This window comes from Hippocampus bargibanti, linkage group LG07 (genome assembly GCF_051943395.1).
Source record: "Hippocampus bargibanti isolate YZ-2025 linkage group LG07, ASM5194339v1, whole genome shotgun sequence".
Lineage (NCBI taxonomy): Eukaryota > Metazoa > Chordata > Actinopteri > Syngnathiformes > Syngnathidae > Hippocampus > Hippocampus bargibanti.
This window is the reverse complement of record NC_142740.1, coordinates 9,259,460-9,331,548: the sequence shown is the minus strand read 5'-3', so window position 1 is coordinate 9,331,548 and position 72,089 is coordinate 9,259,460. Positions and strand designations below refer to the sequence as shown.

The following is a 72,089-nucleotide window of genomic DNA, read 5'->3' as shown; positions in this document are numbered from 1 at the left end:
GGCTGTCTCTGGGCCAGACTCCATCTCCGGTGGTGCATTTGCTGTCCCTAGAAGAGCGCAAGCTGGGGAGAGTGAATTCGGGGGGTAGGCTTGAGCCTTTACTATACGCGTCTTACCTCTCCCCTTTCGAGGTAGTCGGGCCAATCTTTCCTGTGTTTCTCTCCACAGTGGGTGAAAGGCCAGTCACGTCCAATCAGAAGGGGAACAGGGAGAGAGTCAACCATACCAGCTACCGCATGGATGATTCCCCTGGTTGTGGTCATGGTGAGTTCGGTGGTGGGGTACTCTCTGGTGTCTCCGTGGACACAGGAAACCAGAAGGGTTTTCTCTGGAGACAACTTGGTTGGATCCACCAGCGTTTGGCGCACCAAGGTTACCAGGCTTCCGGAGTCCAGCAGGGCTTCAACATCCTGTTGATTCACTGTCACTGGACAAGTGGGGGGTCTTGTTAGGGAGCTGTCACTCACCCCCAGTAGGGAAACATAATGAGCAGGGTGGGCACTGGAAGAGTCAACGGACGGCATGGACTCTTCCGTTGGTTTTCCACACTGCCATGAGATGTGTCCCGTCTCTCCGCATCTGTAGCATTGTTTGGGTTCAGTGCCTCTGGGCGTCCGCCACTGCCTAGGTGGACTTCTGACACACACTTGGAGCCATCTTGGCTGCGTTGGGAAGCTTAGGCATTTTTGGACGGGCCCTTCTGGTCTGGGGTGGGGATGTGTTGCTGGTTTCTTTCCTGGTCGTTCGCAGCATCTCCGCTGTGGCCTGGTAGTGCTCCACTGCTGCCACTGATTGACAGGCAGTAGTCAGCGACTGCTGACTGATGATCTTTTTTGGCTCATAGGGCAGGGCCCGTAAGTAGCAATCCACTACAATGGACTCGACCACCTCAGCTGTCGTGTTCCTTTCCGGTTCCAGCCACTTCCAGGCGATGCGGGCCAATTCGTGCATCTGTGCCCGAGGAGGCTGGTCTGGCTGGAACGTCCAGGTGTGGAAGCGCTGTGCCATCCCGAACGTGGTGAGCCCATGTCTGCTGAGAATTTCAGCTATTAGATAATCGTAGCCCTCTGCTGTGTGTGAGGTCAAGTCCAAGACAGCATTCAGTGATTCCCCTGTCAGGAAGGGTGCCAGCAATCCCACCCATTGCTGCTTGGGCCACCTTTCTCTAGTGGCTGTTGCTTCAAACGTATGCAGGTACGCCTCAATATCATCAGTCACCCCATCTTGGCTAAAAAAAATCACCCGCCTTCACCCGGGGCATGTTCTTGGCGGCCATTTCTTTTTGCAAGAGCAATTCCTCTGCCTTCAGTTCATTTGCTCTCTTTTGCTCCTTTAGGAGAGCCAAATGGGCCTGATATTGGGCTTCCTGACTTGCGAGAAGGGTTTTCGAGATGTCTTCCATTTTTTATTTTTTATTTTTTCTCTGGAGACAACTTGGTTGGATCCACCAGCGTTTGGCGCACCAAGGTTACCAGGCTTCCGGAGTCCAGCAGGGCTTCAACATCCTGTTGATTCACTGTCACTGGACAGGTGGGGGGTCTTGTTAGGGAGCTGTCACTCACCCCCAGTAGGGAAACATAATGAGCAGGGTGGGCACTGGAAGAGTCAACGGACGGCATGGACTCTTCCGTTGGTTAAAGATATTTTCAATTTGGAAAAAAAAACATAACACAAACCATCTATGTCCATGCACTCATTAACGCTTGTCCAGTGCCCGCATCCGCCACCAAATGTAATGTCATGAGAGGCTACCTCTCAGCGGGACAGGACAAGGAGCGCAATGGGCGACAGGTTTGAATGCAAACAAAGGTTTTAATAAAGGGTTTCAGGGGGAAGTCACAAGCAACAAAGGCAAGAATAGTCTCTATTCCAATACTTAAATCATAATAAAGTCTCTTCTGAGGTGACACTGAAGACAGGTTCTTTTCCATGTGTTTCTAGGCCTCACCTCTCTTGATGTCTCAGGTAGCCTAGCCACCTTTAGCAAGGGTCCAAATCCAGTGTTCTGCCGTATGGTCCCAACTGGCGATGAGTTCCATGCAGCATTCAGTTTCTCCACAGCGCACAGCAATGGAGCTTGTCTCACCCGGCTTCCACACTCAGAGGCTCTCTGCCTTAAAAGCCTTGCTTGCAAATCAAGCCGTGATCAGCCACAGGTGTGGGGTTTGAATTGCTGCCTTCCACCAGATGGGGCCAAAACGCGCTCTGGGTGAAGCCATCTTTGTCATCATTGTCATTCAAATCACTTCCGGGACGAGCGGACGCTGGCGCGCTTTGGCTGCCGCTGCTATCCCGCGTAACGTTTTTTACCTGTTTTTTACCTTCTTTTAGCCTTTTAAACCTCTTTTTAGCTTTTTTTATGGTTCACGAACCTCTGGAATTACCAGACAGTCACCAAACGAACGTTGGCTATCGATCCATCTCATGATTCCGGTCGCTTATCCGGATCACTGACGAAGCCGCGTTATCATCTCCACCCACCTGTTCCCGCTGTCGAGGGCTACCTAGCCGCTGCCTCCCTCTGGGTGTTGCTGGTGAATATCATGGCGCTTCTCCATCGACCTGTTGGGCGGCTACAGTACTCGGCGGCGGAGCTGCTGAAGTTCCGCTCCCGATGGACGAGCGTGCCACCGGCGATTCTCCGGTTTCCGGAAATCGCTCGTCGCCCTTCACGGAGGTATATCCACCGCGGATCACGTCGAGGCTTTCACCTCGATGGCTCCAAGGATATCACCTCCCTGTGGTCATCCGTCCGCCAGCCGCGTAGAGGGAGTAGCCGCACGATCGACCACCGTATGTTAGCCGGCCTGGCTAGGTCGGCTAATGCGCCTCGTCGTGGGGACGCCACCAGCGTCAACTTCGGCCTCCTCAACGTCCGCTCGCTTACCGGAAAGGGGTGTCTTATCCAAGACATTCTAATTGACCGTAAGCTTGACTTTTTTTGTATAACTGAGACTTGGCAAACGGCGGGAGACTTCTCCGAGCTCAATGGCGCAACTCCACCAGGCTTTGTTTACATTGCTAAGCCCCGCCTCTCAGGCCGCGGAGGTGGACTTGCGATACTTTACCGCAAGAACTGGAGAATCCTTCAAGTTTTTATCCAGGAAACCCAATCTTTTGAATGTCTTGCGTGTAAAATTTCTGGACCCTCACCCACCATCATAGCCACTGTATACCGTGCACCAAAACCACATTGTGACTTTCTAAAAGAATTCTCTGAGGTCCTCACACACCTCTCCACCCTGTCACCGAATGTAATTATTCTCGGAGACTTCAACATCCACATGGACAATTCCACTCTTCCCCTCACTAAAGACTTCACCTCCTCACTCGACAGCCTTGGTCTGCACCAATTCTCGGATTTTCCCACCCACATAAAAGGCCACACCCTGGACCTCATCTGCATGTCTGGCCTTACCCCTAAGAATTGCACAGCTGATGAAATCCCTATAACAGACCATTTCCTGGTTTCATTCAATGTTTCCATCACTCTCTCTCTCCCCAAACCACCCCGTGTCATCACATATCGCAACATCAAGGACATCAACGTTGCCACCCTTGCTGAGATGATTGCCACCCTGACTCTGGACCACAACTCTTCTCCTGATGAACTTGTCTCCCGGTACAACGCGGACCTCACGAACACCCTCAACGCCCTTGCTCCTGTAAAGTCCCGGTCTGTTCAATTTACCCGACCTGCACCCTGGTTCACCCCCCATCTCCGCTCCATCAAGACAAAGACTCGCCAACTTGAAAGACTTTACAGAAAGTCCGGGCTCACTATCCACAAGGACATATATGCAACTCACCTTACCCTTTATAAGGACTCTATCTCACGCGCTAAATCGCTTTATTACTCTGGACTCATTGATTCAAATTCTGGTAACTCACGGGCCCTCTTTTCCCTCTATCACAAAATCACACAATCTCCTATCTCTCTCCCCTCACACTTTTATTCCTCTGAGACATGCAACACTCTGCTGATGTTTTTTAGCGAAAAGATCAACAAAATCCATCAGCACCTCGGGTCCTCTGTCCGCCCCCCTCCTCCCAGCCTTTCTACTCCTTCCAAACTTTTTTCCGCTTTTGCACTCCCCCATCCATCTATAATCTCAGACATTATCACTAAATCCAAGAACTCCTCCTGTCAACTCGACCCCCTCCCCACTATCCTTATCAAGTCCTGCCTACCCTCTCTTCTCCCATTTATTTCTACCATTATTCACTCCTCATTATCAACTGGAATTGTTCCTATCCCACTCAAAACCGCAGCTGTCACTCCAATCTTGAAAAAACCTGGCTCAGACCCTAACGATTTCAATAACTTACGTCCAATTTCCCACCTTCCATTCATCGCCAAAATTCTTGAAAAGACAGTTGTTTCCCAGCTTCACTCACACCTCACTCACAATAACCTCTACGAACAATTCCAGTCTGGTTTCCGCCCCCGCCACAGTACTGAATCGGCTCTCATAAAAATCACGAATGATCTTTTTATGGCAGCCGATGCCGGTTCACTCTCCATCCTCATTCTTCTCGACCTGACCTCAGCTTTTGACACCATTTCCCACCCTATCCTTCTCGACAGACTTTCCACCCTAGGCATCACCCACACCCCACTCCGCTGGTTTCATTCCTATCTCTCTGATCGCGCACAATTCATCCAAATCAACTCGTTCACCTCACGGTCCTCTCCGGTGTCCTCTGGTGTGCCTCAAGGGTCTGTCCTGGGGCCACTTCTCTTTATTATCTACCTACTTCCTCTTGGCAATATTTTCCGTAAGTTTGGCATTCACTTTCACTGCTTCGCGGATGACACCCAACTCTACCTCTCCAGCAAACCCGACGCTTCTCTTCCACCTTCATCCCTCTCATGTTGCCTCTCAGAAATTAAATCCTGGCTTTCCCATAACTTTCTCAAGCTCAACAGTGAAAAAACTGAACTTCTTCTTGTCGGTACCAAATCCACCCTCCACAAAACTAACAGTTTCTCCCTCACCATTGACAGTTCTACCGTGTCCCCCTCCCCTCAGGTCAAGAGTCTGGGTGTCATCCTCGATAGCTCACTTTCCTTTCACTCCCATATTAATAACATTACTCGGTCTGCTTATTTCCACCTCCGTAATATTAACCGTCTCCGTCCCTCGCTCACCCCTCACTCCGCTGCTATCCTTATCCACAGTCTTGTCACCTCCCACATCGATTATTGCAACGCACTTCTCTTCGGTGTCAATCACAAATTTCTCCATAAACTCCAACTCGTCCAAAATTCTTCAGCCCGGATCATCACTACAACCCCCTCCTTTCACCACATCACCCCTGTACTCCAGCAACTCCACTGGCTACCGGTTAAACATCGTATCGAATTCAAAATACTTCTGTTTACTTTCAAAGCCATCCATAACCTTGCTCCTCCCTATCTTTCTGACCTGCTTCAAATCTCTGTTCCCTCTCGGTCCCTCAGATCCTCATCCTCCCTTCACCTCTATGTGCCCTCTGCCCATCTCACCACGGTGGGATGCAGAGCTTTCAGCCGCTCTGCTCCCAAACTCTGGAATTCACTCCCACCCAACATCCGTAATATTGACTCCCTCCCTATTTTCAAGGCTCATCTCAAAACCCATTTGTTTAAAATTGCTTTCAATGTCTAATTCTCTCTGCTATTTTATTATTTATCATTTTACTTATGGTTTTATTGTTATGTGCTGTGTTCTATTGTTTTTGTTGTAAAGTGTCCTTGGGTGTTTTGAAAGGCGCTTGAAATAAAATGTATTATTATTATTACCTTAGGGGAATGTATTTGCCCTCCAGGACCCAGCCTCTCATGACATCACAACGTATATTATAAACAGTATATAAATAAAACACCCTCAGTGCGCGCTGTGTTAGCCAACTCGGCATGCCTAGCGACCGGCGACTATCGATGTTTGCCGGGAGAAGCAAGTGTGACCCTCTGTGCGGCGACATCAAGCGTTGATCCGACCGTTGTGGCCAGAGCGGTCACACGGAAGCGGTGCGAGAAGGCCCTGTGCTTTTTCCACCATCCGTTTGGCGTCAAGGTCTGGCATTGCGTACCCCCCTACACTTTTGAGGCTGCGGGAAAAACTCCAGTGGTGTCCACTAGAAGCCATGGGTGCCGGCAACGAAAGCAAGCTGCTTTTCATCACAGACTCCTCATCAGGAAGACGTTTCCTGGCGGACAGCGGATCGCATGTCAGCCTGCTGATACTCACAGCTGCAGACAAGGTGGCCGGTGGATGCGTGCCACACCTCTGTGGGCAGCTAACGGCTCGCCAATCATCAACTTTGGTTCCAGGTCCATGACAGTATGCTTCCATGGACGGGATTTCCAATGGAACTTCATTGTAGCCTCAATCACACTTCGGATAATCGGCACAGATTTTCTACGTGCACATGGACTGTTGATTGTGATTTTGGTAACCTTTGTTTGATTAACGCTATCTCGTTTGCCACTTTTATGTGTCAGGCTGGGGGCTCAGACCATTAATGCATGCAAATTATTTAGCGTCAGGTAGCATTTATCAATGTTTGCTGACTGATTTTTCGTCGACTTAAGTTGCCCAAAATTGGCACCTATTGAGCTCGAAACTGGAGAGATTCAGAAAGTCCTGCCTTGTTCGTGACGTCACATCGGGAACCAGCGCGAATCCAGCGATCCTGGCCCACTCACAAACTGCCTTTCTTCAGAATCAAAACAATGGCTTCAGAAAGTTCAGATTTGGAGAAGATGCTTTATTGTGACTTGTTCAGTTATGAATATGATTCAAATAGTGAATAACTGAGAGAGTTGCTTGTTCTGGAGCCACAAAGGGACATAAGTCTTCTTGTGCCGGTCCCAAGCCCGGATAAATACAGAGGGCAGCCGACGTAAAAGCTCGGCCAAAACAAACATGCGGATCAAACCTCTAAAGATGGAGGACACTGATTTGCTGTGGCGACCCCTTGAAGGGAAAAGCCGAAAGGAAAAGAAGTTGGTTTGCCAGTTTTTGCTCGCGCGCATCGCCTTGACGCTGCAAAATTGGCCATTGCGAAAGAGGAGTTTGCTACAATGGAGCAAAAGTGACGGTTCCAGGCGGCCTTGCGGTGATTTTTGTCGGCTTAACAATAAATTTCTCCACTGCGAGACTAATAAAGGCAAATGCATTCCAATACTGTATAACCACGCATGACCGTTAACGCATCCCGCACAGATTTTTCCGCACGTTTGCCCGGCACTACAATCTTTTCCAAAGTTGATTTAGTCAGTGGTTATCACCAGATTCCTGTGCAGGTGGAGGATGTGCCAAAACCTGCAGTGATAAGCCCATTCGGGCTTTTTAAATTCCTTTGCATGCCTTTTGGACTGAAGGGGCCAGCACAGACCTTTCAAAGATTTAGCGATTCTGTATTGCGCTGCCTCGATTTTATGTTTGTCTGTCACGACGACATTCTAGTTGCCAGCCCTTCACCAGAGGAACACCTTGTTTTCAAGCGTCTTGATTCACACGGCCTTATCGTTAACCCTGTGAAATGTCAACTTGGTTTGCCCGAGATCGATTTCTTGGGGCACCATATTTCTGCCCAGAGCGCCATCACGTTGCCCGCCAAAGTGCAAGCAGGTGTGGATTTCCCCCGCCCAGCCATAGTTATGGCTCTGCAGAGGTTTTTGGGGATGGTTAATTTTTACAACCGGTTCCTTCCTCGCGCAGATCACCTCCTGCACCCCCTCTACTGTGCCTTGAGAAAAAAAGAAGGCAAATGAGTGGTCTCTGGCTTTTCAACCGGGTAAGAACGCCCTCGCGAGTGCAGCTCTTCTGGTCCACCTTATCTCAACCGCTTGACAAGTAGCTTTGACTGCTGATGTGCCTGATATTGTCGTGGGGGTGGTGGTTGAGCAGCTGGTGGAGAAAATATGACAGCCCCTAGCATTTTTTAGTTATAAGCTGCAGGATAACAAATGCAAGCATTGTGTTTTCAACAGAGTTGTTAACACTATCTTGCGATGCAACATTTTCGTTTCCTACTCAAGGGCCGCTGCTTCACCGCCTATGTGGATCATAGACCATTTACATTCGCTCTGTCGAAGGTGACTGAACCGTGGTCGGCCCATCAGGAACGGCACTTAGTGGCCATTTAGGAGTATACAACGGGCATTCAGCATGTGGATAGAAAATGTAACCCTGTGCCTAATTGCTTATCACCAATGTTCCCTCTAATTTTTCATGTGTCTGAACAGACACGCAAGCTCCCTGAGCACACTGAGGACCACGGTGAGCAACATCAGATGTGTACTAGTGATGTGTCGTTCGCGAGCGAGACGGTTCTTAGAGCCGGATCTCTGAAGTGAACAAAGAGAGCCGGTTCCTAACTGAGGAGCCATTTGGGAGCCAAAAGAGCCGGATCTTCTGAGCCGAGCCAAAAGAACCGGCTCTCTGAGAAGAGCCGGAATTCCAATCACTAATGAGTATGGTGTGGCTACACAGCAGTTTCACGCCAGTATTGTCGTGTTGTCAAATAAGGCACACGTGAGTCCAGCTGTGCGTTAACGTGGGTAACTCTTTATTTCGCCTCCAATGCCGTGCTTCTTCCCAGTCACTACCCCTGCTGGTCCTTGGCGCCTCCTGCTGACGTCCTCGCCCAGCGCCACTGATCTTGTCAACAATCACACCACATCTCCCCTTTCTAGAATCATTGGATAGACTACCAATGATTCAACAGACCTTGAGGATTATTCTGCCTCGTGGTTGAAAGGTCTGCTCGTCCCTCAGACTGTGACAAGGGATCGCATAGGAAAAACAAACATATTTGAGACAATCCATTTGAGAACAATAACTTGATGGTCCATCTTAACTGATCTTCCTCTATGCTCTGTAATGGGCTGAACATTGTATGGACAAACAGAACAGCATGTACAAGTACATCTCAATATTCAAAATACACCCACCCCCGTTTTTTTTTTTTTTTTTTTTTTTTTTAACGAACAACCCTGCAAGCAGAGCCTGAAAGTAGGGGGAAAATGGGTGAAAAAAAGAAAATCACAAGTCCAACCTGGTTGGTTTCACCACGACTCTCCCAAACCTGGTCTTGGTAGTAGGAGTGGGTGGTGGTTCTGGAAGATTGTGCTGTAGTGGTCCCGCTGATGGACTTTCTGGATCGCTTCCCGAAGACTGCTCCGCTGCATCACAGCCACTCTGCTCAGGCGAGGACCTCATTGGGATTAGATGACGCCGGTTTCGTCTGATGGTCCCGTGAGGTCCCTCTACCAGATATGATCGTGGGGAAGCATGTCTTTCGATGATGGCTCCTTCCGCTCCTTGGTCCTTAATCCACACACACTGTCCCGGGTTGAGTCTGACAAGGTTCTGTGCACGATGTCGCGTGTTGTAGCGTTGTGCATCTTTTGTCCTCTTCTCATCTTCCTTCTGGATGATGGCTTCTCGGTCGGGATGGCTGGGTTAAGCAGGACAGGAAGGATGGGAACCCTCGTGCGGAGTCTCCTCCCCATTAGAAGCTGAGCGGGGCTGTACCCGTTTTCAAGAGGGGTAGCCCTGTACGCAAGCAAGGCCAGATAGGGGTCATCTGCTTTTTTCAAGAGGCTTTTGATCGTCTGAACTGCACGTTCTGCCTCGGCATTGCCTTGAGGGTATCGTGGGCTACTTGTAATGTGGCGGAACCCATATGACTCCGCAAACTCTGTGAAGACTGTTCCGGAGAACTGAGGCCCTCCATCCGAAACCAAAAGGTCCGGGATCCCATGGCGTGCATATATTGATTTGAGGTGGCGGATTACCTCGTTCGATTTTGTGGAGGCCAACAGAGCTATTTCCACATACCTTGACATGTAGTCTACAACCAGCAAGTAGGTCTTGTTTCCGAGCATGAACAAATCTGCTCCTCGCTTTTCCCATGGTCTTCCTGGGTACGGTGATGGAATCATTGGCTCTCTGTGGTTCAGTCTCTCCTTGCAGCATGTTCGGCAGTTGAGAACCAACTCGTTCAGCTGTTGGCTTAGCCCAGGCCACCACACCGCCCGCCGCGCTCGTTCTCTACACTTTACCACGCCCTGGTGACCTTCATGCAGTTTAACGAGAACATCATTTCTCATGGTTGAAGGTATGACAATTCTCTGTCCCTTCAGTAGGATTCCGTCGTGGACTGTGAGGAATGCCTGCTCTGCTCTGTACAGCCTGAGTGCCGGTTCATTGGGACCTTGTTCAGGCCAGCCTTCTTTGCACAACTGCATCACACGTGCACACACGCTGTCCCTCTGCAGCTGCTCTCTCAGCCTTTCGAGGTAATTGGTGGTTGCCGGGAGGTTCTCCATCACCATGTCGACGTAGATGTTCGTATCTTCGAGCAATTCTTCGTCATCTGGTGTCACCCCCTTCTCCACTGGAGCTCGAGACAGTGTGTCAGCTGTCAATAGGCTTTTTCCTGGGACGTGAGAGATGGAGTAAGAGTAGCGCATGAGTCGCATTCTGAAGCGTTGTATCCGTGGAGGTAATGTATCCAGGGCTTGGGACCCCAGGAGACTCAGGAGAGGTTTGTGGTCCGTCTCCATCAAGAAATGCTTCCCGATGAGAAAGTTACGAAACCTCTCGCAGGCCCAGGTCAGCCCCAGAGCCTCCTTCTCCACTTGAGCATATCTCTGCTCCGTAGATGTGAGCGAGCGTGACACGTAAACTATTGGTCTCCATTCTTCCTCCCACTTTTGGAGAAGAACTCCGCCCAACCCGTATGACGACGCATCTGCAGAGACTTTACTTTCTTTGGGATCAAACATGGCCAGCACCGGTGTGGACGTCAGCGCGTCTTTTAAATCTTGAAAGGCTCGTGCCTGGTCGACGCCCCACACCCAGCAGTTCCGTTTGGACAGGAGGTCTCGGAGAGGCTTGTCTCGATCTGCCAACCCCGGCACAAACCTCCCCAGTTGGTTCATCATTCCGAGAAAACTTCTCAACTCTGTTAGATTTGTTGGTTCCGGCATCATCCTTACTGCCTCAGTTTTAGCTGGGTCTGGCCTGATGCCGCTGTCTGAGATCACATGGCCTAGAAATGTCACCTCTGACTTTGACAGTTCACATTTTTCCACATTGAGAGTGATGCCTGCCTCCTGGATTTTCTCCAAGGTAGCATGCAGGCGGGCATCGTGCTCCTCCTGCGTTCGGCCCCATATGAGCACATCATCCATGAGGCAAACAACACCGTCCAGCCCTTCTGTAACCTCTGTTACCATTCTGTTTTGAAAGTGTTCAGGGGCGGAGGCTATCCCAAAAGGTAGCCTCTTGAAATAATAGCGTCCAAATGGCGTGATGAAAGTTGTAAGCTTTGCGGAATTAGGTGTTAGGGGTATTTGCCAGAACCCCATTTTTGCATCCAGCTTACTAAAAACCCTGGCTCCAGCCAGCATGCCGAGTGTTTCCTCCACTGATGGCAGGATATACTTTTCTCTGCAGACTGACTCGTTGAGTTTGGTGAGGTCGACACAGATTCGTACAGCACCTGATTTCTTGGGCACTACCACGATGCCAGCGCACCAGTCTGTTGGCTGCTCGATTCTTTTTATTACTCCGAGTCGTTCCATGCGGGATAGCTCTTTCTTGACTTTGTCCATTAATGGCAATGGAATCCTCCTTGGTGTTTTTAAAGAGAAAGGTTCAGACCCTGGTTTCAGTTTGATGTTGTACGGCTGCCGCATCTTTCCGAGTCCAGTGCATATTTTTGGGTAGTTGTCTTTTAATGACTGCATAGTGACGCTGCCTAGGCGTGCGACGAGCCCCAGCCTGCAGCTCACAGATCTCCCCAGCAAGGCAGTATACACATGACGACTGATGTAAACATCCTCCATCACCTCCTTCTCACCTTTTCTCAGCGGCAGCTTGGCGACGCCCACAACCTCAAGAGGGCTGCTCCCTGGTCCCAGGAGTCGTTTTGTTGCCTTTTTGAGTTTAGGGAGATTGTTTTGATACGTGACCTTGAATGCTTTGTATGGCAGAACAGTGACGTCGGCGCCAGTATCGATTTTAAACATCACACTGCGCTGATTTATGTCGATCTTGACCATCCACGGATCACGGTCTGTCACAACACTGCCAAGGAGAACTGCTTCCTCCCCCTCGTCTTCCTCATCTCCTGTAATTTCATGCGTCGATTTGAATTTACATACGCGCTGAAAATGTCCCTTCCGCCCGCAAGCATGACATTTCACCTCATGGGCCGGACAATCAAATTTTGGATGAGAAGGAGAGCTGCCGCATTTCTGGCACACTGACTGTGCCCCCCTTTCCTTTCTAAAGTGAGTACTGTGGGGCTTGTTTGTCTGGCTATTGGCATAGTTGGGTGAGTTTTTAGCCGTCTTTAATTTGCTTTTGAACACTCTGTCAACAGATTCGGCGCCACTTGCCTCTGAGTTGGTGTCCCCCCGCAGATAAGGCTGTTGCCTCTTCACCTCCTCACTTTGCCGTGCTATTCTTATGGCTTTTTCAAGGGTCAGATCCGCATCCAACTGCAATCGTTCGGACAATCCCTTGTCCCGTAGTCCGACTACAATTCTGTCTCTGATCAGTTCATTGCGTAGCGTCCCATAGCTACAATGCTCTGCCAGGGCATACAGTGCAGTGACAAACGAATCCACACTCTCCCCTTCCTTTTGATAGCGCATGTTGAATATTGCACGCTCAAAGATGACATTTTTCTTCACAACGAAGAAGTCTTGGAGTCCCCTCCGCACTTCTTGATACGTGCACCGTTGAACCTCCGTCAGATTCAACCCGCGTAAAATATCATCAGCCTCGTCACCCATGCAGTAAATAAGTGTGTTTACTTGATTTTCTTCAGAACTCGCTTTAAGGTTACTTGCCAGGCGAAATATTTCAAATCTCCTGATCCATTTTTCCCACTCCTGCGGTTTTGAGAAGTCAAAGGGTTCTGGCGGCTGGATGTTGAACGTGGCGCACGGCCCCGCGGTGACGACTGGTCCCGCAGCCTGCTGTGCACCTCGCGCCATGGCTCCATTAGCCCGTGCCGATGTTCCATCCTCTACGTCGCTCATGTTGCCTTTTTCTCTCCGCCGCGTTTCCAAAATATCCTCTTCGCGCACACCACGTCAACTACAGGACTTCTGACACCATGTCGTGTTGTCAAATAAGGCACACGTGAGTCCAGCTGTGCGTTAACGTGGGTAACTCTTTATTTCGCCTCCAATGCCGTGCTTCTTCCCAGTCACTACCCCTGCTGGTCCTTGGCGCCTCCTGCTGACGTCCTCGCCCAGCGCCACTGATCTTGTCAACAATCACACCACAAGTATCACGGCGCATATGGGCAGGGCACATTCGCACCGTTCTGCTCCGATTGGCTGCGTCACGTACGTAAATTGTTCGCCATTATTGGCTGGACACCTGTCAATCATTGAGTTACATTGCAAAATGTGCGCTGCATAGATGTTCTTGTGTGCTGAGTATGTGCTGAGTATGTGCAAGCTGTGCGCGATTGCGCACACGCGCAGCTTAGTGGGTAAATTGCTTATCACATGCAACTACAGTAAAGTCTCGTTATATCGATATCGGATATATCGATAGTCCCGGTTATATCGATACTATTTGTATGCACGCACGGAGAAAATTACATGCAAACAGGGTCGGATATATCGATAGTCCCGGTTATATCGATATTTTTTCGGACTCCCTTGAATATCGATATAACGAGACTTTACTGTATATGTCCAGTCTAAGTCGGGGTTGATTTTTCAGAAATGACCACTGGCCAATATGAGGATTCGGACATCCACAAAGTCATGACGGCATGGACGCCCCTTAAGCTTGAGGAGGTAGCAATGCGTGAAGGGGGACCCGATCTTCTGTGTGATGTGTCTACGGGTCGCACTTGTCCCGTGGTTCTACTGGAACGGCGTTGCAAATTTTTTTATTCAATTCCTTCCCTCTCACACCCTGGCGTTCAGGCGTCAGTCAAGCTGCTTGGGGCCAGTTTGTCTGGCCCGGTTTACGAAGGGATGTCAACAGGTGGGCAGCTGCATGCGTGGAATGTAAGCGCGCCAAAGTTCTCAGGCACACCCAGGCGAACCTTGAAACATTTCCAATTTTGGCCAGGAGATTTGATCACATCCATGTGGATCTGGTCGGGCTCCTGCTTCCTTCCCAGGGTTGCACAAATCTCCTCATTATGGTCGATCGGACCACTAGCTGGCCAGAAGCAGTTGCCCGGTCTTCTACGACCTCTGAAGATATTGCCCGCGCTTTTCTGTCATCCTCGGACACGCGTTTCGGCATGCCATCCGATATCACCTCATGCCAGTGTTGAGTGTCGTTCCCCCACTCGTGTCTCACCTTGGCCGCCTGCCCGACTAAGTTCACCTGCACCTTATAGACGGGCCCCCAGTTTGTGTCCGAGCTCTGGTCGGCCATGGTGCAGTCCTTGAGTGGGCAGGTATGGAATGCAATAAACAGGCTAACGGGTTTTGCAAACGTTTTCACCTGTTGCTTAAAGCTGCACTGCGGGTCACGCTGTCGGACGGTAACTGACTCGACCATCTTGCGTGGGTCTTTTTTTTTGTCGCGGTTTGCGAGGTGGTGATGGTTGTGGATCCTAAATAAGCAGGCAGGAGAAAGCAGCAGGTTGTATTTCACAAATTGTATTAAAATAAAGTCAGCAGGAACAAAATCTAAAACATCAAAATCTTCTGAATGGAAAAACATATAAAGTATCAAAAGAAAACCAAGATTAAAAGTCCACCAATATTAAACAAACACATGCACCGCACACAATGCATACAATTGCATACAACAGCATACAATGCGTTCAACAATTACCCGACACCGAATGGTCGTGCCGGGTGGCCTTTTGAGTGTCACAGATTGGCAACGACCAGCACCTGCGAGGCAGCAGGCAGGGCTGACAGCGCTACCCATTGGTCGCCAATCCGAACGTGGCAGTCCGCCAAGGAACGGGACGACCAGCACCTGTGCAGGTGCAGGTCGGGCCGACAGCGCCACCCGTTGGTCGCCAACCAGATCATGACACAGAAGAAGTAGTGTGTAGCCCAAGCCTCTACTGTAGCGGCTTATAATGTGGTATACCTTATATTTGGAAATTTTGATGTACAGTAAAGTCTCGTTATATCGATATCGGATATATCGATAGTCCCGGTTATATCGATACTATTTGTATGCACGCACGGAGAAAATTACATGCAAACAGGGTCGGATATATCGATAGTCCCGGTTATATCGATATTTTTTCGGACTCCCTTGAATATCGATATAACGAGACTTTACTGTACTTATATATTATATTCGGATATTATGGTCGATCGGACCACTAGATGGCCAGAAGCAGTTGCCCTGTCTTCTACGACCTCTGAAGATATTGCTCGCGCTTTTCTGTCGTCCTCGGACACGCGTTTTGGCACGTCATCCGATATCACCTCATGCCAGTGTTGAGTGTCGTTCCCCCACTAAGTTCACTTGCGCCACCGAAAGATGGACTGCGTAGTCGCTGTGACAGGCTGGTAAAGCCCCCTGTGAAGTTTTCATTTTGATTGTACTTCTGGGTGTTCATGGAGCTGGGGGGCTGTGTGGCGGACACAAGGACCATGCCTCTCACCCAGCAGGCTTACAGCAGGGGGTGTGTTTACTGTAGGTTCAAAAGTACCAAAGTAAATCCTTATCAAATGATATGATACTGAAAAAAAAACTACAGAAAATCAATAAATAATAATGCATTCAAACCGATCACTAACATTAACTCAGGATGACAACATTAAACAAAACCTACAAAACAAAAATATGTAAAATAATTTGTGATTACTTTTTAATCAAAGATGGTGTCTGGATTAATGGCCACAAGTTGCATTCACAAAGCGGGATGATTGTTCGCAATATTCCGCTGAAAAAAAAAACCCCAAACAGGTTATCACCGGGATTGGGCGTAATGTCATCAAGTGACGCGTTAATGTATTTTACTGCTCTGCTCTCCACTGCCAACTAGTGATGGGAATTCCGGCTCTTTTCAGAGAGCCAGTTCTTTTAGCTGGCCTCTCTAAAAAGATTCGGTTCTTGGGCTCCCTAATGGCTCCTCAGTTTCTTTGTTTGTTTTTTGTTTTGTCTTTTGTTTTGCTTAAATTAACTAACTTCCAAATATCATGTAAAATTATGTGAAAAACGAATTACTCGTGTACATCAAATATTGTTATTTATATGGCTTGTTTTATAAGTGCACAGAGAGCATCCACTAACTTTCATTTTCCTGTGGTTACTCTGGTCTGATGAGCAGCTGTCACTGATTTTCTTTTGATATTAATAATGCTATCATACCAACAAGTAAAAAATACAATAATTGAATCATAATAACAGCATACTGTGATAACATTTGTCCGCCTGTCGACGTCCCCCTCCCCCTTTCTCGTCACTGCTGCGTGTGTCTGTAATTCTCCCCTCCCTCCCCTACCACGGATATCGACCAATCATGTGCAGCTTTAACCGAAGACTGGGGGCGGGGAATACAAAAAAGGGAGGACAAAAAAATCGGCTCCAATTTCCAGCTCTTTGTTAGGAAGAAGCGGGTCGTTCGGGAACGACACATCACTACTGCCAACGTTTTTAGAAACGGCAAGCACTGCGGTCTATTCTCGTGTTCCGCCTTGGTCACAGCGAGGTGAAGCCAAGCACTATATGGGTTTCATCATATTTATTCCTCTGAGCTCTCATGACTCCGGAGACATTTGTTTCTCTCTTTTTCTCCGTCTCTCACAGCCTCTCTCCGAATGCTCCCCGTGTCTTCTTCTTTTCCTTTCGGCTTTTCCCCTCAAGGGGTCACCACAGCAAATCAGTGTCCTCCATTTTTAGAGGTTTGATTCGCATGTTTGTTTTGGCCACGCTTTTACGTCGGATGTCCTTCCTGACACAACCCCCTGTATTTATCCGGGCTTGGGACCGGCACAAGAAGACATATGTCCCTCTGCGGCTACAGAACAGGCACAAATGAAATGTATTATTAATATAATATCTAAGTGACTTCTGATATGACGTTTTATTTTGTAGATTGATGCCGAGAGGTCACCTGACCAAGTGTTCGCTCAAATCTGCCAGGTCATGGAATGCCCCACCAGTATCTGACGTGTTAACCAACACACGTAAACGCACACATGCCCGATTGTCACGTGAATGTTTGATTCTCCCTATCAACCCTGAGTTGTTTTTTAAGTGGGCGTAGTTTTGCCTATACCGAGTTGGAAAATACGATATAAGGGCGACAGGGCAGAACACATACTGATCCCGTCACGCATATCACATCTTCGTATCCCTGTGTAATCTGCCAATGTATCACTGCCCCCTAACGTAGTGTAGTTGTAATTTCACTTTATTCTACAACAGTACAAACATTCAAAAAAAAAGCATGTTCTTGGAGGTCAAACGGTCCCCCACTTGACGGAGCCCAGCGGGCAGCGCCGGTATTATTTGGTTGCCACGTATTGGAAATGTGCACACGAGCTTCCCAATATGGCCTTTGGTTGCTATGGAGAGTGTTGACAAAAACCGCCATGTTGTGTGGGTGGGAACCAATGTGTTATTTACCTTCAAATATGACGGACAGTCATGTGTGCCAGTAGTATATCGCCAAATTTGACCGCGGCCAATAAGAACGAAGTTTTTTAATCGCCGCAGGGGAGAATTCAAGCGTTGCAGTAGAACAACAGAGGCGATGTCAGCTCGATAGAATAGTTAATGGTAAGACAGACATGATTCGCACAACTACCTTGTAACCCCGTTTAACAGATGTACATTTTACATGTTTTTTTCTTGCGTTCTTCTGCTGTTGTTTCCTCCATCTTCGTCTGCTTACTCGTAGCTGTCTTGCTATCACTTGACATCTTTCATTTGTATTTTAGAGAAGTCATTGTTTTGTTTGCAGAGCAAAACCTGACCAAAATTCAGATTAGCAGCACTGAACCACACAATTTTCCTTCTTGACGATGCCTTTGGAAACCGTACCTAACTTCACAATTTACTTCGTTTTTTTGCAGACCTATGACATGCCACTTTCTCCATTAACATGGACAAGTATGATAAAGTAAAACAAATTGGGGAGGGTTCATTTGGAAAGGCTGTCCTTGTCAAAGCCAAAAACGATGGGCACCAATATGTCATCAAGGAGGTCAGCATATCCGGGGTAAGAAATGATATTCATCAGGTTACCAAGTTAAATGTTAATATACAGAAAAATATTCTGTGACTGTAAAGTGTCCTTGAGAGTTTTGAAAGGCGCTTATAAATGAAATGTATTATTGTTTTTATTATTATTACACTTTACAGCTTGAATATTGATCTATATTATGTATTACCAGATGTCAGCGAAAGAGAGACAAGAATCTCGGAAAGAAGTTGCAGTTCTTGCAAATATGAGTCATCCAAATATTGTCCAGTACAAGGAGTCTTTTGAAGGTATGCTACAATTAGCTGTTAATGTGAAATGATTGTGTCATAAATTACAATTATTATTTAATATTTATTCACCTGACATTTAACATTATAGAGGGGGGCTGTTTGTATATTGTGATGGACTACTGTGAGGGTGGAGATCTCTTTAAGAAGATTAATTCTCAGAGAGGAATACTTTTCACAGAGGAGCAAGTAAGTTACAAAATATGAATACTGCTCATGAATCTTCAGGACAGATCAATTGTTATTCCACATTAACATGTGCAAAATGTGAAGCAAAACAGATGATTAAATATATCACTTTGAATACATTGATCCTTAAAAGTTCTTTCCCTATAGATCTTTGATTGGTTTGTGCAGATTTGCTTAGCACTCAAGCACATCCATGATAGAAAAATCCTTCATAGGGACATCAAGTCACAGGTGCCATCTTTTTCTCTGAACTTTTCGCTTTCTTCGTTGATGCTACTAAATATTATAATTGTATTCGTACTGTCTTTTTCTAGAACATATTTTTGACAAAAGATGGCACTGTGCAACTTGGGGACTTTGGAATTGCAAGGGTGCTGAACAGGTATACATTCAGTGCCATCAAGGAAAGTTAAAATGTTATTTGGAAATCATTTCAAGCATTTCAAAGGCTCTTTATCTTTTCTTTTTTTCAGCTCGGTAGAACTTGCAAGAACATGCATTGGAACCCCTTATTACCTTTCACCAGAGATCTGTGAAAATAAACCGTACAACAACAAAAGGTAACGGACCTCCTTTGAGTATTTATTCATTTTTGTCAGTCACAGTCACAGATTTTTTTCTTTAACATTGAACTATAATTCATTCAAGATAAGGTTTTCACTTTTGTTTGAGTTGTTAACTCCTCTCCAAATTATTAGAAAACTAGAGATGGGAATATGAGGCCTTATCGAAGCAATGAGGCCTTCCACCCAAATGGTTCACTTTTGGCGATTTTATTTTATTTTTATTTATTTATTTTTATTTATTTTATTTTATTTTGTTATGCTTAGAATATCTTGTTTTCTATCCTTTCACTCCCACCCCAACCCCATCCCTCTTCAATTGCTGCTGTGGACTGCAAATTTCCCCATTGCGGGACGAATAAAGGTATTCTGATTCTGATTCTGATTCTGATCCTCGGGGGCTCACTTGCTCTAATGCCATACTAATTGCCCCTTGTAGAACAATATTACCACAGGGATTTTTTACCTCCAGCTCTGTACATACAGTAGTTGAACAATTGTCATTGAGCGATGGTCCACAGCAGCTGACATTTTAAAGCACTTAGAAACATTCTGTATAATTGCACACATATGGTTGTACGACAGAAGTTCAATCCTACAAAGATCACCTCAACTTTGTGGACATAAATATTAAATTTACTCGTGAGGACATTAAGGAGAACCAATTAGCCTTTTTGGATTGCAAAGTAATTATAAAAGAGGACAGAGTGCTAAAAACACAAGTCATGGGGAAGGCCACGCACACTAACCAATACTTACTTTTGGGATTATATACATGGACAGAGCTATCAGTAAAATTTTAGTGCGCTGACAAAGCCTCTTGCATGAGAAGCGAAACGTCCGACACCTTCCAAGAAGTACAGATGACGGCTGAAGAAACCTTTTCATCAAATGTTTCCCCTCTTGTGCTGCTTCCAGATGTGTGTTTTCATATTTATGCATTTAACTAATCACATTTCAGCCACCATTTGTTACCAGGGACAGAAATCTACCTGGACGCCTTCACAATAAGTTCTGCGGGCCCTGTCGCATCAAAAAACGTCAGTTTTCGCAAACTATGATTGGTTAGACTGGCTAATCAGTCGACCAATATGCTGCCCATCTTGTCTTTGTAGCCTATTCAATTAAATATATGTTGTATATGATTTGAAAGTCGTTGTATTCTGTTTAACACAATTTCCCAACTTGAGTAGAATTGAGTTTGTAAATCAACATGGCGAAACTGAGATGGCACAAAACCACGTTGATGGAGTATGGAGGAAATAACTGCTTTTTACCTGCGGTAAATATGAATGTAATGTGATACTGTCGAGAGAAGGTAACAAATGCAAATGTCATCGATTTGCATCATGGTATTGATACATCACCTGCTTAGATCAGAATATTCCAATTGATCATAATTCTATATGAGAGGAATTTTGAGGAGATTTTGCCTCAAGTGGAGGAGTTTAAGTATCTGGGTGTCTTGTTCACGAGTGAGGGTGTAAGGGATCGAGAGGTCGACAGGCGGATCGGTGCGGCGTCTGCCGTGATGCGGACTTTGTACCGATCTCTCGTGGTGAAGAAGGAGCTGAGCCAAAAAGCAAAGCTCTCAATCTACCGGTCGATCTACGTCCCAACCCTCATCTATGGTCACGAGCTATGGGTTGTGTCCGTAAGAACGAGATCCCGGATGCAAGCGGCCGAAATGAGCTTTCTCCGTCGGGTGTCCGGGCTCTCCCTTAGAGATAAGGTGAGAAGATCGGTCATCCGGGAGGGGCTCAGAGTCGAGCCGCTTCTCCTCCACATCGAGAGGAGCCAGATGAGGTGGCTCGGGCATCTGATTAGGATGCCCCCGGGACGCCTCCCTCGTGAGGTGTTCCGGGCATGCCCCACTGGCAGGAGACCCCGGGTTCGACCCAGAACACGCTGGAGAGACTATGTCTCCCAGCTGGCATGGGAACGCCTCGGGATCCGCCAGGACGAGCTAGAAGAAGTGGCTGGGGAGAGGGAAATCTGGGCTTCCCTACTGAAGCTGCTGCCCCGCGACCCGACCCCGGATAAGCGGCAGAAGATGGATGGATGGATGGATGGAGGAATTTTGTCGGCTCACACATGTAAAGGAGTTATCCGGAATGTTTCAGAAACAAGAATTTTGATGCTAAGCCGATTATTTACTTCATGCAAACATAGTCAATTATTTCGAGAACTTTAGATCTATAGTGGTGAAGTGTTGGGGAAATGATTTCTAGATCTGTGTCGGTGTGTTGGGGAAGTGAGCGCAAGTAGAATAGGGAAGCAGTGAAGTTCAGGTTTTGTACCTGTTCAGATACACTTCACTGACAATTTGACTGTAGTTGCGGAAGACTGAATGAGAGGAATGACTGCTGTGGTTGGCATTATGGTTTAGCAGGTCAGTGAGTCTGTATTTGGGATGTATTTGGGTTATGTAACACGAGCGTCATTTAGGCAGATCTCCCCTTTTTTTCCATAAAATCAGCAAGAATGGAAGACATGGCAATTTCAATTTGCTACATTTACTGAACGCTTATCAACCTACCGTATTTTCTAGTGTAAAAGGCGCACCGGACCATAGGGTGTACCCCCAATGAATGGTGTATTTTCAAACCTTTTCCATAAAGCACACCACATTATGAGGTACTACAGTTGAGGCTGGGATTACGTTTTATATATCCCTAGTCACCTTTTGAAGAAAATGAAGGCCTGCGCCTTATACACCAGAAAATACGGTTCCCTATATTTGTTTCTAGGACTTTGTGTCATCCTTATCCCCTCTCTCTTTTTTTCCCACATTGATAGTGATATTTGGGCTTTGGGCTGCGTCCTATATGAAATGTGCACCCTGAAGCATGCCGTAAGTATTCTGGCAGAGTTAATATGTATTTGTACATGGACAAAATTGGTACTACCTCTGTCAATGACACAAAAACCTACAGTGGTCACAGAAATAACTATAATCTGAAAAACAGTGCCTTGCTTTTGAAACTTGGGTTAAACAAAATTGTTTAAAAAAAACTAATGAAAACCGGGCTTAGCCAAAAATTATGGTACAGTGTTGCCTGACAATAATGTAACTGACTAAAGGGGCATATTTGACAAAGGTATGTTCTTACAGACTTAAAATCAGTCAGTTTGCCGATTTAAATGGTGTCAAGTCGCAATAATGGCATGGGCAATAATGCACGTAGCAAAGACGTGTGATAAATAAATACATGCAATGTATGCTTGTACAGTATCTGACTCTGATTAATCTGATGAAACCTTCAATTAGTATCTAACTTTACTCACTCTACTAAGATAGAGAAACATAATGCAATTTTACATGGTACCTAACTCTTTGCCGTCCCACATTCCATAGATTCATTGCAATGAATTCATCCATCCATCCAACTATCCATCTTCAGATCAGCGAATTCTCACAATGGTTGTGGGGTGTGCTAGAGGCCATCCGAGCTGTCTTTGTGCAGTAGGCGGAGCACACCCTGAACCGGTTGCCAGCCAACCACACCCCACACAGAGACGAACAACCATACACGCTCACACCCACCAAGGGACAATTTTCTACCAACCTAACCTTTTTGGAATGTGGGAGGAAATCGCAGTACCTGGAGCAAACCCACACAGCACAGAGAGAACATGCAGGGAGGCCGCAGCCAGAATCAAACCCTGTACTTCTGCACTGTGAGGCTGATACACGATGAGTTTGACCACTGGGGTGTCCACTCTTAATCTACAAATATTACATCCTATCCACTTCCACTTCCACATTTTGTTTCCAAAGTGTGTTTAGTATTTCCACATTGACCCTCCATCCCCAACGTTATAAATCTTCCTTGTTATGGATTGATATAACCTCTTCATCTTTTATTTGACTTGGTGCGTGAGGAACCAAAGTCACCCTTAGCCATTGAGTTACATGGGGTCATGAATTTCTCACGAGCAAACATTTTTCAAATAAAACTGCGCCAAAGCAAAATTTCATTGACATACAAATACAGAAAATAAATCTGCTTGAATTCCAAGCCGCGACTTCCAGTTCCACATACGCATCGGCGCTTTGTGCTGACGCTCCTTTTTTCTCATTGTCTCATTCTCAGTGCTGCAGAAAAGGTGCAACCCCCAAGCACAGTTTCCTCCTTGCGTACAATACATATCTTATTTATGACATATGAGAATTTTAAATCTTATTTGAGATTTACCAAGCGTCATGGCGTCATGGTATTATTACTTGCCGACAGCGGCCTACTTGACCGCCATATTGGACTGAATTCAGATAAACCACGTTTCAAAAGCAATAACCGATTTTCACAATATTTTTTTTCACTTATTGCTTTTGTCACATTTTGTTGTGACTACTTTGTGTTTTTTTTCATGGACAGAAGGTTACCAATCGTTTTGTATATCCGCATATGCAGTACAGTATATTGCACAAAGGCAGCATGTGAGGGGGAACAAGGGTATACATTATGCTTGTGAATATTTTACAAAGTTTTGAATCTGCATCTGCTCAGTTTGAGGCTGGAAATATGAAGAACCTTGTCCTGAAGATCATCCGTGGCTCATATCATCCAGTGTCTCTTCAATACTCGCAAGAACTGCGTTCCCTTTTGGCACAACTTTTTAAACACAACCCCAGAGAAAGACCTTCAGTCCGCACCATACTAGACAAACCTTTCCTATCTTGCAGAATCCAAAGGTTCCTCACACCAAAGGTAAGTGCACATTCAATTAGGTCTCAATTAATGTAAGATTGATTATTGTTTATTCTTCTTTCATTTAGGTTATTGCTCAGGAATTCCACCCTACCTTTATTCACAAGCAGCATAAAGCAGGTGTGCATCAGGGATCAGTAGGTAAGCAAAGCTAAAGGTTTTTTTTCTTCAGTCAAGCGCCATATTCTCCTGTCCTTGAGAGATGTGAAAGGCGATTAAAAATAAAGTGTACTATTATTATTATTATTATTTTTTTTTTTTTTTTTTTTTTTTTTTTACGGTGGTTATTTATTTATTTTCAACATATCTGCCTTGTACACATTCAAGGTACACTCATTCTCCCTTCCAGACTTGTGACACATGCACCATATGCAACGGAATTTTGTGCGCAATACCAATGAGGTATGATTCAATGATGTTTTGGGGTGACCCTAATTCCTGGGTCATGGAGTTTTCTTGAGGCAGGTGAATTCCATAGACATTCATTTAAAAGGTCTATCACAATGTGAATGTTAATTCAACTCGCATAGTTGATCCAGAAATTACTCAAATTGTCAGTGAAGTGTGGAGTCTACTTTGGAGGTCCATGTATTTATTAAATTGTCTTTAAAAATAATAATGAAATAAAATGATTTTAGTCAGAGTACCGTGCTCACGACTGAACATGTTGGGAGTAAGTACATGAATAGAAAAACGAGATAGGTCTCCTTCTTTTGTTTTTGTTATGTCTTTGGGACAGTTAACCAAATTCGTGCTTTTCTTACACCATACGTTACACTGCCATGACGTACAAGACATAATGTATGAAAATCAGCAAATTGAAAATAAGGTGACATTGGAGATATTCCATAGTTCCTGCCATGCTTAAATTATCTGACATTTTGAATACGGCCAGTTTCCTCTTGCATTTTAAGAAAAAATGTCTCCAAAGCATTTAGTTAACAGCACAGTATTGTAAATTGTTTGTGCTGTATTAATTCAAAAGCCAATGCAAGAACTTCCTTACTGGCAAAATCCCAATCATCATTGGCGATAACTTCCATTACGCATGTTACAGTAACGTCACAATCAAAGTGTGACATTTTCAAAATAGATCTCCATGGAATACACATGCTACGAAAACGACGCAATCCAGAAATTGGGGCCATCCTCTGACTTCACTGAATGATACCCTTATACGTGTTTTCGCGCTGTTAGAGCCATGGGAAAACTTTGGTTAAATTATATATTTAGCTATTTGTTCACCATTGTGAAATTACATTTTGAAAAGGGTCAATGGGTTTTATTTTATTACCGTTTTACTTAAAGGAAATTTATTTTACAATCTTAACTCATTTGCTGCCATTCACACATTTATTGGGGAATTGAAAATACAGTAAAGTCTCGTTATATCGATATCGGATATATCGATAATCCCGGTTATATCGATACTATTTCTATGCACGCACGGAGAAAATTACATGCAAACAGGGTCGGATATATCGATAGTCCCGGTTATATCGATATTTTTTCGGACTCCCTTGAATATCGATATAACGAGACTTTACTGTATGTTGTGGAACGCCATTCCTGAGTTTGTTCGGGTTTCACTTTTTTTTTGTTTTGTTTTCTTTTGCGGGAGAGTAAAGATCAAGTCCCATCCCATCATGTGTGTGACTTTCAGAACTGGAGATAATGTTTTTCCCTACCGCAAGGGAGCAACAGTTGCACTTTCCTCCAATAAAAAGCAGCTTCCGATCATCCCGCGAAGAATACGGGGGAGGCAGGCCTTCTTTTCGGGGTTTTAATGGAGGAGAGAGTGGCAAGCATTTTAGTCACAATTCCAAGCAGGCTTTGCGGCCACGCTTTCGGAGTGAACACATCTTTGCACATGTCTGGCAGTGAATGAGTTAATGTAGCTGGGCTCCATTTGTGATCCTGTGTGTAGAAGTTATGTTTTTATTTTTATTTTTGATAAAGTCTTGTGCTCAAGAGGAAATAAAGCAAAAGTATTATGATTATTTTTTGGAACAACGATGATGGCCTCGTGTTTTTGTTTTCATCAATGCTAAATAGAAAGGGCAGTCGAAGCAGAAAGGCATGAGTCGGGAACCGCCAGTATATCCCCTGCTGACATAGTGACAAAAAGACTAAGTTGCAACACACACATATACACGTACAGTACGTTCAAGGCGAATCCAAAGTCTTCTCGGCCCTACTAGGGAGGCCTGCTCACAAGATTCCGGGTTGTACTTGTAATGTTTTGGCCTATATGGCCGCCCTATTGAGAATCTGGAGTAAGATATTAGAAGAAAACCTTTATTAGTCTTTATTGGTCATCAGCTTAAAGAGTTTGATGTTTCTCTTTATTTGTAATCATGATCAACCATGATGAATGTGGGCTATCCATAGAATCCCCCTGCAGACAAAAATCTGGGGTGTACCTAATGTTTGGGTCAACATGGCTGCACCACTGGTCTACAGACAAGAAGCTGAACCGTTTAAAGTCATTTTGAGTCTATCAATAATGTGGAAATTATAGAGGGAGTGGGGTTAACCTCCTTGGCAGTCCATCGGAGTGGAAGATGATGCAGCTTCCTTCTCTTGTGGTGTATTGGAAAGGGGTTATCGTTGCTGCAGACGATGCCACTGTCGGTGACTATTAAGCGCGATTCTGGAGCCACAAATCCTGCCACATTCAGGACATGTGAGGCCCGGATCAAGTTGCCGTGGCGGCACTGGAATAGCACAAAATTATATTTTCTGGCGCCGCACCAATCCTCCACTACAGCTTCCTTCTCCTGTGGTGTATTGGAAAGGGGTTATCGTTGCTGGCGACGATGCCATTGTAGGTGACTATTAAGCCCGATTCTGGAGCCACAAATCCTGCCACATTCAGGACATGTGAGGCCCGGATCAGGTTGCCGTGGTGGCACTGGAACAGCACAAAAGTATATTTTCTGGCGCCGCACTAATCCTCCACTGGGTGCGTTGATCTTCCAGGTGTGTCACCCCTTCATGGCATAAGGTTGGCCAGAGTGGCCTGTTAGTTGCAGCAGACTCCAGATTGCTGGGCTTGATGTTGCACCTCTTGAGACTCTGTTTAAGCTGGTCTTTGTATCGCTGCTTTGGACCACCAGGCTTCCTATTTGCTGACAAGAGTTGTCCATAAAGCATCTGTCAAGGCAAACGGCAGCCAGGCATTCGGAAGACATGTCCAACCCGCCAGAGTTGCCTTGATGCTAGTGTGGCCTCGATAGGGAAGTGCTTTGAAGGATGTCAGTTTGTGGGACACGATCCTGCCAGGTCATGCCTCTGATGCATTGGCACCTAATGTGGAATCCATCAAGGCATCATCTGACATGGCACCGATATAGAGTCCAGGCTTCTGAGCCATATAGCAGTGTGGACACACACACACTGCCTGATAGACTGCAACTTTTGTTGGTATTCTTAAAGGACAACAGACACCATTTTTTGGTGTGCCTAACTGACATCAGAAAGCTTTTGACAGCATCAAAAATACCAAAAATACGCAGGCTCATATTTTTAGTCAAATGCAAAACATCAATAAAAATTACTTAAAGTTGCCCAAAACTGCCACTGGCGATCTCCAACTTGGAGAGATCCAGGAGTTCTGCCGCCATGTTCGTGATGTTACATTGGGAAACTTCAGAGCAAATCCTGCGATCCTGGTCTACAAAGTGCCTTGCTCCAGAATCAAAACAATGGCTTCAGAGAGTTCAGATTCGGAGAAGATGCTTTCTTGTTCCTCATCCAGTTATGAATATGATTCAAATAGTTCTGAAGAGGAAAGCATGTTACCACAATTGACTGCCACACAATGATTCGCCATCACATTATTTATGTAGTTTTCTTTCTAATTTCACGCTCAACACAGTGTTTTCAGACTAAAAAAAGTAACAAAAATGCACTTGAAATCTCCTGTGTATCCCTTTGTCGCTTCGTTACTTCTGGCATCTTCATCAACTCAAAAACAAGCCCCCTTATATTCAGCACGAATTTCAAACTATAAAAATATAGCTATATGCGGTGGAATCTTTGTAAAATGTGGTGAGTAAAAGTCATTTGAAGCCATTTTACAAATTATGGACACAACTATGTCAGGAGGTGTCTGTTGTCCCTTAAATGGTTGTTTTCGAACGCATGAGTACGCAATCCAAGTGCTTCGGACCTTTCTGAAACCGCATTGTGTCTCTGGGAGGATGTCTTCGGTAATGTGCGATATAAGACGGAACAGCATTATTTTCTCAAGAATCTTGCCAGCAACAGAGAGCAGGGAGATGCCACGGCTGTTGCCTAAAACTGACTTATCCCCCTTCCTTTTATAAATGGTGACAATGTTGCTGTCTTTCCATTCCTGAGGAAGTGTCCCGTTTGACCTGATGAGGTGGTATAGCTGCCATATTAGAAGGTAACCGCCATTCTTGAGAACCTCAGCTGGAAGTCCATCAGGACCATGGCTTTTGTTGTTTTTAAGGCTCCGGATTGCAGAGAGGACCTCTGTGAACTGAGGAGGTTCATAAGGGAGAGAACTGATGGAAGCTCTAGGAAGGAGTCAAGGACAGATGGGTCTGAAGGGTATACTTGGTTGAGCAGGGAGTCAAAGTGCTCTGTCCAGCGCTCAAGTATTCGTTGATTGTTCTTCAGTAGCACAGAACCATCTGCAGATCTGACTAGGACAATACGTTGTTTTTGTGGACCATGCAGGGATTTTGCAGCATCATGGGCCCTGCTGAGCCACCACTTGTTTTCCATAATCCTCAGCTGTTTCCGTGTTTCACCACGCATGGCCTTGTAGTAAGAGAGGAGAAGTGGAGAGTGAGGGTTGGAGAGAAGTGTGGTCTGGGCTTTGCGCTTGGCTTGCAGAAGCTCCTGGATGACAGCTGAGCTGTTATCGAACCAGTCTTGGCATTGTTTCTGTGTAAAGCCGATGGTCTCAGAGGCAGTTTGATGAATTGTCCTCAATTTTCCCCACCTGCTCTCCACATCATGGTCACCATTACTACTGTCCTTGTCCAGGCTGGCTACACATTCTGGGGAGTCTAGGGCCGTGGAGTTGTCACACACCTTCGAGGTTGCTGTTTCTTATGAGGAGGTTGAATTCTGAGCTTGAGGCTGGACTTGATTAGTCGATGATCATTCCAACATTCAGTCCTATGCATGGCCCGCGTAATGCAGATGTCATTTTGGACTTGTTGCCTTGTGATGATGTCGTCCAGTAAGGGCCAATGTTTGGACCTGGGGTGCATCCAGGATGTGAGGTACTTCTTTTTCAGCTGAAAGATGGTGTTGGTTACAAGCAGGTGATGCTCAGAGCACAGAGTGAGGAGTCAGATGCTGTTGCTGTTTATTTTCCTCGTCCCATGCCTTCCAATTACTTGTTTCCAGAGCCTGGCATCAGTACCTACTGGGGCATTGAAGTCGCCCATCAGAAGTTTATCATAGAAGGCATCTTTGAAATTGTTATCAGCATCCAAGGTGGGAGCATAGGCACTAATTAGAGTAACGAAGCGACCTTTCACCAGGGGAATATGCCAACTCAGGAGCCATTCACTGATGCCTTGAGGGGGAATCAGGGATGTTACTAAGTAAGCTGCTTTTCACAGCAATCAGAATCAGAATCATCTTTATTGCCAAGTATGTAGAACACGCAAGGAATTTGTCTGCGGTAGAACACGCTGCACTAGTATCATCAAAAAATGGAGGCACAATACAGTTCTATTTGGGTTACTGTTTAGAGAGTTAATGTCTTGGGGGAAGAAGCTGTTTAAATGTCTGCCGGATTTGGTGTGCATGGATCGGTAACGCCTGCCTGAGGGGAGTAGCTGGAAAACGTGGTGGGCAGGGTGCGGAGGGTCCAGTAGGATTTTCCGCGGCAACTCCATGGAGTCTTTGCTCATTCTCTGGGAAACCCTTTCAGTGTAGCCCTCACCAATTTCTATGAGTGAGTTCTCACCTGAGAACCGAGTCTCACTGAGTGCCCCAATATGGATGTTGTACCTCCTGAGCTCATGTTCAATGAGGGCAGTTCGTCTTCGAGGTATATCCATCCCGTCTCGTGCATCGAGGAGGGTGCGAACATTCCAGTAAGCCAGGTTTATAGTCTTCTTCTTCTTCTTTTCCTTTCGGCTTTTCCCTTCAGGGATCGCCACAGCGAATCAATGTCCTCCATCTATCCCGGTTTTGTGCATGCTCTTCTCTCACATCAGCTACCTTCATGTCCTCTTTGACCACATCCATAAACCTCTTCTTCGGTCTTCCTTTCGGTCTCCTGCCTGGCAGTTCAAGGCTCAGCATTCTTCTCCCGATATAGTCACTCTCTCTCCTCTGGACATGTCCAAACCATCTCAGTCTGGCCTCTTTGACTTTCTCTCCATAGCCTCTAATATGGTTTATAGTCTAAGGTTTAATTATATTTCGTTTTAGACCGCAGAGGTGGGTTGCCTTGGTGGCTGTGATTGGCCACCCAGTTGTGGGGGAACAAGTAATGTTTAGGTCAATGTTAATGTCTAATGTTGTATATGTCATCGGGAATGAGTAACAAGTTTATAGGTGATTAACTTCAATTTTGGGAGAACAATGGAAGCACCCCCCTTTTTGGAATATGTTAAAGTTTAGACTATTCCAATCCCAAATAATCCACATGGATCAAGGAAATTGCTTGCTAAAGGAAAGGACAAACGTAATTGGAAATTGCTTCTCATGAAAAGACAAGGAAACCACAACACCTATAGTACAAACCGAGCCAAAGAATAAAGCAAAGATAATTCACTATGAGCTAATTAAAAAAACATGGCAAGATAAACATGTGGCATGAACAAGGGCCATCTAGAATATTCACACACTTGCAGTCAAGAGCATGGTGAATAATCATTGATTTGTCATCATGGAAGTCCTTCAATAGAGCGCTGATTGTGACACGTGACAGGTGCGCCACTGAATGGACCGCCCTCCACTGCAACACAAAACAGAAACAGTTACGGTCAAAATCGGTCAAAAAATGGAACGAAGCTAGCATGTCAAAAAAGTGCTAAGAGTAAAAGAGAAGAATGTTTATGATGTAGAATCACATGTGTGAAGGACGCAACTTGCACACAACTAGAATCACGGGTTTTTAAACATTATGCCATGTACCTACCCCGGTCAAGGATGACGCTTCGTACTGATGTCACAACGTTTACTGTGAAACACTTGGAACACCGTGAAAACGAAAGGACATTAAAACAACAACATTACAAAAAGTTCGACAAAAACATACAGTAAATAATCAAATTAATAACGTACCGCGTGCACCTTATTAACCGAAAGTAGATAAATGTTGACGTCAACTTTAGACTGTTGTTCTCTCTCGAGCAGGTACTCTGCTTCTGTCTCTCTCCTAGCATTAGTCTCATTCTGTCTTTCTCACCTTACTCTCGTTTATCGAAACACGGAAGCGGAAGTGATAATGCCAAAACATTATGAATAAAGTATCGAAGACGATTTTAAGAAAAACACACATATAAAGGTTCGCATAGAAACGTTAAACAGTTTTACAGAACAAGTCCAAATAAATATTTTTGCTGTCATGGCAACCAATGACAATATACCCGCCAGTTACACTCCCACCAAATTACTGTTGAAATAACATTCATAAACAAAATGGCTTATGCACTTCAAAATAATCAACAGTAATTTCGCCATTGTCCTGATGTATGGATCGTTGAACGATGGAAGGCTTGTGCCCTCCCTTTGTTCCTCACTTTGATTTTCTTATCTAAACGGTTACTTTTGCACTCGCGTTCTCTGTCCAATGTCTTTCTAAGTTGGTTCAAAGTCAAAGTCAAAGTCAAAGTCAGCTTTATTGTCAAATATGCTAATATGCATGACATACAGCACAGATGAAATTAATGTCCTCTCGGACCCAGCGTGCAAGACATGCAAGGCACTTATAACGTGGCTAAAAAAGACATACAATTGACAGCAGACAATACATGTAATTTCTGTATGTAAAGTGAGGTAGTGTCGTATGGAAAGTGAGGTAGTGACGTATGTAAAGTGAGGTAGTGACATATGTAAAGTGAGGAAGTGACGTACATAAAGTGACGTAATGTCGTAATTGCAAAACAAACAACTAGAAAGGGTTGAAGTGAGGTCTTGTCTAATGAGAAATAACAAAAAAAATAGAGTTCAGGATGATCGTACAGCATGTAGCGTGTACTCAGAGTTCGGTGAGTGTGGCAGTGGGAAGGGGCAGGCTGGGCAGGGCTGGGAGGGAGTTGAGTCTCCGGACTGCCTGGTGGCAGAAACTGTCCTTGAGCCTGCTGGTCTTGGCTCGGAGACTCCGCAGTCTCCGACCCGATGGCAGCAGGCTGAAGAGGCTGTGGGAGGGGTGGGTGGGATCGCCAGCGATCCGGATGGCTCTGCGGGTGAGGCGGGTGTTGTAGATGTCCTGAAGGGGGGGGAGAGAGACACCGATGATCTTCTCAGCTGTCCTCACGATGCGCTGCAGAGTCTTACGGCAGGACACGGTGCAGGCGCCGTACCACACAGTGATACAGCTGGTCAGGATGCTCTGTATGGTACCGCGGTAGAAGGAGGTCGTGATGGGGGTCGGGGCTCCAACTCTTTTGAGCTTGCGGAGGAAGTACAGGCGCTGGTGGGCTCTCTTGGCCATTGATGCCGTGTTGTGGCTCCAGGACAGGTCATCGGATATGTGCACTCCCAGGAACTTGGTGCTGCTCACTCTCTCCATTGCAGCACCGTCGATGGTTAGTGGAGCATGCTGGGGGCGCACTCTCCTGAAGTCCACAACAATCTCCTTCGTCTTCTCCACATTCAGACGGAGATTGTTGTCCTTGCACCACGTGGCCAGGCGGCTGACCTCGTCCCTGTAGGCTGTCTCCTCGTCGTTGTTGATGAGGCCCACCACAGTCGTGTCATCCGCAAACTTTATGAAGAGGTTGGAGCTGGGTGATGATGGTGAGCAGTCGTGCGTGAGCAGAGTGAAGAGGAGGGGGCTCAGCACACACCCCTGGGGGGCCCCTGTGTTCAGCATGATGGTGCTGGAAGTGTTGTCGCCAACTCTGACTGCCTGTGGTCTCCCCGTCAGGAAGTCCAGCAGCCAGTTGCACAGGGAGGTGCTGATCCCCAGTTTGCTCAGTTTATTGGTAAGCTGTTGGGGAATGATTGTGTTGAATGCTGAGCTGAAGTCGATGAACAGCATTCTGACGTAGGAGTCTCTGGTCTCCAGGTGGGTGAGCGCTGTGTGGAGAGCAGTGGAGATGGCATCATCGGTCGAGCGGTTGGGCCGATATGCAAATTGGAAGGGGTCATGGGTGGGGGGGAGGGCAGCCTTGATGTGGTTCATAACTAGCCGCTCGAAGCACTTCATGTTCAGTCTTGCCAAAGGTTGCATTTTATTGGCGAGGAGGTGAGGTCGCACTTTGAAAGGAAGTGGCATTTCGAGGTTCTTCTCACAGTCATTCATAGCTTGCAGACCTTTTACTTGAGGCATAGCATTATTACTGGTTTGCAGGCAATCTCTGAATTCTCTTAATTTGATGAATTCCCTCCCACCACTCTTTGGCCATCCATTAAGTGTTACTCTGAAAGCTCTCTGTACAATAAAGGGATTACCATATCTGCAATCGAGTCGATCCCAAGCTTGCCGATAGGCTTGATCATGTTCTCTATAAAAGCTGTCTTCCAGAGAAGATTTTACCTCCGATGCTACGTTTCCACCAGCTACCGCCAGGATTTGAAATAAATCTAAAATGAAGAGTGACATCTGACAGACCGCATATAGTTATTGGATAAAAGAATAATAAATTGTCATGATGCCATTGTCCAGGGAATGTCATGAGTTTAATACATATTCATCATTAACTTTTATATATTCCTTTTATGTATCCTTGCAAAGTTCAATCAGGAGTGTCAAGACATCTTAGATCGACTTGATACCCTGGTTGAATGGTCAAAGATGAAGTTCAAACCTGGTAAATCAAGAAGCCTTTCCATCAGGCGTGGAAAACTCATAGATACAACCAAGGTAGGAGAATACAAGATCGGCAAGTGCAGACTCCAGATGATGTTGAGCAACTCTGGAGATTATGCAGTGAAGACCTCCAATGTAACCCTGAGAACTGGAAGGAAATGGAAAGCTGGTGCTGCTGTTGAACCGGCTGAGGCAGGTTTGCACTTAAAAGAGATCATGGGTGCTACTCAGACGAGTAAAGAAGGTGTGGGTTACAAGGCAGAGGAAAGGATATGGTGGTCCAAGGCCTCCATTGTAGAAAAGAGGAACCTGGTGCTGTCTGAGATCAGGCAACAAGAAGATGAACTGCGAGTACAGACAGTCGTACAGCAGGGGCAGCAAGGTCAGTGGAGCTCATGGGAACATGCCCTACAACGGTCAATGGGATGGTCAAATCTGTGGCATATGTCACCCCTTCGCATCAGCTTCCTCATAAGATCAATCTATGACCAACTGCCTACAGGAGCAAATCTGACCAAGTGGTACCAGTCTGAAGATCCAGCATGTCCTCTCTGTGGAGGTACGCAGACTCTGGATCATGTCCTATCAGCATGCAAAGTTGCCCTCGCAAAAGGAAGATATACATGGAGACATAACAATGTACTCCAACATCTTGCTGCGACAGTAGATGTTGCAAGGTGTAGGGCAAACAGGAAAACAAAGCGGAGTCAGATCCCTGTAGTCCGCTTCGTGAAGGCAGGAACACCTGGCTGTCCAAGAGAAGCAAGACCTCAGTCTCTGCCAGACAGCAGCCTTCTAGACATTACTAATGATTGGGAAATAGCAACCGATCTGAAAGGACATGGTAAATACTACATGATTAAAACTACAGGAATGCGACCAGATCTTGTCCTGCCTTCAAAAGAAAGAAAGACCATTGAACTGACTGTTCCCAGTGAGTCAAGGATGATGGAGAGCCACAAGTACAAAGTGGCTAAGTATGAAAATATGATGCAAGCAGCTAGGCAGGAAGGATTCACAGCCAGGCTGTTTGTGGTGGAAGTAGGTGCAAGAGGGTTAGTCAGCTCATCGGTATATGGACTGCTCAAGAAATTAGGACTGTCCTCCCAGCAGAAAGCTAGAGCATTGAAAGACCTCGCTGAAACAGCAGTGAAAGCATCGAGTTTGATATGGGCAAAAAGAGCTGACAAAGATTGGACAGCTAGCATAAATATACCTGATAAGCCTATACTATCATAGCCACCTAGTTGGCGGAGAAGTAGAGGTGTCGGCTGTGAACCAGGAGACCTGGCTTCATATCCCGACCCAGCCTTAATCTGGAAGGTGGGCTCTTTCCACCTGACCGACCAAGGACAATATGGGAAAACCACCAGGGGAACACCTGGCAGCCTGCTGGGTGTGCCCCGGCCCCCTAAGAGTGTAAGGAAGTTAAGGGCTGAAACACTTGGTTGAAGGGGGTTCTCTTCATCTGAAGATCTCCTGGTGGTTTATGCTCTAGAATGCTGGAGTACTGAATCTCTATTTTTTTAGCTGTTGAAGTTTGCACTTCTAATGTTTGTATAGACTGCCTAATAGAATAGAATAAAATGAATGTTCAGTGGCGTGATTGTTTTAATAATTGTAGCTTTTTCACTCATTGGAAAAACATCTGTGGTATGTGGTTGATTGGCAGCCAGTCCCGGGTGAACCTCCACCTCTTATAGACACACTCGAACCACAGACTTTTTTTTTAACTGAACTGCTTCCCAATTAATTCAATCAGACTGTACATTTTGTAAAGTTGAGCCAAAAGCATTATAAGTGACTGTCTCATGGTATGCCTGTTATTTTGATTAAACTTCAACAAGTCCCGAATTTTCGAGCCCGGATCATCACCAGAACTTCATCCTTTCACCACATCACCCTCGTCCTCCAAGAGCTCCACTGGCTCCCAGTCAAATATAGAATCAACTTTTAAAATTCTTATTTATACATTTAAAGCTATCCATAACCTTGTCCCTTCCCCCATACCTATCTAACCTTCTTCAATTTTTTATTCCCTCTCGTTCCCTCAGATCCTATTCTTCCCTCCACCTCTATGTGCCCCCACCCGCCCATCTCAGCACCATGGGGAACAGAGCTTTCAGCTGCTCTGCCCCCAAACTTTGGAACTCACTTTCTACCAACATTCGTAACATCGATTCTCTTCCCACCTTCAAATCCCATCTCAAAACCCTCCTATTTAAACTTGCATTTTCTGTGTTGCTCCATCTCTTATTTCTATTTATAATTGTATTTTATTTATTGTATTCTATTCATAATTGTATTTTATTGATTATTGCATCCATGCTTGTCTGTGACTGTAAAGTGTCCTTGAGAGCTTTGAAAGGCGCTTGAAATAAAAATTATTATTATTGTCGTTATTATTATTATTATTATCATTATTATTCTATCGATGACTATCTACGCATCCTGCGCATTATTCCATTCCATCTCCTGCAGCCAAGATTACCACACCATCTTGTAAATATGGAGTACCCCTAACTACGAGGAAGCAGTCACTCACAAAAAAACCCACAGACAGGAAGTCTGCTATTAAACAGAAACCGGTGAGTAAGCTGTAAAAGTCAGTCTGTGATATTTGAGCTACACACTTGGTGACACAATTCTTCTGATATTCCTTGTTTAGGTTCTTGCACCCATCCACAGAAGAGTAAGTCAAGGGGAAGAAGAGAGACGGAAACAGGTACACCGCAGAGAAGTCCACGTACTATGTTTACATTCAGATTGTATTTGGGATGCTTGTTGTTTGGGTACTTTTGAGGTTCCAATCAGAGCAGTTCTCGTTATTATTTTTTGTGTGGATGACAGGAGATTATCAAAAGAAGAAGAATGGAGCTGATTGATAAAGAAAAACAGCGAGAGGAGGTGAGCATACACAAACATGGTTACTTTTATAGAGAGTTGCACTATTGGTATAAAATGTTGAATGCAGCCCAAATGAAGCGGTATGAGAAGGAAAAAGGTGGCTAGTAAACAAATGCTTGGCACGTACAGTATTCGAGGGGTGTGCCCCAAGGTGATTTGATTCTGATTCAAACTTGCAATGTTCGGAATATTGCAATGATTATCACCATATTAATTATTGTCTCCCTTATCGTGAATGCATTTTTTCCCTCTTACTTCATGGCTATTTTATACAATCCCCAATTACGGGCTCCAGATTGCTCCTGAATTATCAAATTTTGCACCTAAAATTCAAGATGCGGGAAATTTTAATCCACCTTCACTCGTCTTGTAAATTTTTTGTTTGAGTACCTGATGTTGCTCACGCACTGGTGCGCCACTCATGACATGGCAGTGAATAGAGAGGAGCTAGTTAAATGAAGACATACCCTTTTGTCAGTCATTTGTTTTCTGTTTAATTCTGTTTTATTTGCCCTCGGAGTCTTATGACATAAATTGTTCTTCATCAAGTGACACTTTGTCAGTTTTTCTATGACAACTTCTCGTTGTGTAACTTTACATTCATAGAGTATTTGGAAGTTTAAACATGAACAATGTTAGGTCTGCACCTTAAAGGACAACCGACGTCACTTTTTTGTTTTTTAACTGACACCAGAAAAACCTTTTATAGCATCTAAATACCCAAAACACGCAGTATATTTTTAGTCAAATGCAAAACACCAATAAAAATGACTTAAAGTATCCAAAATCTGCAAAAAATTGAGCAGCGAATTGGGCATTTTCAGAAAGTCCCGCCCCCAGTTCGTGACGTCATGTGCTGGAGAATCAAAACAATGGCTTCCGATTCGGATAATATGCTTTCTTGTTACACATCCAGTTATGAATATGATTCAAATAGTTCTGAAGAGGAAAGCATACATGTTTGCAATCGATTAAAGAATTTATTCCGTGTCATTTTGAGGCAAACGGGCGGGGGGGAATGTCTCACCCAAAAAGAGGCAATAAAATGGCCACCGAGCTGTGAGGAACGAATCAGCCCGTTTCCACAGGCTGATATATTCCTTTCATGGAGCTTAGACTCCCTCTGCTGGCGACTTTTGTATGAAGATGATTCAAATCGTTCTAAAGAGGAAAGCATAAATGTTTGCAATCGATTAAAGAAGTCCTTCCGTGTCATTTTGCGGCGTGTGGACTCCAATGTAGCATCGCAGAAAATGCACAAGATGGCGCCCAAGCTTCGTTGGAAATGGGCTAATTTGTCTGCTGGGAATTTGTGTCAGCTGGTATCAAATAGTAGTCTTGGTGCAACACACAACTATTCACCATTGCGTTATTTATGTGTTTTCCTTCTAATTTCGCCAGCAACACGGATCAACACGAAGTTTTCAGACCAAACAAAGTACCCAAAATGCATTGCGTGTCACTTTCTCGGTCAGGGGCCTTCCAGACGTTACGTCACGGTAGGCATTGTCACCAACTCAAAAACAAGACTTCCTGAATATTCAGCGCGAGTCTTAAAACGTAAAATATAGCTATATACGGTGGAATCTTTGTAAAATACGCTCAGTAGAAGTCATTTGAAGTGATATTACAAAGGTGTCGGCTGTCCTTTAAAGGGCCCCATCAAAAAGGGATTTTGGTGTAAGGGTGGCAATGTATTCCATCCAAAGTCTAATTTTGGTGACAGTCTAATTGTACTTGACAAAAATATTAATTCAAACTAAACATCCTACCTGACGTGTGCCTTCATTTTCTTACAAAGATGACCCTGCGCCTTATGGGCCGGTGCACCTTATATGTGAAGTAGTATTCAGCCACAACAGGTGGCAACTATTGTCAGCAATTTCTTAATTTCAATCATCTTTTAAAATTATTTTGCCAAATGACATTTTTCTGTCAATTTAGCCATAATTTTCTGTTTTTGGTATAATGATTAGAAATGGAAAATTTGAGATGTTTTGCTCGTTTTTGTATTTATCATTAGCATTTGTTTATTTCTGTAAAATTTAAGGCCAAAATATTCATGAAAATCTCAAAAGAACCAACGTTTTAAAGAAGAAATATTGCCAATCACCGAAAATTATATTTATTGTATTGTGATGAATTCAGATAAAGCCCCGGACCACACTACACTATTATGCAATTTCTATTTTCGTGTTTGACATCAAATAAGGAAAATTTTGGCGAAATCTGACTGTTTTGTTGACATTCGCTTTAGCGTCTAATAGGTGGCTAATGCAACCTCAGCCTCTACTAGTGCCTTTTAATTTGGTGGGCCTTATATATGGAAAACTTTTTATAACGTGTAATTCATTGAAGGTGCACCTTATAATCCGGTGCACCTTTTATATGGAAAAGGTTTCAAAATATACCATTCATTGTGGGTGCGCCTTATAGTCCAGAAAATGCGGTAATCGGTAAATGTATGTATCATTATTGAATCGATTTGTCCAACCGGAAGGTCTCTTACAATCGATGTATCAACACACCACCATTCTTGTTTTTTTTCCCTGAAGAATGTAGAATTATGTCATCTGAACATGTAATCTGTTTCAGATAAATCGTATTAACCATGCCAGGGAACAAGGATGGAAAAATGACTTAATGTCAAGTATTGGAAGCCCAGAGAGGAAGGTACTCTCAAGTCACATTTGCTTTCTCATAATGTACGGGTTTCATTGTGGCATTTTTGTCATATAATGTCTGTTCCATGTCCTACTATGTTATCACACAGAATCTGCTTTCACACCACAAAATATATAGAGGCCAGCAGGTGTCTTTTGGATTGGATTGGATTTGCCATTATTAGTCTCGCAGTGGAGAAATTTACATTTCACAGCAGCAAAGCGATAAAAGGAAAGGAAGTAGAAAAACAAAATACATGAGCTGCTGGAAAGGCAGCCACTCTCGCGGCGCCGTCTTGAAGTCAAAAGAACAAAAAAAAAAAAATATGACAAAACAAAGACAATATTACAACACAAAGACACAGAGAGGCGTTCATTCTGTAGCAATTTTTGTACCCTCTTTGTTACATAAAGCAGTTCTCGATGAAAGAGGAGATGATCAAAGGATCTTTTCACCAGTGGATCAGGACATCGACTACAAGCTAGATGTTGAAAGCAAACACGCAGCTGTAGCATCCATTGACAAAAAGAGATTGTCTCACATTTCCTGTCCCACATAAATCTGCTTCAACTCCCAGCTGCGATAGTTCCACATACGCATCGGCGCTCTGCGCTGACACTCCTTACTTCTTATCGCGGGCTCCTCAAGCCATGCATCCATCCAGCCGCAGACTGTCCAACAGACCAACGACCTTTACATTGAACAAAGCGGGGCTGTGAAGATGCTTCCCATTACAGGCGCAAAAAAGCATAATGGCCTCGAGCTGTCCAACGATGACAGTCAAATGGCACCAACCTCCCATTCAAAAACAGTGCTGGCATATTCATGCTGCCGAAAAGGCGCAACCGCTCAGCACAGTCTCCTCCTTGATGAATATCGTGGCCAAAAATGCTGAAAGACAATCCGTATCCATTCCACACGACGCACAACAGGACAATGTGACAAAAGAAAACGCAAAAAAGACAAAAACAACAAAAAAAAGCAAGGCTCATGAGAGCACTTGCTGACGGCTGCCTACTCGGACGCCATCTTGTACTCCTTAGCTTTTTTTGATTCCTTGGCATTTGAATTAATGTTGCTAATGTTGCTTTGACTTCAAGATAGCACTGCAAGAGTGGCTACCTTAAGAACAGATCTTGTATTTAGTTTTTCTACTTCTTCCTTTCCTTTTCCTTTCATAACTTTGCTGATGTGAAATGTAAATGCCTCCACTGTGAGACAAATAAGGGCTAATCTGATCTAAATGTCACTGTTTTTCTGGGGTTTACCTTTAAAGACTACATTTTACATAAGTGTAGTTTTAATTTACATCAAAGCCAAAAAGATACCAACAGGTGACAAACGGGCAATTGTAAATGTGAGAGCAAAAGGAAACAATCAAATTAACATTGTGTGCATTGTGTTGCTTTGTGTAAGCGTTTTTAGTAAATGATACAACTTCTGGATAGAGTTAAGGTTCTTTATTAAGAATGCCGTATTGTTCAGAGGGAGAAGGCAATTTTGCCTCTCGTAGACTCTCCTACGACTGACTCGGAGCAGCACATGCTCCGTTTAGTCTATAGCCAGGCATCGCTAGTCGAACAAGCAAATACGATTTACTCATATCATTACATCTCCCTTTCTTAATTTACTTTTAACAAATGTAATGAATGGCAGCTCGCACAGTATTTCTTCTTTCTTCTTTCTTTTCCTTTCGGCTTTTCCCCTCAGGGGTCGCCACAGCGAATCAATGTCCTCCATCTATCCCTGTTTTGTGCATCCTCTTCTCTCACACCAGCTACCTTCATGTCCTCTTTGACCACATCCATAAACCTCCTCTTCTGTCTTCCTCTCGGTCTCCTGCCTGGCAGTTCAAGGCTCAGCATCCTTCTCCCTATATAGTCGCTCTCTCTCCTCTGGACATGTCCATCTCAGTCTGGCCTCTCTGACTTTCTCTCCAAAGCCTCTAATATGTAAATTTCTCCACTGTGAGACTAATAAAGGCATATCCAATCCAATCCAATATGAGTTGTCCCTCTAATGTACTCATTCCTGATCCTATCCAACCTGGTCACTCCCAAAAAAACCTCAACATCTTCAGCTCTGCTACCTCCAGCTCTGCTTCCTGTCTTTTCTTCAGTGGCACTGTCTCCAGTCCAAACATCATGGCTGGTCTCACCACTGTTTTATACACTTTTCCTTTCATCCGAGCTGAAAGCCTTCTATCACACATCACACCTGACATTTTTCTCCAGCCGCTCCAGCCTGCCTGGACACGCTTCTTCACCTCTTTTCCACACTCTCCATTGCTCTGGACAGTTGACCCCAAGTACTTAAAATCCTCCACCTTCTTTATCTCTTCTCCCTGTAGCATCACTCTTGCACTTGGATCCCTCTCATTCACACACATATATTCCGTCTTGCTGCGACTGATCTTCATTCCTCTCCTTTCTAGGGCATATCTCCACAGCTCTAGTTTCTCCGCCACCTGTTCCCTGTTCTCGCTACAGATCACAATGTCATCTGCAAACATCATGGTCCAAGGAGATTCTTGTCTAATATCGTCTGTCAGCCTGTCCATCACCATAGCAAACAAGAAGGGGCTCAGAGCTGACCCCTGGTGGAGTCCCACCTCCACCTTGAATTCCTCAGTCATACCGACAGCACACCTCACAACTGTCTTACAGTCATGATACATGTCTTATACCGCTCTAACATACTTTTCCGTCACTCCAGACTTCCTCATGCAATGCCACAGCTCTTCTCTGGGCACCCTGTCATACGCTTTCTTCAGATCTACAAAGACACAATGCAATTCCTTCTGACCTTCTCTGTACTTCTCTATCAGCATTCTTAGAGCAAACATTGCATCTATCGTACTCTTTTTTTTGGCATGAAGCCATACTGCTGCTCACAAATGTTCACTTCTGCTTTTAGTCTAGCTTCAACGACTCTTTCCCAGATTTTCATTGTATGGCTCATCAACTTTATTCCTCTGTAATTAGTACAACTCTGCACATCTCCTTTGTTCTTAAAAATGGGCACAAGTACACTTCGTCTCCATTCTTCAGGCATCTGTTCACCATCTAAGATCTTGTTGAATAACCCGGTCAGGAACAGTGACTGTACATTATATACACCAGCTAAACTGTAGAAATTCAGTTCATATACTAAACGTGTTTGAACGCTTTAATAGCATATGCAGAGGGACAGCAATGTAGTCTCACTGCAGAGCAAGCCGGCAGTTAGCATAGTGATTGTGCAATCCAAGGTGAGGCTCAGCCGGCTGCTGCCTCACCGCTCGTCTCTACTTAGTATTTGAACGGTAAATGTGAAAATTCAGCGATTTAGAAAAAAATCCAAAAACGGTGAAGTTAAATGGACAAGAACTTTAAATTACAAATCACTAAATACATATAACAGTTTAGTTTATTTTTTCATTTGATGTTTCCATGATGACAGGTGAGGCACTGCCTCACCTGCCTCCCCTGACTGCACGTCACTGTTGCTCGTCTTAGCTGATGGGATACTTTCGCTTGTCACTTTATCACTTTTTGTCCACATTTCATAATCTCACTCGATGCGATTTCACTTTATTCTAGGACAGTAAAAACAATAAAAGCATGTTCCCTGAGGTCAAACACGCCCCTCTTGACAGAGCCTCGTGCCCAGCGGGAGGTGCCCCACTATTTGAGAAGCACTGAGCTAACCTAACATGCTTGTGTGTGGCAACCTGAGTACCAATAACAAAAATAACGATAATAAACTTTTTTTTTTTTTGCTTTTGCGGAGAGATTACGATGAAATGTTCATAGGTGACCAAAGCAAGAACAATTGAAATAGTTCTGAAAAGTATGTGTGAACCTTGTTTTTTGTCTTCCAAACCAAGTGTTATATAGGTGGTGGAAAGAGAGCTGCAGTTGTTGACCCTGTCCCAATCATTACTCCGGTCGCTGGAATGAAGAGAAATGCTTATGAACACTACCATTTTGCACTTGACCAAATGGCTAAACAACAGTCAAATGAGGTGGGAATCAGCAGGGAGGGATCAGCTATGCCAGGCACTCTTATTCGGTAATTTCTGATTTCTACCATCATCCGCAATGTTAAATATGTATTGACAGTGTTGCATCTGTTTTTAAGTAATGTTCCAGCTGCTGCTGGCCCAGTGCTTCCCAATGGACATGCCCCACTCATAAACCCTGATGCAGTCAAAACAGAACTCAAGAGATTGGTGCACGATTCAAAACAAATCCATATGAGCAGGTACATTACCCAGCCTAATTCAATCAATGTCAAAGCCATTCAAAATTTTTTTTGTTCTTTGCGCTGACCGGTTTTTAGGCGGAAGAGTCACATTGCTATTGAGCGGGCATATCAGGTTGAGGAGTTTTTACAGCGCAAAAGAGAAGCCAAGCTCAACAAAGTCAGAGCTGAAGGGCAGTTGGTACGTGATTTGATCATCTATGACACCCCAGATATAATATATACAATGGCCAACCAAATATGGCACCATGCACACTTGTTTGGTTTTCTGTTAATACAAAAAAGTACAATGTAGGCTTTCTAATATCAATATGTACAAGGATCAATGGAATGTGAACAGACTGCTCCCACTTCTCCATCAACCCTCCAAAATTCTGATCTTGCTGTCACAGTAATGTAAGACAAAAACCATTATTACAAGCCATAGAGCCATTGGACCCAAAAATAAAGCACATGGTAAAGACCAACATAAAAGGGATTTTTTTTCCATTGGGAATCAATTGTACAATTGGTAATATTGCTGTGAAAGTGTTATGGTTTCAAATAACAGAACTACAAAACCCTAATCCTAATGCCTTTGGAATCTTGTGTGAACGCAACAAAACGCAAAATGCAATGATTTGCAAATCATTTTCTCTATATTTAGTTCACCAGACAACAAAAACAACATATTTAAAATGTAAACTAGATAGAAAAGACAAAAACAAAAATGCACTTTGTACTTTGTGCAATTTGTACTTGTGAGTTTATAAGAATCTCAATGTTACTTTGCCTCTTTGGCCTGAAGTACACAATTCCAAATGTGTGTTTCTTGCATCACAGTTTGAAGTAAACCATGAACAATTATTTATAAAGCCCCAAGTTGAAAGTACTGTACAATACAATAGAATACAATACGTATTGATTTATAGAGCACTTTAACAACAGCTGAAGCTCCAACAAATCGCTTAATAACATGGAAAGATATCATATACAGGAAATAAAGCAGTCACAAAGTTAGTAGAAAGCACCAGGGAGTGAAACCAAGATCGAGTCATGAGTTGAATGCCAAAGAGTACAGGTGAGTTTTAAGACAGTTTTTAAAGATGGGCCGCGAGGGGGCTTGCCAAATGATCAGTGGGGGCCTCTCTGCTCCCCCCAACCTGAGAGTAGGGACCTATCATAGCTGTGTCCGGCACCGCCATCTCTGGACATTAGGGATATATAAATAGGGCTGATACCACCAGTAAGACTTTCGTTCGCTGAAGAAGCATCTTGGATAAGAAGCGAAACATCCGACACCTTCAAAAAAGTACAGATGACGGCTGAATCAGAATCAGAATGATCTTTATTACCAAGTATGTAGAACACACAAGGAATGTGTTTCCGGTCGAACACGCTGCACTAGTATCATCATCAAAAAATTTGCAAAGAGGCACTATACAGTTCAATTTGGGCTAATGTTCAAAGAGTAAATGGCTTGGGGAAAGAAGAGTGGATTCCCCAATGCTCAGTAACTCTTCCCTCATTTAACTGAGTCGCGTAGGGTCGCAAAAAACAAATGAAAATGACAAAACCAGGAACAATACTAGGTTGCGTGTGACTGAGGCTGCCATTCGCGGCGCCATCTTGGATCAAGAAACCTTCTCATCAATAATAATAATAATAATAATAATATAATAATAATAATAGTGATAATAGGGATAATCGTGATAATGATGATAATGACAAAATAAATTAAAAAATACTATATATGTATATATATATATATATATATATACTGTGTGTATATGTACTGTATATATCTACTGTGTATATATACACAGTGTATATATACAAGGTATATACGTATCAGTGACGTGCAGTCAGGGGAGGCAGGTGCCTCACCTGTTGTCATATATATATATATATATATATATATATATATATATATATATATAATGTGTGTGTGTGTGTGTGTATATATATATATGTATATATGTGTATATATATATATATATATATATATATATATATATATATATATATATATGTGTGTGTGTGTGTGTGTGTGTGTGTGTGTGTGTGTGTGTGTGTGTGTGTGTGTGTGTGTATATATATATATATATATATATATATATATGTGTGTGTATATATATATATAATGAATTAAAAATAATAATACATAAATTGTAGCACAAATAAAGGGATGTCAGCTTTAATTTTTGGTTGAATTGAAGGGTAAACAGGATATTCTGCAATATGGAGTGGCAATCTGTGGAGGCCAAGTTGGTTCAGCTCAGTTTACAAAACCCAACGTCAACAAAGAGGAGGAGGTAGGAGCATGAGCCAAAACCAGCTACCACAAAACACATCTGGCATTGCTTGTCTTCCATCATCTATCGTCGCTTCCATAAATGTGACACAATATTTCAACCAAATAACTTAAATGTTTTCACAACTATTATTACACACTTTATATCGTGCTTTTCTTATTTTACTCTTATTTATGCTTTTATTGTTCTGTGTATTGTTCTTTTAATTGTAAAGTGTCTGGGTGTTCTGAAAGGCGCTTGTAAATTAAATGTATTATTATTTGCCATGTTCGTTTTCAATTGTGTCTGTTTTTGGTTGTGCATTGTAACTGTTTTGTGATGAACATGCATATATTTACTTTTTAGATTTGGACTTTTTGGCTGTTGATTTTATTTAATAAAAAGTCCAGTTCTTGAGAGTCATTATGCCGAATGTTTTATCCAGTATATACAGTACGATGCTCCAAAACACGTGATTCAAGTGATCAACTCATCAGCAAGCGCTGCAGAAGTTGGCTTGTGATCCTGATCATTTGAATCAGATGTGATGGAGCAGAGACATAAAACATCAAATACAGGCCGTCAAGGCCTGGAGTTGTCTCTCCCACCCTGAGTTATACTTTATCCTCATTATAATTTCCCTATATTGTCAGGAATACTTAACAAGACTCCGGCAGATCCGCTTGCAGAATTTCAATGAGCGCCAGCAGATCAAAGCCAGACTTAGGGGAGAAAAGGTATGTCGATGATGTCAACATTTTGAGTTGATTAATTAGAGCTCTTTAGTTTTCAAAATATTTTCTTCTAATATGTTTCAGTATGATAGTGATGGTTCAGACAGTCAGGAGTCATCTGAGGATGCTGAACTAAGGAGGAAAAAGATAGTTGCTTTTAAAGTGAGTCCATTTGGAGTGTTTGAAATGAAACAAAATATTGTTAATGCAGACATTACACCGAACGGTCCTATTTATGGCAATTTGGGATTTGATTTTAAAATAGCGAAATTACTTCAAAAATAAATTGAAATGTTATGAATAATTTAAATACCTTTTCCAGACGGTTTTCGTCCACTTCAAAAGAAGTTAGACTTTTTCACCTACACACTTAAAGGACAACCGACACCATTTTTTTGTTTCCTAACTGACATCAGAAAAACGTTTTATAGCATCTAAAATATCCAAAACACGCAGGTTGATATTTTTCGTCAAATGCAAAACACAAATAAAAATGACTTGAAGTGTCCCAAAACGTCCACAAAAATGACCTCGGAACTGGGCAGATTCAGAAAGTCCTGCCACCAGTTCGTGACGTCACGGCAGGACGTCTTGCCTTACTCCAGAATCAAAACAATGGCCTTACGGAGTTCAGATTCGAAGAAGATGCTTTCTTGTTACTCATCATCACTTTGCTGCTGTGAAATGTAAATTTCTCCACTGTGAGACTAATAAAGGCATATCCAATCCAATCCAGTTATGAATATGATTCAAATAGTTCTGAAGAGGAAAGCATAAATGTTTGCAATCAATTAAAGAAGTCCTTCCGTATCAATTCGCGCCGTCTGGACTCCAATGTAGCGTCCCAGAAAATGCACAAGATGGCTCACAAGCTCCGCTGGAAATTGACTGATTTGTCTCCTGGGATTTGGTGTCCACTTTTATATGGTGTTACCACAATTGGTAGTCTGGGTGCGACACACAACGATTCACCATCGCCTTATTTCGCTCTCACTCCCATCCTCATGAAGTGCTTCGAGCGGCTAGTTATGAACCACATCAAGGCTGCCCTCCCCCCCAACCATGACCCTTTCCAGTTTGCATATCGGCCCAACCGCTCGACCGATGATGCCATCTCCACTGCTCTCCACACAGCGCTCACTCACCTGGAGATCAGAGACTCTTATGTCAGAATGCTGTTCATCGACTTCAGCTCAGCATTCAACACCATCATCCCCCAACAGCTCACCGACAAACTGAGCAAACTGGGGATCAGCACCTCCCTGTGCAACTGGCTGCTGGACTTCCTGACGGGGAGACCACAAGCAGTCAGTTGGAAACAACACCTCCCGCACCATCACGCTGAACACAGGAGCCCCCAGGGGTGTGTGCTGAGCCCCCTCCTCTTCACTCTGCTCACACATGACTGCTCACCATCATCACCCAGCTCCACCCTCTTCATAAAGTTTGCGGATAACACAACTGTGGTGGGCCTTATCAACAACAATGAGGAGACAGCCTACAGGGACGAGGTCAGCCGCTTGGCCACGTGGTGCAAGGACAACAATCTCCGTCTGAATATGGAGAAGACGAAGGAGATTGTTGTGGACTTCAGGAAAGTTGCCCCCAGCATGCTCCACTAACCATTGACAGTGCTGCAGTGGATAGAGTGAGCAGCACCAAGTTCCTGGGAGTGCACACATCCGAAGACCTGTCTTGGAGCTACAACACGTCATCACTGGCCAAGAAATCCCACCAGCGGCTGTACTTCCTCTGCAAGCTCAAAAGAGTTGGAGCCCCGACCCCCATCACGACCTCCTTCTACCGCGGTACCATCGAGAGCATCCTGACCAGCTGTATCACCGTGTGGTACGGCCCCTGCACCGTGTCCTGCCGCAAGACTCTGCAGCGCATCGTGAGGACAGCTGAGAAGATCATCGGTGTCTCTCTACCCCCCCTTCAAGACATTTACAACACCTGCCTCACCCGTAGAGCCATCAGGATCACTGGTGATCCCACCCACCCCTCCCACAGCCTCTTCAGCCTGCTGCCATCGGGTAGGAGACTGCGGAGTCTCTGAGCCAAGACCAGCAGGCTCAAGGACAGTTTCTGCCACCAGGCAGTCCAGAGACTCAACTCCCTCCCAGCCCTGCCCACCCTGTCCCTTCCCACTGCCACACTCACCGAACTCTGAGGACGCGTTACACGCTGTACTATCATCCTGAATTATATTTTTTGTTCTTTCTCATTTTTTTCTGCAAGACCTTACTTAAACCACTTCAAACCTTTCTTGTTTGTTTTTGCACTACTACATTACGTCACTTTACATACGTCACTACATCACTTTACATACGTCACTACCTCACTTTACAAACGACACAACCTCACTTTACATTCAGAAATTACATGTATTGTCTGTTGTCAATTGTATGTCCTTTTTAGTCACGTTAAAAGTGCCTTGCACGAGAGGACATTCATTTCATCTGTGCTGTATGTCATGCATATTAGCATATTTGACAATAAAGCTGACTTTGACTTATTTATGTGGTTTTCCTCATAATTTCCCCATCAACACGGAGCAACACGATATTTTCAGACCAAATAAAGTACCCAAAATGCATTGTGTGTCACTTTCTCGGTCAGGGGCGTTCCTGACGTGACGTCACTTCAGGCATCGTCATCAACTCGAAAACAAGACTTCCTGAATATTCAGCACGAGTCTTAAACCGTAAAATATAGCTATATGCGATGGAATCTTTGTAAAATGCACTCAGTAAAAGTCATTTGAAGTGATTTTACAAATTATGGAAACAACTTCGGTCGTCCTTTAAAATACAATGACCCCTTTTAGATAAACCAATTACAATTGATGGTGTACATTCCAGGCCCAAGCTAATGCACGTGCTGCTGTACTGAAAGAGCAACTAGAAAGGAAGCGAAAAGAGGCTAATGAAAGAGAAAAGAAGGCATGGGACGACCACGTAAGTACTTTCACTCTATTTTCTTCTGTGTCATGGCTCAGAGATATCTTTATGTGTACCGGGTACAAATACAATTTAATCTTGGTGCATGTATCAATTGTGGAAGATTGCAGCTCAGGAAGATAGCATTTGCATGGCAGCCGTACCACCTACCTCTCAACCTATGATTGGCAAAACGTCTTCAATCTTGCCAGAATGTGAACCATCTGCTCCTGTTATCTCCATGACTGTTGCCCTGAATAATGTTGGAGCGGTTAGTATACATATGACACAGCACTGCAAACTATTGCTCCCTTTTCCTATTCCATTCAGATTTTCACTGTTTTGCAGAATGCTCCATTAAAAGAGAATCTGTCTGGCATAGACAATGTCATAGTCAGCCAGGTGTGTTTATTTGTGGTCATTATTTATTCGCAATTTTGCATTTCGAGAGATAATAAATGTCATCCCCCCTCCCCCCCTGGGTCAGAGTGAGAAGAAGCAGATCTTGTTCAGGCTCAATCAAAATCCCAAAGCCCCGAGCCCTGTGGATGAAATGTTGGAGTTGACACCAAATGCACCAGAAGAGGAGATCCTAGCTTCCCAACAGAAAGTGCTTGAAACAGAGAACATTCCTTCCATTGAAGAACAAAAGAAATGGGATCCAGCAAAACTTCCTGTACTTTCTACCTCTCAGCCAACCCTGGTAGACTTCTGTCATACTTCATCCAGTAAGTTAACGCCTTCCACAACATTTTTTGTGAAAAATGTTCCTTTTTCAGACTAATTTTTAAAAATTATTTTGGCGCTTAGAACTAAAATGTATTATTATTATTATTATTATTATTATTATTATTATTATTATTATTATTATTATTATTATTATTACATGGTATCGTTGATGCTTGCTATAAAAACAGTTTGGAAATTCTGCCCCAAAACTGGCAGAGTTATCAGAAGTATTCAAGGTTGTGAGGGAAGGGTCATATTCATAGTAATTTCATCTGTGCTGTATGTCATGCATAGTAGCATATTTGACAATAAAGCTGAATTTGACTTTGACTTTGATATTCACTATCATCTGTTGAATTAGACATTTGGTTTATAAAATGTGTAAATGCTTCAAAAAATTAAGGCAAATGTAGATGGGAACAACACCGTTACGACGACAATGGCTATCGGAGCAAGTCTCGTAACAATGTCCTTGAAATCCCACCGCTTTAAACTATCGCAAGAAGACTCGTTTAACACGTAGAATGCCTCACAAAGACTTAAAATCGATGAATGTAGCTGGTTTTGTATACTCGTCCATAACTGAAAAAAGAATATTATGTGAAAATGTATTATTATTGTGTATATTCGTTTCTGCCGGGGAAGTGGTTAAGAAGGCCATGGTTCTATTAATCTCTGTGTCGTGTAACACACAAAGTACAGCAAAATCTAATGTTACAATATAATAATTAAAATTATGTAACACGAATAAATGCATACAATATTTGATGGTTCATCGATGAAAAGGTTTCTTCAGCCGTTATCTGTACTTCTTTGAAGAGGCTTCGTCAGCGAACTAAAATTCTGCTGGTAGCTCTGGCCCAATATATATATCCCTACTGTCCAGAGCTGGCGATGCCAGACCTCTGCTATGATAGGTCCCTGGTCTAAGGTTGGGGGGAGCAGAAGACTATTCCCTGAGGCTACACTGATTACTTCTATTGTACTGACTGATTATGGTCAATGACTGGCCTGATTGCCCTATTCACCCTGGTATCACCTCATCAGCATGACTAAGCCTACGTGGTAATGACCTAAGAAATCTGCTATAAGCACGATCCAAATTAAACCTCACCCCACCAGGGCGATTTAGTAAATGGTTTTGCTGATTCATAGAAATTGCTTCTTTTACTCCCCTTTAAAACCATCTGTTTTCTTTCGCCAATATTTTAACCTCACTGTTGTCAAATGAGTGGTTGCTAGCTTTTAGGTGCATATGTCCTGCAGATTGAGGCTCACTAGTATTATCCCTGCGATGTTTTATAAAGCTACCAGCACAATTTTAGTTCCCTCTTAGATGAGAAGCCAAACGTCCGACACCTTCAAAGAAGTGCGGATGACGGCTGAAGAAACCTTGTCATCAATGGACACTCACTGTACGACTGAGAGCTTACACAGACGAAATATTTGAAGGTTGACTTTATGGTCTTTATTTTTTGCAAGTCTTCATTATCAGTTGTTGCTGCTTTTTTGCATGATCACTCATAGAAAATCTTTGTCCTTCATTTTTACTACTAGTTTAAATTGTATTCATTCCTCTGATATGCACCTTGCTGCTTCACTGTCTCCAGGAGATCACCCACCTTCTGGTTGGGACAGGAAGAAATGGGATGAGGGACTTCCATTTATCCTCTCTGCTGCCCAACAAACTCTCGAGGAGACAAGCATTCCAACAATCGGTGAGTTACCGTCAAATTTCTATCCATGCTACATGGTTCAAGTGAAACAATTCTCTTCTAGACAATAATGTTTGATTCAAGTGGTTGAACAACAACATTTCGCTGAAAATGAACGAAACATACATTTTTTTCCAAAGATGAGAAGGTTTCTTCAGCCGTCATCTGTACAAATTTGAAGCTTTCGGACGTTTCGCCTCCTATCCAAGAGGCTTCGTCAGCGAACTAAAGTCTGACTGGTCATATCGGCCCTATTTATATATCCCTAATGTCCAGACATGGCGGCGCCGGACATAGCTATGATAGGTCCCTACTCTCAGGTTGGGGGGAGCATAGGACCACTCCCTTTGGCCCCACTGATTGTTCCTACATTCCTGACTAACGAGTGTCCTATTTGCCCCACTCCCACCGGTATCACCTCATCAGCATTACAAATGTTGCCTAACCTGTTTTGCTTAAGCAGGCTATTGTATGAACGATCCAAATTGAACCTCACCCCACCAGACCGGTTTAATGAAGGATTTTGTATGTTTTATATCGCTTCTTTTACCCCCCCTTTCAAACCATCTATGTTCTTTCGCTAAGATTTTAACCTCATTGTTGTCAAATGAGTGGTTGCTAGCTTTTAGGTGCAAATGTACTGCCGATTGACCACTAGCAACCACTCACCATTGGACCACTCCTGTACGACTGAGAGCTTACACAGACGTATTTTTTTCCAAACACACCACATTTTAGGGGATTAAATGTAATTAGACAATTAAGCATTATGGAAACAAAAAAATATGTTTTGTCAATAGCAGTGTCTGAAACTCATGACAAAAAGTTAGTGGACACCCGGGCAGACAAGTCTGAAAAGTTGCCGGCCCGGCCATAAAGTTGCCTGCCCGATTTTTCATAACTTAAAACACATGAACACATCTAATCGCCCCAAAAAAATTAAAGGGTTTTTAAAATTAAGGAAGTACCAACCACAAATGCACCCTTGCCTAATTGATGGTAAATATACCTTGCTGAAGCATTTGCTCCAGCTGTCGCTTATCGTCATGGTGTACAATGCAACGTTTGCATTGTGTTGTCTGCTCACAGCGACGTGTACTCCACTTTCTCAGCGGCTTTCAAAACTCTGAAATACGATTTTCACTCATGGTGTAGTCCGAAGCAGGCTTCTGTTTGGCTGCCGGTGCCGAGTATGCAAATTGCCATACGAGCGTTCGAAGACGCGAAAAATTATTACACATAACGTTTGTTAAATCCTCTCGCAAATTGCCAAACAAACGTTCGTATGGCAATTTGCATACTCGGCACCGGCAGCCAATCAGAAGCATGCTTCGGACGACACCCTCACTGAAAAGTGTACATCAGAGTTTTGGAAAAGTGTACATCAGAGTTTTGAAACCCGCTGAGAAAGTGGAGTCCACGTGGCTCGTAGCGTTTTGTTTGTGGCTTTTGCGTTATTGAGTAAAACGTTTGATTTGAAAAGAAAATCGCTTTTTTTCTTGAAGAAGTTGTTGGCCATCCGGGCTGAGACATTTTGAAAGTTGTACGCCCGACATAAAAGTTATGCGCCCCAGGCCACCGGGCAGACGCTATTTCAAACACTGTCAATAGTTTGTTGCAAATCATTTTGAATCAGAAAACCTTTAATCATCCCACAATGGTGTAATTTGCAATTTTCAGCAGCAAAATTGACAGGGATGGAGGTGGTCAAAAGATAAAACAAAGTATTCTATGCACAAAAGAAAATGTCAGGAGACTGAAATGTACAACTGCACAAAAGCAATTACTTGCGGAAGTCTGCCTGAAGTCTGGAACCCATAGACAAAACCAAACGCTGGGTTTCCTCCTCTTGGTGATTTGCTTGGCTTTTGGAGCAGCAACCTTGTGTTGTTGCTTGTTTGTGGGTCTTTCCGCTTGAAGTCTTGTCTTGAGCAAGTGAAATGCACACTCAATTGGGCTGAGATCTGGAGCTTGACTTGGCCATTGCAGAATATTCCACTTCTTTTTCCGAATAAACTCCTGGGTTGCTTTGGGTCCTTCTACACAGTGAAGCGCCATAAGGTTAAGCATTTGGCTGAATCTGAGCAGAACGTATATATACCCTGTATACTTCATTATTCATCTATCTACTTTTATCTGTTGTAATCTCTTGGAGACCATGCATGCGAATGCCATCACACTGCCTCCAGCATGTTTCCCAGATGATGTGGTATGCTTTGGATCAAGTGCTGTTCCCTTTTTTTCGCCAAACTTTTTTCTTAGTATCATTCTGGTACAGGTTTACCTTTGTGTCATCTGTCCATAGAACACTTTTCCAGCACTGGGCTGGATTTTTGAGGTGGTTTGGGGCAAAGTCAAGTGTGGCCTGTCTATTTTGGAGACTGATGAATGGGTTGCATCTATGGGTGAACCATTTGTATTTACTTTCATTCAGTATTCTCTTTATTGTAGACTTAGAGACAGATACACCCACTTCCTGAAGAGTGTTCTTCACTTCACTTATGTCACGTCCGCACGAGGCATATTAAACGACCTCGTCGGACAAAAAAAAAGGAGCTGGATCCAAAGTACTCGATGGAGACAGTTGAGTTCAAAAGGTTTTACTGAGACATGCAGAGTAACACCAAAGACAACGAGGCAGCAAAAAGGAGATCGACCAACCTGGCCTGGTGTACGGCAGTGGTGAAACACAAACGGGAAATACACCGGCAAATACCGAGTTGAAAACCGGGTGACTCTTATAGTCAGAGGAACAGGGAGGGGAGGGGCGCGCACCTGTCGCCAATCAGGATTTGACAGTGCCCCCCCCCCCCCCCCCCTCAACGGATGCCCCCTGGCGGCCCACCCAGTTTAGAGAGATGAGCCGTGTGGAACGCTTGGGTAAGTGACGGGTCGAGGATCCAGGAGCGGAGGACCCACTGACGTTCTTCCGGCCCGTAGCCCTCCCAGTTGACCAGATATTGCAAGCCCCTGCCCATGCGCCGCGAGTCCAAGATCTCCCACACGGTGTACATTGGGTCGCCGTCCACCATCCACGGACGTGATTAACCAGGAGTTGGGCCGTCTCAATGGCGGACGGCAACCTGGTTAACGGGATGAAGTGGGCCAACTTAGAAAAGCGGTCCACCACCGTGAGGACGACCGTCTTGCCACGGGAAGGGGGAAGACCCGTGACGAAATCCAGGGATATGTGGTACCAAGGTCGGGAGAGAACTGGCAGCGGCTAGAGAAGTCCTGTCGGGGGCTGGTGCAATACCTTCCCACAGGCGCAGGCCGGCCGGGCATGCCTTAACGAAGTCCGGAGCTCTGGTAGCCGGAGCTCCGGCCACCAGAACCGCTGGACAATAAGGTGGATCGTTTTGTTGACTCCAGGGTGACAGGCGACCCTGGAGGCGTGTCCCCAGTGCAACACCTCAGCCCATATTGCCGGGGGTACGAATAGTCGATCCACCGAACACCCCTTCAGTGCCTGGTTACCACCTTGCACCTCCTGACATCCCACATCAGAGCTTCCAGGATGTGTTGCGCCGGCAGGATGCTTGTCGCAACCTCCTTCTTCTTTGCCGGCTCATGATGTGCGACAGGGCATCCGGTTTGGTATTTTTAGATCCAGGGCAGTAGGTGAGGGTGAAGTTGAAGCGGGTCAGGAATAGTGCCCACCAAGTCTGGCGCAAATTCAGTCTCTTGGCCAACCGAATGGCCGCCAGGTTCCTGTGGTCGGTGAACACCATGAAGGGATGTTTCGCCCCCTCGAACCAGTGTCTCCTCTCCTGCAGGGCCAGGATGACTGCCAGCAGCTCCCGATTTCCCACGTCGTAATTGACCTCCGCGGGGCTGACACGACAGGAGAAAAAAGGTGCAAGTCTGGAGCTTCTTGTCAACTGGGGAGGGCTGTGATAATACCGCCCCTGCTCTGGACTCCAAGGCGTCAACCTCAACTAAGAACACGTGGTCCGGGTCGGGATAGCGCAACACTGGCGGGTTGGTGAAGGCGCGACGGAGGCGGTTAAACGCACCCTCTGCTTCGGGTGTCCACCTAAACGGAGCCTTGGTGGAAGTGAGACGGGTTAGAGGAAGTTCCTTCTAACTATAATCACGTATAAAGCGGCGGTAGAAGTTGGCAAACCCAAAAAATCGCTGAAGTTGCTTGCGCGTCTCGTGGGTTGGCCAATCTACCACCGCTTTGGTCTTGGTGGGATCAGGCCAAAGTTGCACCTGCTCCACGATGAACCCTAAGAAAGACAGAGATCGAACGTGGAACTCGCACTTCTCTGCCTTAACGTAGAGCCGGTTTTGCAGGAGCCGTGCCAGGAGCCACCGGACATGCTGCCGATGTTCAGGGGGAGAGACTGGTAAAGTGAGTGTCTGACCACTGTCAACAGGACAATGATTGTTCTTCAGGGTCGCCGCTCCCTATATCCAGAGCACACGTAGGCACCATCGTACATGGTGAGGGGCTCTCTGAGATGGCAATCGTTGAACATTTCTCTTTTACATGTGATACTGTACAGACCTTTGCTTTTACAAGTTGGTGTCATTGCTGGGAAGTCATTATTGTGGGCCAGAGTCATGTTTAAAAAAAACGGAATACATACAGTACATCATGGCATGCTTCCGCTACTACATTTCACTCGTACGGCCGCTAAAAATGTCTGACAGATTTAAAAGCCAGCCCAACCATGTTATGCATGACAAACACACCCCCCAGGAATATTCACTTTGTCATTAAATTATTAAGTATGGTATTAACGTCAAAATTTGCTATTGTGACAACATTACAAAGAAGATCGAACAATATAAATTGATAGGCAGCATAAATCCGTTCGAAGAGAGGAATTACATTCCCTGATAAAATGTGTTTGTGTACATTTTCAGGCCAAACAGTGGGTGAAGTGATACAGATGGGGGTGCTGCAGAGTGAAGGTCAAAGGAAGCTTTGGGGAGTGAATCCAGACTGTCAGATACTGAAAGTGCTGAATGGGGCACCGGTTCAACCACTCACACAGCCTTCTGAAACAGTCAGTGTCTGCAAAGAGTCTTCCCCAATCCCTGGTTAGTATACGCTCCCTCTTGGAAAAACACATGGGGTTTCAAATTCATTGAAATTCCAAAAGCAATGATGAAAACATTTGTGCTACTGCCTGGGAAGTAGTATTAGGGTATTGGGGGGTAAGAGTGGTGTGCGTGACCGGCAAATAATAAAGGTGCGTATCCCTGAGCGACGTCTGCCTGACGGGCCGTTTTAAAGGACAACCGACACCTCCGGACACGTTGCGTCCATAATTTGTAAAATCACTTCAAATTTCTTCTACTGAGCGCATTTTACAAAGATTCCACCGCTTATAGCTATATTTTACGTTTTAAGACTCACCCTGAATATTCAGGAAGTCTTGTTTTCAAGTTGATGACGATGCCCTACGTGACATCACGGAGGGAACACCCGTGACCAAGAAAGCGACACACAATGCATTTTGGGTACTTTTTTTTCATCTGAAAACACTGTGTTGATCGCGAAATTAGAAGGAAAATTACATAAATAACACGATGGTGAATCGTTCTGTGTCCCAGCCAATTGCGGTAACACGCATAAAGAAGGTGTAAGTTTACACAAATTCCCAGCGGACAAATCAGCCCATTTCCAACGGTGCTTGTGCGCCATCTTGTGCATTTTCTGGGCGCTACATTGGAGTCCAAATGGCTCAAATTGATACGGAAGGACTTCTTTAATTGATTGCAAATATTTATGCTTTCCTCTTCAGAACTAATTGAAACATATTCATAACTGGATGAGTAACAAGAAACCATCTCCGAATCTAGACTCTCTGAAGCCATTGTTTTGATTCTGGAGCAAGGCAGTTTGTGACCAATAGTGACGTCACGAACAAGGGGGCGGGACTTTCTGAATCTGCCCAGTTCCGAGCTCATTTTGTGGCAGTTTTGGGACACATGAAGTCGTTTTTATTGGTGTTTTGAATTTGCACACGCAGGCTGATAAAAATCAGCCTGCTTGTTTTGGGTATTTTAGATACTAGAAAACATTTTTCTGAGTTAGTCAGTTAGGAAACAAAAAAATGATGTTGGTTGTCCTTTAAGGCAATAGACGTCTTAAACACGATAGCAGTCGTTAGGCAATAGCACCCCCGACTGGAACCACGGCAGGCTACGCTATTTTCCCGCAGCCTCAACCTACACATACACAACCAAACAAACACGACATTCAGCGCTAAATATAGTTTTACCCCTCGGGATTGAGGGGTTTAGTTCTCCATGTTAATCAGACCTAAGCAAATGTCCAGAGCACAAAAGACAAGGTGTCTTTCTTTGCCACCCGGCGTGGAGTAGCTTATGTTCTGTCTCTTAACGAGGATGGTACGAATCCGCCGCTTTCTCGCAGCCTGGTTCTACAAACATTTCTTCTCTCTCTCAACACACCCACTCTCTCTCCCTTTTACCAGGTGCTCAATCTCCACCAATTGCCACCACCGGTGCTATTGCCCTTGACGGGCAGGCCGAATTACCCAGTCAGGGCAGCCGGAAATTGACCCACGGGTTACGATTACTTCTAGTCAATCTTAGTTACTCATGTTTTGTTAAACCTATTTATATCCACTTCAATTATGTTTTGTTACTACTAATAAATTAGCTCTCCATTTAGTTGAAACCAACAGGCTTCTGGGTGTGTCTGTCTGTGATGTCTGTCCTAAAAAAATGAAATAAAATCTGAGAAATTTATAACCACTATGACAGTGCTTTAATGCCTACATAATGTTTAAACTGTACATTCACTTCCTGAAGTCAACCAACTTCTTCTCAGAAGAGCCAAAACAGATTGCAGAGCATGACATGAGTGCACCTGAAGAGGACATGAGCTCAAAGGATAGCATACCTGCCATTTTTGAAGTTCAGGTACAGATGGATTATGTTTCTACAACAGAGATTTTGCACCCAGAAAGTGCAAGTGAAATAGAAGGACACACAAAATCATCTAATATTGCAGAGATCCAGGGTGAGTATTTCGTTTGAACATTGTTGTTTAGTCAAAGTAGATTGCTGGTACAAATACTATCGACGTATTGTCAGATCCAGAAGATGTTGCATCATTGGTGTTGGAGGATGTTCCTAACGCATCACACACTTCAATGGAGCCCCATCCTGCATGGGAGAAGCAAGTCCAACCGCCACTGTAACTATTTATCTTTTTTAAATTATTAAATATGATTGTTTTCCAATCCCTTTATTTTTTTGAAAATATTCAATGTTGTCACTGATGATGTAGTGGTACACTTGCCTGACTTGTGTACAGGCAGCGTGGGATACCTCAATGACGCTGTGATTATGGGTGTGAATGGTTGTCCATCCATCCATCTATCTTCTGCCGCTTATCTGTGGTTGGGTCGTGGGGGCAGCAGCTTCAGTAGGGATCCCCGGACGTCCCTCTCCCCAGCCACTTCTTCCAGCTCTTCCTGGTGGATCCCAGGCCAGCTGGGTGACATAGTCTCACCATGTCCTGTGTCATCCCCGGGGTCTTCTGCCCATAGGGCTTGCCCGGAACACCTCACAAGGGAGGCGTCCAGGAGGCATCTTAAACAAATGCCTGAGCTACCTCATCTGGCTCCTCTAAATATGAAGGAGAAGCAGCTCAAGTCATCCATTAATCCCATGCGGACTGATTGCCTTCCTGAAATTAACCTCTTGAGTTCTCACTTTTGGATGCAATGTGGAGGTTTTATGGATGCCTTGGGCTTATCAAAGCACATGTTAAAATGTTGAGTTCATCCACAGAACCGACGTGTTTGCATGAGAGATGGATTTGGTTTTAAGTTGCAAATTTGTTTGTCATTGTATTCAGGTTGCCCGGCAAAATGAAAGGTTCATTGCAATGGATAGTTTGTTCGCATTTATAATACTACTACTACTACTAATAATAATAATTATACATTTTATTTCTAAGTGCCTTTCAAAACTCACAAGGACACTTTACAGTCACGGGATAAGAACTGTTTTTTCTGCGGGTGAGCAGCAGCAACCTACTCAGGTGCCATCTTGAAAAAATAAAATAAAATAAATATAGATGGATGGATGGCTGGATGGATGGATAGATGGTGCAATGGTAAAATATAATTGGATTGGATTTGCCTTTATTAGTCTCGCAGTGGAGAAATTTACATTTCACAGCGGTGAAGTGATGAAAGGAATGAAAGAAGTGTTGATCATAATATATTTTTAATTATTAACCTACCATTACTGTCCCAATGACCATTTTGTGTTTGGGAGCCTTTTACTGAGCGACTTGCTTGTTCTGTAGCCACAAAGGGTTATGTCCCTTTGTGTCAGGGTTGTGTCAGGAAGGGCATCAGACTTAAATGCTTGGCCAAAACAAACATGCGGATCAAACATCTGAAGATGGAGGACGCTGATTCGCTGTGGCGACCCCTTGAAGGAAAAAGCCCAAAGGAAAAGAAGAATTATTAACCTACCATTATAATCCCTCAAGGTTAAAAAAACACTTCATATTCTGCTGTCTAATTTTTGTTCCATGCACAAGCAATGCTGTTGTATCTATAGAGAGCAAGTTCTCACTGATCACAAATTCTCACATATTACCCACTGCTGCCCTGAATGTGGGAATGAGTGCGCGTACATCTAGGGACTATGTTCCTGCAGTCATGGCAGTTTTTGTTGGTCATGAGACAGCCTAGATTTTTGCAGAATCTATCAGTCTGTCCATCCAGTGAAGTGTTTGGTTGAACAATTTAAAGGCCAACCGACGTCACTTTTTTGTTTTTTAACTGACACCAGAAAAACGTTTTATAGCATCTAAAATACCCAAAACACGCAGTATGATATTTTTAGTCAAATGCAAAACACCAATAAAAATGACTTAAAGTGTCCAAAATCTGCAAAAAAATTGAGCTGCGAATTGGGCATTTTCAGAAAGTCCCGCCTCCAGTTCGTGACGTCACGCCAAGACGTCTTGCATTAATGGAGAATAAAAACAATGGCTTCAGATTCGGATAATATGCTTTCTTGTCACACATCCAGTTATGAATATAATTCAAATAGTTCGGGCAGGGGGGAATGTCTCACCCAAAAAGAGACAATAAAATGGCCACCGAGCTGTGAGGAATGAATCAGCCCGTTTCCACAGACTGATACATTCCTTCCATGGAGCTTGACTCCCTCTGCTGGCGGCTTTTGGATGTAACACAATGGGTTAAAAAAACAGTACAGCAAAATACATTGACGTGATGGAAAGACGCTACAATTAGTCTTTTTTACGGTCAGGAGGCGGTCCTTTTCTGACGTCACGTGAGGGCTCGTCACCAACTCAAAAACATGACTTCCTGAATGTTCAGAGCGAGTCTTAAAATGTAAAATATATGCGCTGGAATCTTATTAAAATACGCCCAGTAGAAGTAATTTGAAGCCATTTTACAAATTATGGACACAACTTGTCCGGAGACGTCGGTTGTCCTTTAAACTGCATGCAGTAAATCAGTGAGCACCTGGATGAGATGCACCACCATCGTGCCATCTTGACAAGTGTTAATAATTTCAAGTGATTATTTATTTTTATTTTTTAACAGGTTACCAGAGGTCAATGCAAACCAAGGAGCAGCAGCAGGGAAAGACGGTGAGGCATAGTTTGTCCATCCGAGGCATTTCACATGACATTTTATATATCATAAATATCAATGGGCATTGTTCTCCTTCCCAACACAGGTGTATCACAGGGCATAGAGCCCCTGTTTATCAAGTTGTGCTCTCCAGCTCACAGACGCACATCTGCTCTTGTCCTACTCTCCACGCAGTCCTCGATGGATGAGTCCTCGTCTTCTCTTGCATCTCGCTCACGCTCAGTCTCACCGATGTGCTCCAAGCACAATACTCTCTTGATTGGGCTCTCAACAGGCCTATTTGACACCAACAACCCGAAGGTATTAAAATGTAGAAATATTGGTGCATTTAACTGACCCTGACACCAAATCGATTAACATATACATTAGTATTTCCAAAACGATATGTGAATCTTCAATACTGTACTGTACTAGCAGCAGGGGTCCCCAACCTTTTTTTCGCCACAGACCGGTTTAATGTCAGACAATATTTTCACAGATCGGCGGATAAATACAACAAAATAAAATGATAGGACAGGCATGGAAACTGTTTTTTCTTTCTTTTAAATATAATAATAAGCGTAAATCCATTGTGTATTTTTATCCAAATTTATTAGCAGGTAACATCGCGCCAACAACAACATATGTACATATGTATGTAACATCGTCTCTGCCCCTTAACTCTCAATGGTCACCGTGGTAATGTTTAAACGTGCCTTCAAAATAAGAAACACAAAAACAAGTGCAAAGCGCATGAAAAATGAAAAACTCACAACAACTGAATCAGTGGGACAACAGTGGGACAACTGAGCTTGTTTCTCTGCAACGAGACGGTCCCATCTAGGGATAATGGGAGACAATGACACCCAAGTGTCTTGCTTATGTCCATTCTACTCCGTATGTTTGTGTAAGCTCTCAGTCGTACAGGAGTGGTCCATCGATGAGAAGGTTTCTTCAGCCGTCATCTGTACAAATTTGAAGGTTACGGACGTTTCGCCTCCTATCCAAGAGGCTTCGTCAGCGAACTAAAGTCTGACCGGTCATATCGGCCCTATTTATATATCCCTAATGTCCAGCCGTGGCGGCGCCGGACACAGCTATGATAGGTCCCAGGTTGGGGGGAGCAGAGTACCACTCCCTGTGGCCCCACTGATTGTTCCTAGATTCCTGACTAACGACTGGCCTATTTGCCCCACTCCTGGACTAGGGAAAGAATAGGCAATGAAACCAAAAATTCTCAGGATACAAAAAGGAGAGGAGTAGCAGTACGTTACATTGCAGGAGTTTCTGAAAAATTACAAAGAGTCCTTTGGCTACACAAAATTCCTACTTATTTCAAACCGATAAACATGTTAAGGCAAAAATTAGTGCATCCAAAAGATAGGCTACCAAATGAAAAACAAAGTAATGTAGTTTATTCCATACATTATAAGAATGAAAATTGTAAAGAGCAGTACATTGGGGAGACTCAACAAATTCTCAAAAAAGGACTTTATCAACATCGCAAGGGATAATACAAGTGGGCCTCAATCGGCAGTACATTTGCACTTAAAAGCTAGCAACCACTCTTTTGACGACAATGAGGTTAAAATCTTAGCGAAAGAACATAGATGGTTTGAAAGGGGGGTAAAAGAAGCGATTCTTATAAAACAACAAAATCCTTCATTAAACCGGTCTGATGGGGTGAGGTTCAATTTGGATCGTTCATACAATAGCCTGCTTAGGCAAAACAGGTTAGGCAACATTCGTAATGCTGATCAGGTGATACCGGTGGGAGTGGGGGAAATGGGCCAGTCGTTAGTCAGGAATGTAGGAACAATCAGTGGGGCCACAGGGAGTGGTACTCTGCTCCCCCCAACCTGAGAGTAGGGACCTATCATACCTGTGTCCGGCGCCGCCATGGCTGGACATTAGGGATATATAAATAGGGCCGATACGACCAGTCACACTTTAGTTCGCTGACGAAGCCTCTTGGATAGGAGGCGAAACGTCTGAAACTTTTGTATTTTGTTTTTCTACTTCTTTCTTTCCTTTCCTTTTTTCTTTCCTGCTACTTTGCACCCTACCCAGGAAAGGGTAGGGTGAACACTGGTGCGAATGGCTGCCGCTGCTCACTCGCACAAAAAAAAGTTCTTTTCCCGTGACTGGAAAGTGTCCTTTAGAATTTTGAAAGGAGCTTAGAAATAAATTATTTCTTTTATTATTATTATTATTATTATTATTATTATTAGCGTACTAAAGTATTTATTGCAAAAAATGTACCCTGTACTGTCAGATGCTGCGGACATGCTCCCTTCCCGACCTGAGTCAGGTTTTCAGCGCCGAGGACTCCATTGCTCCAGACAGCAACCGGGGAAATGAGGATCAAGAAGAAGGCAAAGACGATGACCAGTCAGAGTAAGGGAACCACGCTCATAAACGTAAAGCATGCTTTGAACACACATTTAAAAAAAGCATGCATCCTGCATAGGTGTTCCTCAAAATAAAGCGTGTTGCTCTAATAGTTTATGGTGGAATATGGTTGCTTCCTTAGTGCGTATGAGGATGAAGACCTGCGGGACATTCGGGCATCCATGGAGCAACTACTGCAAGAAAAAAGTGGCTTAATAAGGAACCTCCCACATGATGGAAGAGGAGACTTTAAGGGAAATGCTACAGTCGGTGAAGAAAAACACTTTTTCAACAGGATCATAGTAGAACTTAAGCAGCACGATGATCAGATGGCTGTAGCTGAGGATTATGATGATGTACAAGATGATGCTGATGGTGATGATGATGATGATGATGATGACGATGATGACGATGACAATGAGCAAGAGAATGAAGAATGTTTGAAAAGGTGTCCTGTTGAAGAGGAGGCAGGAAAGTTGCTCCGCAATTTTGTCAGAGAGGAGAACTACACAAATAAAACCCAACTGAATGAAGAATGGCAGTCCGGTAAGAGGGCTTCTTGTCACAATTCACCGTAATGACTGAACATACAAAGGGAGACATAAATCAGCAGCTGCAGATGAACATTATACATGGAAGAAATCCGCTGTTGCGAGACAGCCTAGCGCTGTCCGCCCACATACAGTGCTGTCCAAATTAATACCAGTGCAATGTGACTCACCAGAATGTCCTTGGTTTTTAGTACATTCATTTATTGTTACATGCCATACATGCCAGTAGGTGCAGTAGATTCTCAGAAAACAAACAAGACACAGCATAATAATAAATTTAATTTATAAGCGCCTTTCAAAACTGTCAAGGTCACTTAACTAACAGTCACAGGATACATTTTTCTGTGAGTAAGCAGCGGCAGCCAGCCACACGCACCATTGTTCACTCAACCCCAAAGTAACTCAAATAGATAAAGCTAGCGAGCTAGCTAGCTAATGCATCGCAAATAAAACTAGTCAATAGCCAGATAGCCAGCAACTAGCCTGCTAACAGCCAGCCAGCTAGCTAATAAATAGCTAATAGATACCCAGATAGCCAACAGCGAGCCAGGTAGACAGCTTACAGCCAGTCAGCTAGACAGCTAATAGCTAGCTAGCTAGCTAATGGATAACAAATAAATAGCAAATAGATAACATATTTATATAATACATTTAATATATATGTATTTATATGTATTTAGGTGTATATATGTGTGTGTGTGTGTGTATATATATATATATATTCCATCTCTAAGTTCTGATTCCTATGAGTGTGCAGTATACTACAATTCCCAGTTCAAGGTTTTCTCTCCTTTTTCATGACATGTACTGACAAAAACAAATTACTATATTCACTAGGAATGTATTTTTTATTGTTAAAGTAAACCCTTGTGTTTGTTTTGTTTCCCTCATTAAAATATTTTCTATTTTATTTTTCTCTGAGGTAACCATAACAACCTTGGTCTTTCTAAAATAGATAACAGTGAAGAGGACCAGGAAGGAGAGAGTCATCTTTATGACAGCATCTACAGTCGCTTAGAAGAGCATCGCTTTAACTTGGAGCAGCAGATGGGCTTTGAGAAGTTCATTGAAGCCTACAATAAAATAAAAGTGTGGCACGCTTCTTCTCTTGAACCTGAATCCCGCTTTTGTGCTTTTTTGTTTACATGCAAATTATGAAACCCGTATTTTTTGGGGATGTTGCAGGCAATACGTGATGCTGATGATGATAATATCGATCTGGGCACCAGTTTGGCCTTCAGCATATTGGGGAATGAGCACCAGCATCTTTATCCAAACATCCTTCATCTGGTGATGGCAGATGGTGCATATCAAGAAGGTCAGTGACCTTTTGGAAACCCACAAATGATTTCATTCAAAACTATCCTTACGTGTTGGCTGAATAGGAAATGCAGGTACATAGCATTGATTAGGATAATACTCACCATTAATGTGAATGGTTTTCCGTTCCTCATGATTGGTTAAAAAATCCAGCCAAACGATCGGAATGAGAGTCAACTTGCCGGGTCCATACACGATGTTACTGCTAGCTAGCCTGCATACTGCTCATTAGCTTCCACACTTGCTTTTTATATATATATATATATATATATATATATATATATATATATATATATATATATATATATATATATATATATATATATATATATATATATATATATATATATATATATATATATATATATATATATATATATATCCCTACTGTCCAGACATGGCGGTGCCGGACACTGCTATGATAGGTCCTTGCTCTCAGGTTGGGGGGAGCAGAGGGCTACTCCCTGCGGCTCCACTGATTGTTCCTATTGTTCTGACTAATGACTGGCCTGATGGCCCCACGCCCTCCGGTATCACCTCATCAGTATTGCTAATACTATGTTGCCTAAGCAAGCTGTTGTACGAACGATCCAAATTTAACCTCACCCCACCATATCGGTTAAGAGAAGGATTTATCTGTTTTATGAAAATTGCTTCTTTTACTCCCCTTTCAAACCATCTATGTTCTTTCGCTATGTTCTTTCGATTGAGGCCCACGAGTATTATGCCTGCGATGTTGATCAAGTCGGAAGTAGGAATGTTGTGTTGCCAAAGCACTCTTTGTAGTTTTTCAGAAACTCCTGCGATGTAAGGTACTGCTACTCCTCTCCTTTTTGTATCTTGAGAATTTTTGGTTTCATTCCCTATTCTGGGCGGCCCGGTAGTCGAGTGCTTAGCACACCGGCTTCACAGTGCAGAGGTCGCCGGTTCGCGTCCCGGTCCGGCCTCCCTGTGTGGAGTTTGCATGTTCTCCCCGGACCCGCGTGGGTTTTCTCCGGGTCCTCCGGTTTCCTCCCACACTCCATAAACATGCATGGCACGCAGATTGACCACTCCAAATTGTCCCTAGGTGTGAGTGTGAGAGTGACTGTTGTATGTCTTTGTGTGCCCTGCGATTGGCTGGCAACAAATTCAGGGTGTCCCCTGCCTTGTGCCCGAAGACAGCTGAGATAGGCTCCAGCAACCCCCGCGACCCTAATGAGGAATAAGCGGTATGGAAAATGAGATGAGCTGAGATTCCCTATTCCTTCTGAGGGTACCCACAGTTTGTGAGTGCTCTCCTGATATGTTGTGACTCCTTTTCTCTACCTTCGACACTTGTTGGTATTAGTTTAGCCCTATGCTGGAGGGTTCTGATAAAAGTAAGTATTGGTCAGTGTGCGTAGCCTTCCTAAAGACTTCTGTTTTTAGCACCCTGTCCTCTTTTATAATTACTTTACAATCCAAAAAGGCTAGTTGGTTCTCTTTAATGTCCTATCAGGAGAGCACTGAGAGCTTACATAGACGTAATGCTAACATAGCACGGGGCTTGTCAAAGTCCCGCTGATATTCGACTGTTTCATCGATGGTATTGTTCCATTGCAAATTAGAATCGCGGCAGGACCTGTTCTCTCCACAAAGGCAAATTCTTTGGTCGATTCAACCTGAAGTGTACAATACTCATTTTTTTTAAATCGTCGGTCTTATAAAAATAATAATAATACATTTCATTTATAAGCGCCTTTCAAAACTCTCAAGGTCACTTTACAGTCAATGGAGAAGTTTTTTGTAGGTGAACAGCGGGAGCCACACAGGTGGCTTTTACCAGTTTCAACATCAATGGTACCTAAATCAGTATCACCCAATCAAAACAGCACTTTTAGCCAACGCTTGGTCAGTATCATCCAATCAAAATTGTGTATTCCGACAACTCAGTCCAAACAGGAAAAGAATAGCGAAAAAGTGAGAATGTGAATTTAGTTTTATCTGCGAGCCAAATACAATCATCAAAAGAGCCGTATATGGCTCGCGGGCCATAGGTTACCGACCCCTGCTATCACCTGATAACATGATAAACTGTCCACCCCAAACTCTAGAACTCAATCCCATCCAACATCGGAAATAATGATTCTTCCCACATTCAAATCCCATCTCCAAACCTACCTACTGAAAGGACAACCGACACCTCCGGACAAATTGTGGCCATAATTTGTAAAATCACTTCAAATGACTTCTACTCAGCGCATTTTACAAATATTCCAGAATCAGAATCAGAATCATCTTTATTGCCAAGTATGTCGGACACACAAGGAATTTGTTTCCGGTAGAACACGCTGCACGAGTATCGTTGTCAAAAAAACTGCTAAGTGGCACTATACAGTTCCATTTTGGCTACTGTTGAAAGAGTTCAAAGAGTTAATGGCTTGGGGGAAGAAGCTGTTTAAAGCTGTTTCCACCGCGTATAGCTATATTTTACGGTTTAAGACTTGCGCTGAATAGTCAGGAAGTCTTGTTTTCGAGTTGATGACGATGTCAGGAACGCCCCTGATCGAGAAAGTGACACACAATGCATTTGGGTACTTTGTTTGGTCTGAAGACATCGTGTTGATCCGTGTTGATGGCGAAATTAGAAGGAAAAACACATAAAGCGATGGTGAATCACGATGGTGTCGCACCAACACTACCAATTGAGATAACACCATAAAAGTGGACACAAATTCTCTGCGGACAAATCAGCTTGTGCACCATCTTGTGCATTTTCTGGGAGCTCTGTGACCAATAGTGACGTCACGAACAAGGGGCTGCCCAGTTCATTTTGTGGCAGTTTTGGGACACTTTAAAGGCCAACCGACGTCACTTTTTTGTTTCTTAACTGACATCAAAAAAAACGTTTTATCGCATCCAAAATACCCAAAACATGCACTATGATATTTTTATTCAAATGCAAAACACCAATAAAAATGACTTAAAGTGTCCAAAATCTGCAAAAGAATTGAGCTGCGAATTGGGCATTTTCAGAAAGTCCTGCCCCCAGTTCGTGACGTCACGCCAAGACGTCTTGCATTGCTGGAGAATCAAAACAATGCCTTCAGATTCGGAGAATATGCTTTCTTGTTCCACATCCAGTTATGAATATGATTCAAATAGTTCTGAAGAGGAAAGCATACATGTTTGCAATCGATTAAATAATTTATTCCATGCCATTTTGATGCAACATTGGGGGGAAATGTCTCACCCAAAGAAAGGCACAAAATGGCCACCAAGCTGTTGTGAGGAATGAATCAGCCCGTTTCCACAGGCTGATAAATTCGTTCCATGGAGCTTGGACGCCCTCTTCTGGCGGCTTTTGGGTGCAACACGAGATTTTCAGACCAAACAAGTACTACAGCAAAATACCTTGACGTGATGGAAGAACTGCTACAATGTGTCTTTTTTTTTCGGTCAGGGGCGTTTCTTTAGTGACGTCACGTACGGACTCGTCACCAACTCAAAAACAAGACTTACTGAATATTCAGCGCGAGTCGCAAAACGTAAAATATAGCTATATGCGGTGGAATCTTATTAAAATACGCTCAGTAGAAGTCATTTGAAGCCATTTTACAAATTATGGACACAACTTGTCCGGAGACGTCGGTTGTCCTTTAAGTCTTTTTTATTGGTGTTTTGCATTTGACTAAAAATATCAGTCTGCGTGTTTTGGGTATTTTAGATGCTCTAAAACGTTTTTTTTTTCTAATGTCTGTTAGGAAACCAAAAAATGGTGTCGGTTGTCCTTTAACACATTCGCTTTTCTTCAATTATTGCTTCATCACGAGTCACATTTTGTGCTATTTCGCTTCTCTTTTAGGCAATGATAAGTGGATGGAGCAGTGAAGGCACTGGCAGCCTTGATGATTTGCATCTGAAGTCTGACAGCAACTTGCCGGGATGTTCTGCAGAGTTCTGCGTCGTACAGACACTAGAAAGAACTTCAGTAATCTTCGACAATGTTGTTTTCATACTTTGATGATCATTTTTCAATAGGATTTTATAACAAACATTGATTTGACTTCAGAATTCTGGATGACATGCTCCCGATAACCAATGTTTGTCTTTTTGCCGCCGTTGTGTCTTGTTCCGTCAACCATCTAATGTGACATACATGCTCAGGTGCTCTCGTCTAACATTAATCTCTGGATTGACAGTATAATCCTCATTACAAAATTCAATGTACAAGAAATCCAGTGGACCCTGTTTTTTCACTTTTTTTTACCCCCCGCCCCCCCAAAAAAAATTATGTTGACTGTGTTCTTTTTAGTAAATGCAAATGAGGCAGCCATACGGCGCCATGGTCCTTGAGTGTTATGAAAGGCAGTTATATATAAATTGTATTATTATTAATGTTATTAATATTATCATTATTATTGATGTCGCAAAATTGTTGTGTGTGTGTGTAATGTGCTGAGTTCGGTCATACTGAAGTTCAGTGCAGACAACCTTTATGAGAATGTAAGCAATGCTATGAAACTGATTTATGTTTACTATTTTACAAAATAAACTTTTTTTGGTGGCAAATATTCTTCTGTTTCTATACTCAGTTGTGTAGATAATGTCTAACAGTCTATATAAGATTGATTGATGAATCACAAAGCACTGAGAAAGTAACTTGTTGAGGCAAGCGCTTTGGAGGGTAATTAGTTGAATATCATCATTTGCAGCCAAGCCCCACATTGAGTCCACCCACAACCTCTGACTGCCCATCAGACTGTAAAGTCAAAACTAAAAATGCATTGTGCATAGCCATCGATGAGAAGGCCTTCCTAAAGACTTCTGTTATTAGCACACTACAGTAAAGTCTCATTATATCGATATTCTCGGGAGTCGGAAAAAGTATCGATATAACCGGACTATCGATCTATCCGATCCTGCGCCGAACTTCATTAAAAGTCGGCAATTGCATGTAATTTTCTCCTTGAGTTCATGAATTACGTATCTCACATGCTTTTGTAATTTAGTAAAGTGAAGTGAAAAATAAACTTATGCATTAAATAAAAATGTCATTTATTATTTTCATAACACACTCTTGCAATCGTGACTCTGAGTAGCACTCGGCATTGTTCTATACACACACAAGAGAAACCATGAACGCCAGCATGTACATAGTGTATGAAAAACAGTGATTACTGCAAGCGATAAAGATATCTGAATACTTCACAATTAAATACATGTATGTAAAACAAAAACCGCAACATTTACATTACTTACGTTCATAAAGTATTCTGCGACACTCTGCTACACAGTGCAAGACACGAACGTTGGTCATATGACCAACGGTGGGACCGATACCGATATCGCTAATGGTGGTACTGTAGAGAAATCCGAAAGAAAATATGGATTCATCTTAAGCTGCTTTTGTATCGATATAAGCAGAGCAAAATGGCTGGCGGGAGATGAAAAGGGCACCGTAGTAACCAAATTATCGTAATAACCAGGTATGGTACGAACTGGAACTAATTATACATAAAAGACTAGAAATTTGCCGGGAAATGAAAATAGTATAATAAGCAGTACTATCAATACAACCGATACCGATATAAAGAGACTTTACTGTATCTTCTTTTATAATTACTTTACAATCCAAAAAGACTAGTTGGTTCTCTTTAATGTCCTCACAAGTCATTTTAATGTTGATGTCTACCGAGTTGAGGTGATCTATGAATGTTTGAATTTCTTGTTTTTTATATATGACAAGGAGTTTGCATGTTCTTCCCGGACCCGCGTGGGTTTTCTCCGGGTCCTCCGGTTTCCTCCCACACTCCAAAAACATGCATGGCAGGCAGAGTGACCACTCCAAATTGTCCCTAGGTGTGAGTGTGAGAGTGACTGTTGTATGTCTTTGTGTGCCCTGCGATTGGCTGGCAACTAATTCGGGGCGTCCCCCGCCTCGTGCCCGAAGACAGCTGAGATAGGCTCCAGCAACTCCCGCGACCCTAATGAGGAATAAGCGGTACGGAAAATGAGATGAGATGAGATAATTATGACAAAAGTGTCGTCCACATATCTAAACCAGTGCCTAGGTTTTGTCCCCAGGAATGATGTGAGGGCCTGTTTCTCCATCTCTTCCATGTATAAATTAGCCACTATA

General features: G+C 43.8%; 1 protein-coding gene across 7 annotated transcripts; it reads left to right on the top strand.

Annotated features, from left to right (window-relative positions):
- The first annotated feature begins 17,661 nt into the window (after nt 1-17,661).
- nek1 (NIMA-related kinase 1) lies at nt 17,662-70,750 on the top strand. 7 transcript variants are annotated; one of them, XM_089000560.1, is made up of 35 exons: nt 17,662-17,741; nt 18,038-18,183; nt 18,359-18,455; nt 18,547-18,644; nt 18,792-18,875; nt 18,959-19,026; nt 19,118-19,204; nt 22,007-22,061; nt 23,719-23,919; nt 23,988-24,060; nt 36,380-36,486; nt 36,567-36,623; nt 36,749-36,805; nt 39,401-39,478; nt 43,338-43,522; nt 43,592-43,714; nt 43,793-43,895; nt 45,913-46,008; nt 46,641-46,724; nt 46,806-46,883; nt 49,586-49,681; nt 49,788-49,934; nt 50,012-50,065; nt 50,151-50,391; nt 52,003-52,110; nt 56,983-57,159; nt 58,925-59,113; nt 59,188-59,290; nt 61,695-61,741; nt 61,831-62,045; nt 64,000-64,121; nt 64,258-64,661; nt 65,622-65,755; nt 65,852-65,984; nt 69,813-70,750. In XM_089000560.1, the coding sequence occupies exons 2-35, from the start codon at nt 18,067-18,069 to the stop codon at nt 69,836-69,838; spliced, it is 4,044 nt and encodes a 1,347-aa protein (XP_088856686.1). In that variant the 5' UTR covers nt 17,662-17,741; nt 18,038-18,066; the 3' UTR covers nt 69,839-70,750. The 7 variants fall into 7 exon arrangements, with proteins under 7 accessions (XP_088856686.1, XP_088856685.1, XP_088856687.1 ...); XM_089000559.1 differs by having other exon boundaries at nt 58,922-59,113; nt 69,813-70,745; XM_089000561.1 differs by lacking the exon at nt 46,806-46,883 and having other exon boundaries at nt 58,922-59,113; nt 69,813-70,747.
- The last annotated feature ends 1,339 nt before the right edge of the window (nt 70,751-72,089 follow it).

Excerpts from the sequence above, each read along its gene's own strand:
- nek1 (XM_089000559.1), top strand. The coding sequence starts at position 18,067 with ATGGACAAGTATGATAAAGTAAAACAAATTGGGGAGGGTTCATTTGGA. Across the intron at positions 46,009-46,640 it reads ACGTCAACAAAGAGGAGGAG|GAATACTTAACAAGACTCCG; the intron begins GTAGGAGCATGA and ends CTATATTGTCAG. Across the intron at positions 57,160-58,921 it reads AGAGTCTTCCCCAATCCCTG|AAGAGCCAAAACAGATTGCA; the intron begins GTTAGTATACGC and ends ACTTCTTCTCAG.